A 72,089-nucleotide genomic window follows, 5' to 3' on the forward strand; every position below is an offset into this window, starting at 1 on the left:
TGTTTGAATCCATCTCAATGTCATGTTAATTCTATGCTAAAATGCTAAGACTTGTTATGCTAATTTTCTTTGCTACTTGAATATGGTTTTTGGATGTAAAAAGTACTTATTTTAATAAGCTGTTTTGGATTATGATGAGAAACCAATGTTAAGACTAGCCTAAATGTAACTACTATTTACTTGGCCAGAGATTTCTAGTGGGAACAATATTTGGTCAGTGTCATGATCTCTCGGCACGAATTCTGGATTACTATGGTCCATTTCTCCTAAGAATCAGAGTGCATAAAAAAAATATATAATTATTTACAATCTATAATATAAGAAAAATTATTGATGTGGAAATAACAAAAATATCATTTTGTTAGTTTAATCTAAATGAATAATTTAGAGGCAAAAATATTCTTTTTTGGTTTTTTGCAACTAACTTTTTACTTTTTATAACTTTATTATTATTATTTTTGATAAATTATTTTTAAATAAAAAGATTATTATGATGATTTTAAATAATTATTAATTTACATTTAAAATACTATTTAATTTTGAAAATTAACTTTAAAAATTAAATATTAATAACGAAGAAATATAATTTAAAATAATTTTTATTTTAAGATATAATTTTTTTTTTAAATAATAATAATTTTAGTTTACAAAAAATTTATTTCAATTAAAATGAATTTAAAAATATATTGAAAAGGTATGTTATTGGATAAAATATAAAAATGTGTGTCAAATATCATTAACTTTAATTTATATGATTCAAAATATTATTATATTAATATATGTCATTAATGAAATTTATACAATTAAGATAATGTTTGCAAAATTAAATATTAGAAAAATTATTTGTTATTGATGTCATTTCACAAATATATGTTATCAACGTAAATAGGAGAAATATATATGCGGGGAAAAATGTATTATTTATTCAATTGTAACATACTATTATTATTTATAGTCAAATTCTATTAGTATCAAATTCTATCGATTCAGATATTTTTGTAAATAATACCTAAATAAAAATAATATATGTATACGAGAAAAACTCTATTATTGATCTAAATATTTGTATATACGAAAAATTATATTTATGATCCAAAAAAAATTTTATTCATAAAAGGTATACGAAAAAAAACTATTATTGATCTAAATATTTTTTATTACGAAATTTTACAATTGATTTAGATATTTTTGTAAGTGATGCCTAAACATAAATAATATTTGTATATGGGAAAAATCTATTAATGCTCTACATATTTTTATATATGAAAAATGATATATGTGATCCAAAAAATTATTTTTTGATTCAAAAATTGTATACGGGAAAAAATTTATTATTGATTTAAATATTTTTATATATAAAAATTTACTATTGATTCATATATTTTTCTAAATGATACCTAAACCTAAATAATATTTGTATACGGGAAAAAATATATTATTAATTTAAATATTTTTAAATACGAAAGATGGTATTTATGATCCAAAAATGACATTTTTTTAGATGTGAAAAAAAATTACTTATTATAGGCAAAAAATTTGATTCAAAAATTGTATACGGGAAGAAAATTTATTATTGATTTAAATATTTTTATATACGAAAAGTTACTATTAATTCATATATTTTTCTAAATGATGCCTAAACATAAATAATATTTGTATACAGGAAAAAATATATTATTAATTTAAATATTTTTATATACGAAAGATGGTATTTATAATCAAAAATAATATACGGAAAAAAATTATTTATTGAAATATTCTATATACGAAAAAAAATATATTATTGATTTAAATATGTTTTTCTTTTTAAATCTTCTATTTAAAATAAAAATATATAAACAAATGCGCGTACCAAATCAGAACATGTGCATGTGCACAGGTTTGTTATTAGTTCTATAGTAGAAATAAGTTAGGAATTCTAAAATTTATATAATTTGCAAAGTGTTCTAGCTACTTGAATTGAAACTTTTTGACGACATAAATAAGTGCTTATTTGAAGAAGCCGTTTCGAACAGTGGTGTAACAACATGATGATGTCAGGCTAAAATGCAAATATATGTTAGATAATAGGGACAATTCATGTTATGGTATTTTCATGCTACTTTAATGTGAATTTTCTTTGTTCTAAAAGTTAGTTTTAAATATTAATCACTTATGGACAGTAGCTTAATTTACGACCTGTTTGTTTCCGCTTTAGAAAAAGCCAAAACAAACATCCCTTAATCAACCAACATACACATTCACCTAAAGGCATTCACACAAGTAAGATCCTGATCAAAGTCATGGAATCAAGAGGGTTCAAGGATTACTAACGAAGCGGAGGTTTTCTCTAGTTAGTGTTGAAATTTATCGACAGAGTTAACAAAGAGAAACCCGGAAAACCTTAAGAGGTAATCCTTTTATTATGCTTCCAAATAATTTTTTGCTTGATGATAAGATGAATATAGATTTGGAAGATGATAGAAAATTGATAAATGCTTGAATCTTGAATTGGTAAAAATTGATGAATGTGATAAATCTTGAATGTTGAATTGATGAAAATTGAATGAGAAACTTGTTGGATATACTTGATTATGCTTGATTATGGAATTGTTGAATATACTTGATTGTGGAATTGTTGGATGTGATAAACCTTGAAACTTGATGAAATTTTGGGTGATGATTATTGTTGAACTTTGCTGAAGATAGATTTGTATTCATTCTAAAATATTTATAGATGGAATTATGTCCATAATGAAAAAGATGAAAATCTCATAATGATTATTTCTCATAATGTTAAAATGAGACTCTGAGAATGTACGTTTTTGAATGTTGAAACTTCTAGAGTGTGAAGGGCTCGTGTATCAGAAAATCTTACTACATTAATTGTTGTTAAGCAAGCAAAAGGTTTGTGGTTCAAAACAAGACAATTGTCTTCCTTGAAACACGCCATAATACTTGATGATACATTAGGTACACCAATTTATTGGAATTAGGTTAAAATCTCTCACGACATTATTGGAAGTGGTAAAAGTTGTTACGATATGCTCTCCAAAGGCGCTAGGATGAATCATATTGCTTCAAGAACTTTTTAGAACGGGAGGAATTCTAAGTTTGCCAAGGATCTTCAACCACGACTCAGAGTGTGGCTTTGGATAATTTTGGGATGTATATATCACAGACCTTCTGGAAATCCATCTGACTACATCAACACATATCAGAAGTACATGTTGTACTTTCTAACCTGTTGAATCAAGATCAATCTGACTTCAATACTTTTAAGTATCTGAGGGATATGGTTAGAGAAATGAGGAATGATATTCTAAAGATCAGGAAGTGGATTCCTCTAGGAAGATTGATTTCAGACATTCTGGTCGAAAGTGTATTGGTAGAAATATTACAAAATCTGAATCTGAATCCCGACTTTGAAGAACATGTCCTTAATCACTGCAGTTATTGATCCACCTCCACATGTTCACTATGAATGATACTTTAAAAGCTATTGTAGCTCATCTGGAAATGTGTGTGGATCGTCGTGAACAACCTAGTGTGTCACCTGATGCTTTTCAACATCTACTAGACAACTTTTGACAATATATCACTCCAGTTATGCTTAAGAGTATCTATGAGAGGTTTGTGGAATGTGGTGATGTTGACGATCTTCCAGAAGAACCAAAAGTACCTATCATCAAAAGAAAAATAAAAAGTGTTAGTGTTGGACCCTCTGGAGCTAAGATAGCTAGAACTTCTATCTCTGCAAGTGGGCCTCTGGAGAATGTTGAAGGCTCTGGGAATGCTGATGATTTCTCTTCTAGAATCTATCTCCAAGCAAGTCTATTCCTTTTGAGACTGCTTTGCCATTTTTTCAAGGTACAAATGATAATTCATCTCCTTACCTTCAACTTACTTTCACCATCTCCACACCAAACGGGTACATCCAACCAACCACCTTTAGAAACTCAACCAACCATCTCTGAACCCTATCCTTCATCTTTCCAACCTTCTCCACATCATAAACAACCCCCACAAGTTGAACACCTACAATCCAATTCCATCCACAACTCTTTTAGAATCAATATCCCTGAAGTGAACTATTTTTCAGATGACCCTCCTTTTCCAAATAACCCTCATCCACCTCAAGACCCAGCCAACGTCATCACTGTGCCTATTTTTTACACTAAGTGGAAATATATCCTAAACCATCCTCCTCCAGCAGTTCTAATGATTCTTCAATAGAGTTTGTCGTTCTTTCATCTGATTTTGAAGCTTAAGAAAATTTGTCATGATTCTGCTCTGAAATCCTTCCATGAGAACCTGCCTGGTCATGGAACCAATTTTGGAGCTGATGAATCCCAAGTTTCTTTCTGCTCCTGAGCCATAAGTTATTATTCCTGAACTTGAAGAATTTGCTTCTGCGCCAGAACTTCAGTTAATTGAAGCTTCTTCTTTTGGTTTTGTTGCTGAGAAGCCTCCTGGTGATGAACCTGCCTCTGCACCAACATCTAAGATAGTAGTTGCTTATGAAGCTGCAAAGTCTACCACTTCTGTGTCTGTTTCTCTGCCTCCGGCTCTTTTGAAGACTCTAGATGAGATCAAGGAATAGAATATTATCGTCATAACGCGTTTGGATAGACAGGATCAAAGGTTCAAGGATCAAGATGACACAAATTCTAATATTACTAGGATGTTAGAGCTGATTATGTCTAGATTACCACCCACAACCTAATTTTACTTTACCATTTAGTATACTTTCTCCGTCATCATTATCGTTTATGTATTTTTATCATTTTTAGATCAATGAAAGTTTGCTTCATTTCACTCTTATTATTTTTACATTCTTTTTTTATTGATGACAAATGGGGAGAAGTATAGATGATTTTGATATATCTATTTTCCAAATGCTTATTCCATACATTAGTTCTGATATATTATGCCTTTTGTTCTAACAATGTTTGATTGATCAGGAACTTTGAAAATTTTCACAGAATATTTCTAGACAGGCATTTCTGAAGATAATTCGTGCTCTAGGTTACATTTCTAATCGGGCTGATCTAAGGCATGAACCAAACCTTTGATTAAAGAAAATCCAACTAGACTCTGATACCAACCAGACTATGATACCTCATTGTAGCGGGGAAAATCTGAGATCGAAGCCATAGGATTGACTCGACTCAAAATTCCAGTGAAAGTCGCCACCGCGCTTTATTATTTCCAAAGGAAAAGGGAAAAGAACGAAGAAAACCCAAAGTTTGTTTTTAAAACAAAAAAGAAGAGATCTTAGGTACGGGTGTTGATTATGCAAGGGGAAGGTTTTAAGCACCCCTCATATCTGTGGTACTCCACAGGAACCTTTTTGAAAATCTTTGTCGTGTGTGCTAAAAAAGAGATTGTTTTATTTTTAAAATAAGCTCGGCAAGACATTAAGCCTTGTGCCTACATACCTCCTCGGTGCAATGGAGAAGTCAAAGCTAATGTAGTTCCTCTTAAAGGGAAAAACGGTTTTTTTTTAAAAAATGAATAAACACTTTATCGTCGTCGGAGAGAAATACTCAGCCATTGATATTGAGCATGAGAACAAACGAGTTCTTTGCATCGCAAATGAAAGAAGGGATCCAACTCGGATAGAAATCAACGAGTATGCCACTAGCTCTCTCACGCGGAAAAGATCTCATTATATCAATCAATTTCAAAATTGTGGGGTATCGCCACTCGTTTCAACAATTAGTCGTGTCTAAACTTTTTGAAGAAAAGGCCACTAAGGGCAAAAGATATATATAAAGAAAGGTTTTAAAAGAGGTTTTACAGACATAAGAAGATTTTGGAAAAAGGGAGAAGATTTTGAAAATCTAAGAAGTGGGAGGAGATGAAGAGGCTATCCTAATGCGTAAAATAAAAGCTAAGGAAAGAAACGGTCTAACCGAAGAAGAAGCCAACACTTGACATTATAAGTCAAGGTAGATTTCCCATCCTTTGGAATACTAACACTAAACCCGAGCATTACCACTTGGGGATCCAGATGAACTTATTATCTTAGCACCACTTTGCATTAAGCATATTAAAATTCTGACGAAAATCAGGCAGAGTAACGGCTGTTTTCGGGTAAAATCCTTATATCAATGCCTTGGAATTGACCATCAAGGACTTTCAAGGAAATACTTGCGCACACAAACAGACAACAATCCAATGCCAGACAGACAGAATAACAGAGTAACAACAGAATAAGGGTCCAGAGGTACTAAGTCCAAAAGTCCAAGTCTCCAAAATGCTCGGGATAGTAACCAATAGTCCAAAAGAGAGCCTTAAACATTTTTTAGATTTTGTTATTTATTAGTATTTTAGCGTAAAAATAAAGTATGGTCCAAGTGGACAAAAAGAAAATAGCGGAAACATAAATAAAACGTCCAAATGGACAAAGAGAAAATAGCGGAATATAAACGTCCAAATGGACAAAGAGAAAATGGCGGAAACATAAACATGATGAAATGATAAAATAAAGCAATAAAGCGAAAAAAATAAAAGAGCGATATAATAAAATGCGGAAATTAAAGTCAACTGTTAGATGTTAAAGATAACCATCTTGAAACTTGTCAGGTATGTTATCAAAGTTAGTAATGAAGATCGATGGTGAGTGAAGGATGTTCTCGGATTTAAATTCAATGGACATTTATCAGAAGCTTGATAAAATCATAGCGACTACATGATAAACCTCCATAAGTCTTAAATCAACCGCATACAATTCTCTTCCATATTTGATCTTTTTTTTAATTCGGGACACGAAATATTGCGCTATGTTAAGCAGATCGCCAAGTGATTTATGTAGAAATCACCCTACAACGAGGTCGGTCAAAACTTTATGTGCTAATGCATGCGAGAGAAGTGATATGTAGGTCACTCTCCGAAAGCAATACCGCACGAAAAGAAAAATAGGGAGTGATCTCGTCTTTACCAAGAATCCATAAGAATTCCCAAGGCATTAAGACTTTCATCGATCAAAAGAAAAAGAAATGAAAGATGGAACCACATTCAAAAGCTCCTTTCATCCATAATTTCAATCACTTAATATTGCGGATTCGGATTTTCATCCTATCGACGCCCTAAGTCCATTGAAATTAGAGAGAAATTAGGCCTCTAACTTGTGATTCAAAGAAAATATCAAAAGAATGGAGTAGAAGAAGAGTTAGAACCAAAAACAAGTCAAAAAAGGCAAAAAAAAACACATTCTGCTCAGATGTAAATCGATTTGCACAGAGTGTAAATTGATTTGCATAACTCTGTTTTCAAATCTGTGCAGTTTTTTAGTCATGTAAATCGATTTGCACCAGATGCAAATCTATTTGCACAACACAGTTTTTCAAAAAAACAGCAAATCAAGAGAAGAAAACTTGTTTAAACATAAAACCAAACACCTTGTGATCTTGGATCAAATTGTGCACGAAAATGTATCAAGTAAGCAAGCAAAACTCAACAATGTAGCACCAAAGGTGCATCAAACATAAACAACAATGGATCACATTTTGAATTATGGAAAGGATCTAAAATTTTACCAAATCTTTCACAAACTTTGAATCTTCTTCAAGAACACACAACCACAAGCCTTAATCTCTCACAATTGATGAAGAAAGTGGTGTTTAGATGGAGGTTTAGCTCTAAATTAGTGAGGTTCAAGATGTGACTCACTAATTTTTATGGAAGAAAAAAGAGCTTTGAGTGAGGGGTTTGGAAGAGATGAGGAGAGAAAGAGCAAGAGTTTTCTTGGCTTTCAAAGCTTGAAAAATGAAGAGGGGAATGCCTCAATTTATAGGACTTAGGCTTGGAAATTTTTGTGGTTTGGAGTTAGGATTGGAAAATAGAATTAGGCTTGGGAAATGGATTTGGAGCCAAAAATAAGATCCAATGGTCTTGATGCAGTCACGTGAGGGTTTATGATCAAATGATGTAGGTAATCAAATACAAGAGATAAGTCATGCTTCCCATGCTTGCAAATGATGTCAACACTTTCAAAAGTTGAAATTTGCCTTCATTTTTCCAAGTTCGCACTGGTGCAATCGATTTACATATTGTGCAAATCGATTTGCACTGCTGAAAAAGGCAAAATCTGGAGCAAAAATAGCTATGCAAATCGATTGCTGTCTTGTGCAAATTGATTTGCACTGATGGCAGAAACAAATCTGGTGTAGAAACAGTTGTGTAAATCGATTTACACCTTATGCAAATCGATTTGCACAGTGAAATTGTTGAGAAATGCTCCTTTGATGGACATTTTGACTTGGTACCTACAAAACACAAACATACAAAAGCACAAAGGCAATATTTTTGGTATTTTGGTTAGTAAAACAACATATAAAAGAAAAAACATTGGTGCTCGATGATTCCTTTGCAGATGAATTGAGCACAACTTCACAAGTAGAGTTCTAAGTCAAAAACTTCTTGATTGATGATTGATATGCAAATGATGTGTGATCTTAGGGTCAAAAATTGGGGTATGACACTCATCTTCTCTGATTGCAAGCCAGACTCTGAGATAAAGTATGATATAAGAACAATGCATACCCAATCAGGCTCTGAGATATATAGCCAGGCTCTGAGATGACGAACTAGGCAATTCATATCAGACTCTAAGAAGGATAAATTTATTAATCAAGGAAGTGTTTCTTTCATGCTGATTAAAATGCTATATATGTCAAAATTATTTTATAAGTCATGAACTCAGGAAGAGCCTATGGACAAGCTAAGATAATTTTTTATATTATAAAACTCAGGGGGAGCTTTCTAGTTCACTCTAATATGTTTTATGTGATTAAACCAAGTAAAAATTGTTCATCAAAATACATGGTTTTGTCATCATCAAAAAGAGGGAGATTGTAAGAACAAAATTTGGTTTTGCGTATGACCTTTAGTTTTAATGATAATAATACATTATTTCTTAGAGAACAATTTTGTACCCTAATAGTTTATCTAGTGTGTGGCTTTTACTAACAGGTTCTGACTCTGATAGAATGGCGTGTAACATCATCAGTTTCTAGAATCAACACACTCTGACTCTGAAGAGATAATAAAGTACAGTTTACAAAGAAAAGTCAAGATTTGGAATGCTCTTTGACAATGCTTCTGATAGAATGCTCATCAAATGGCTTCTAACTCTGACTCTAATAAAAGGGCTTCTGAAGAATTTAAAGCTCTGACATTTGGCACAAGTTTTGAAGACTCTGAAGACAAGATTCTAGAAAGCGAGTTCTGAAGACTATGAAGACAGAGTTCTGAAGACTCTATTGAAGCTTTTGATCCTTCTAAACATGCTTCATCAACATGCATTCTGAAGCCTCGAAAGATCAGAAGATAAAATCAAAAAAAAATTACGTGAGTGAATGGTACATGGTACAAGATCAAAAATACCTTCCACTATATTGATTTTATGGTGCAAGGACGGTACTATGGTACGATTTTGTCTACCACTCTTACTGACTATTATGCAAGAATACATCTAAGAAATGTGCAATTCCATCTTCACCCTTCAATGGCTCTTTTCAGCCTATATAAAGAAGACTTGGAAGAATGGAAAAGAAAAAGCTTTTACAAGAACTTTTACGTGAAGAACTTTTGAATACGGTGAAACTCTTCATGATTGAAAAGTTGTAAAGCAAGGAAATTTTGTCCATATCTTGCTCTTAAGACTGTTGTGTTATTTTCATTGTATTTTATTTGTGTAATCTGCTTATCAAGAAGCATCTTTGTAAACACACCTCTGTATTTTAACTTGTGAGTTGATATTGCTCCTTAAGAGACTAGGGTATAGTTAGAAGTCTCAAGAAAACAATGACAGTAGGTCTTTGTGTGTAATCAATTTGGTTATAGTGGATTAAGTCTTTGTGAGAAGGCAAAATTATCTTGGCAGGTGTATTGGAGGTAGTTTCGTTAGCAGCGAACCAGGATAAAATATTGTGTCATTATTTTTATTCTAAGTTCTTTGTTTGTTTGTTTTGGTTGAGAAAAAGTTTTCATTGTTTTGCTCTTAAAAAAAGCTGTCCAAAAACTTCTTTCTAGAGCATATGTTAATAGTTTAAAAGCTTCCATTTGAAGCTAATGAAATTGCATGTAAATTGGCAAATAAAAACACATGTAAATCTACACTTAATAACTTTACAATTTTAAAAGAAATATTAAATATTTTCATCTATTTGTTAAATTGGTAAAAACTCTTATTCTCAAAATATATTTTAATACTTAGTAATATTAAAATATAGATCATAATTTAAATTGTACTATTCTAAATGCTTAAGTTAGTGTTTTTATATTCGAGTTACTAAATGTTTAATATAGATTATAGTTTATTGAGATCTTGGAGGCAAATATATTCTTCTTGAAATGTTTGTTTTCATTAGGGAAATCTGAAACCTATCAAACTTACATTCTTCTTGAAATATTAAGATCTTTGAAGTGCTTATATTTTTCAACCAAATAAAAGTGCTTATATATTTCATATCTCTAGTTTCTTTTATTGGTTTTCAACTTAAAACTTAAACTAAAGAAATGGAACTTATTCTTAAGAAATTGAAATATGATAAAATCATTTCCAAATGCCAATAATACACTGAGGAGTTGTTTTAACCAAAACACACATAACAACAACTCCAATAACATTCTTTTCCTAAACCAAATATTCTATCAACTCCACTTATTGAATATTCATTACATATAACACACCCTCTAGTTATACATGTATCTATCTATATATAACATCACAACCAGTAATCTACTTCATCAATAACAACAGTATCTCATTCTATCAAAATCCTAACAAAACTCATTCTACAAGTTCAAGTGAAGCAATATGGCCAATGTTTTCCTATATACTACACTTTGCCTCTTCCTCCTAACCACAACGTTTTTCATTGCCAACTCCGCAAGAATCCTAGATGAATTTGACTCTCAACCACAAGCTATAGGCAATCTACCAGGACCTGGCACCGGTGCTGCCGCTGCCACTCCTTCTGGTGTTGGTGCTGGCGCTGGCACTGGTGCTGGCGCTGTCATTTTTTCTGGTGCTGGCGCTGCCATTCCTTCGGCTACAGCCATACCTCAAGCAGGCCCTATTACCGCTTCGCCAAGTGGCATAACACCTGCCGCCTCAAACACTAACACAGTGACACCGGGATCCGGTGAAGTAGATCCCAATGCAGACCCTTCAGAAAATGAACTAGCACCCGCTGAGGATATTGCACCAGTCGGAAGTCCTGCCATTGACGAAACACCAGAAGCTGAAGCGCCACTCCCGGCTTCTCCTAATGTTGTAACACCGGTGGTGACAGCCAAGCCTGTGGCGAAAGAGCCTACGTTGTCTTTCTACATGCATGATATCCTCGGCGGATCACATCCATCGGCGCGAGTGGTAGCAGGAATTGTAGCAAACACTGATGTAACCGGTTTACCGTTCTCCAAGCTCAACAACAATCTCTTCCCAATCACAGGAGGAATTCCATTAGTTAACCCGAAACTCAACGGAATTGTCACGAGCAACAATCTCCCTAACCTCGTAGGCCTCAACGCCGCACAATCTTCAACCGTATTCAAAAACAGTGGCACCAGCAACACTGTCTCCGGCGGAAACAACCAGCCGTTTGTTTCGGCAGGGAACCTACCTGGCGGGTTCACAATTCAGAAGCTCATGTTCGGTTCCGCGACAGTGATTGATGACCAGTTAACAGAAGAGCATGAGCTTGATTCTTCTGTGATTGGAAGAGCACAAGGGTTTTACTTAGCGAGCTCGTTGGACGGTACTAGTAAGACAATTGTGCTAACTATTTTGGTGCATGGTGAGGAGCATCATGATGGAGTTGATGACACTATAAGCCTGTTTGGCATTCATAGGACGGCGTCGTTGGAATCTGAGGTCGCGGTGATTGGTGGGACAGGGAAGTTTGAGAATGCTAAAGGATATGCGGCAGTTGAGACACTTCTGAAGGAGGATCAACATACTACAGATGGAGCTGACACCATTCTGCATTTCAATATCTATCTCACTGAGTAGTGATTATTACCTGTGATTCGGCTTTTGTATTTGATGTTTGGTTTGTGTTTGCTTAAAATTTGTCAATCCTTTAAAATTATATTCTGCGAGAAAATTGTGTTGTAAATTTGTAATACAATGTTGCAAAGTCCACATTTCCTTATCTTGTGAATTATTGTTATTGAAATAGTGATTCATAATCATTTAGCATTTGTTGGTAAAATCGTTGCTATTGGTATAAATAAGAATAGATTTTTTTTACTAAAATGACAAGTAAAATAGAATAAAAGAAATACTGAATATATAGAATGCAACTATACATGCTAATAATATACAAGAGACAATATCTCAAAAAACAGATGCATAAATGGCTAAACTGTCGGAGGAAACTATCAATAAATTATAATCAACACACATCAATACACAACAATGGTTATTACAGCTACTACTACTATACTTGATCTCTAACTGCATATGTTATTTTGGCATATGCCCTTTATACCTGTTTCGGGTGTCGGCTAGAGACTCAATCATCAGTCCAAAGTTATAAGATGTTGAGGTACAGTGCACCTGCAACTTCCAAACCCGTATTCGATCTACACCACGATTCATCTTTCGTCGTTGGATGTCATCTAACAGTTCTCCACATACCACTCTGAACAATAAGGAGATCTCTAACTACCCTTCATATATAAGTGATCTCACCCAAAGTCTCGAGAGTATGTTCTAACTTATTCTCACAATACTTTTTACTCATCAATAGACTTGGATATTAGAGTGTTAATTTTGTAGGTCCACCTCCCTCTCCGTTGCAAGAGAAATTTACTCCATCACATGAAGGCATTGAATGATACACATTTCTCGTTCCAACACATAACAATATGTATAAACAAACCAATTTTAAATGATCATCACATAACAATATGTATAAACAAACCAATTTTAAATGATCATTTACTATAGTCAGATGTGAGCCTAATTGCTTTTATTATCTTTCAAACCCATCAACAGTGTGTCTTGCTTAAAGTTGTCAAACGGGCATGTCCACTCTATTTAAGTCTGTCCAACAAAAATCTATAAAAAAACAGGGTAGTGCATAGTTGAGGGCGCGGGCTTAAAACTTAAATCTAACTCGCAAAAAAATGAGGGTAGGGCGGGGCGGACCCGCAAGCACCGCGCCAAGTTAAAAGTGCAAAAAATTATGTTAATGTCCACACTCGCGAAAGCGTGCAAAAAAAACATGGCGGAGCAGCCACATTAAAAGGTGGGGACCTAAAACTTGTCACATCCTGCAAAGAAAAAAGTGCAGGTAAAATTGACATACCCGACGAATCGAACCTATTTTGTCACTCGTGTCATATACTCCCCTCTCACTATGTATGCTTAATTAGATAACTCAAGTTTTTCAAACTTCAAATGTTTGTTCCTATTGTTTCTAAATTATCATATTTACACTTTGAGTCCTATCAATCAGAAAAACACATGTGTAATTATTTTTTCAATTAAGTTACTAAACGAGCTTTGTTCCCTTTTGTTTTAGTTTAGATGTTTGGAAACATTCTCATATTATCTCCACTTTTGAGACTAAATATTTATTTTTATTGATGTTTTTCTTCTGCTGCATGCGGTTATTTTTAATGAAAAGTAATCTGAATTATTCTCTATTTGTAAGCAATTTTACTGTGAAATGAAAACTCGATTTGGTGTATATTCAATCTTTGCATAGTGATAATGCTAGAGAACATTTGTTACACTAATTTCAAAATTGTAGGCATTTCAAAATATTTTCTCCTACAACTTGACAGTAAGCTTGCAGTATCACACCTTTCTTTATCATCACATCTCTCATGAGTGTTGAACACATTATATTTCCAAAACTACTACATGCTACTATCCATCTGAACATATTTGTTAGCACTTTCATGGTTCAAAATTCAGGTAGCAATTGAATCAAAATTAATGTCTAAAATTACAAAGCTCAATTACAACTTCATGTGTCACATATTTCTACAACATCCTATCTTTGTTGCAGTTTTTTTATTAAATTTTTTTTTTTGCTAAATTACCTCCAAAGTCCTATAAGTTATTTAATTGTAACAAGCTAGTTTTTTTCGCTACATGTGGGTCCTTTTGTTAACTAACGCCTGCACCGTTGACCTTTTTCCTAAACTTCTTTCTAAAATGCTGAAGTGACACTAGTGATACTGATACGTCATTTAACATAAGTCAGAGATCATCTTTGGATCATATAATAAAAATTTTAGAATTTTTTAGTGCATAAAAGTATTTTTAAACTAGTTAAAATGCACGCAAAAGAAGAAATTAAAAAAAATTGTAAAATAGAAATTAAAATATTCTCATAAAATTACATGGTGTAAAATGAGAAGAAATATTTTTAGAAATGTTTTTATAATTTTTGGACAAAAAACGGATTTGATATAAATTTTAAAAGTTAAAATAAAATAAATAGAACAAAATAAAATAGAAAAAAGATAATGATGCCGTTAGTTAACATAAAGGAGTCACATGTAACGAAAAAAACATAAAAGACTGATTTATTATAATTAAATAACTAGAGGTAATTTAGCCTTTTCTTTTAATAGTAGCTGAAATTGAAAATTGAAATTAAATTTTTTTATATATGAAAAAAAAATTAGTATATACAAGAAAGAAGTTCATTCTTAAATCTACTCATCCAAGAGTCCAATCAGACATTACATTAGGTAACCTCCCTTGACAATTCAAGATCTAGTGGTCGGTGATGATGAAGTGGAGCAACAACTTTTAGACAAACACTTAGAGTTTGTTCGATAAAAATAGTTGTTGACTAATAAATTAGTTGATAGTTTATGACTGATAGTTGATGACTGAAAGTTTATAGCTTATAGTTGATGGTTGAGACTGATAGTTGATAAGTTAATTGAAGTATTTGATAAAATTAGCGGTTAACTAACTTATAAATATAAAATAACACAAAAGATATTTAATACATAGTAATTTTATTTTTAATTAAAATAAATTATAAAGGATAAAAGTAGGTTTTTGTTAAAATAATAATGATAAAAAAAAGAAAAAAAAATACTAAACTATAAGCTAAAACACTATTTAAAATAGCGTCTAAAAAATTAGTTATAAGCAAGCAAAATAAACGATAAGCTCGTGATGAAAAAACGTTATCAAACGGGTATAAATTATCATTTGAGCTTATAAGCTATAAGCTCAAAAATTTGTCTTACCAAATAGACTCTTAGTCAAAAAGTTTGAGATTAAAACCTTGGAAGAGTTGAAGTACTTTTTGAGAATTGAAGTTGGTCATCTAAGAAATGAATCTTCATACCTCAGGAGAAATACATTATTGATCTTCTGCAAGAAACTGACAAGACAGCACGTAAGCCTACAAATTCATCAATTGATCTAAAGTGTAAAGTTGAAGAACACAAGAAATTTTGTGGTTGATAAAAAATGTATCAAAGGTTAGTTGGAAAACTAATATACCTATCACATACTAGACGAATGTTGCTTTTGTTGTAAGCTTAGTCAAATCATGCACCAAACAAAGGAGATTCATTTGCAAATTGTGCAACATTTGAAAAGAACTCCAAATAGAAATGGAAGTGTGAGTCTTAAAGCAAACAATGTTGTCAACTATGCAAGGTCACTTGTGAATAGGAGATCAACTACATGATATTGCCTTTTTCTGTTGTGACTAGGAAGAGTAAAAATATAAAGTGTGGTATTGAGACCTAGTGCGGGAGTAGAGTTCAGACCAATGGTAAGAGAGATAATGCTAACTACTAAGATTTGAAATGATCGTAAAAGATTTGAAGATGAAGAGTGATGAATCAAAGAGACTTTATTGTGATAATAAACCTGCCATTAGTATAGACTATATTCTAATGCAACCTGATAGAACAAAACAAACACATATTAAAAAAATTGGAAAATAGTCTTATCTCCACTCCATATATTTTTTTCAAGGCAACTTGATAGATCTTCTAACTAAGGGGTTGGTAGCAAAAACTTTTAAAAGATTATCTTCATACTATAAACTAGGGATGTCAGCAGGATAGGGAGTGTTCTGAGGATGTTTCTCCGCTCTCCGTTCCACCCCCAAATTTATTCCCCAATCTCTACTACGGGAAAATATTTTCCCTCATCCCCATTTCCACAGATCTCTACAGAAATCCACGGATTTCAAATCTTAAGAAATAATTTATCTATGACACTAGTATTTCGTTGTTTTTTTTCTTTTTTTTTTTGTAAATAAAAAAAAATACTTGTTGTTGCTAATTTTTTTTCTGTAAAAAAAAAATATTAACAAAACTTGTTGCTACCATGCTTTTGCTAATTTACTACCGCAATACATTTATCGTCTAGCGCAAGTGGTTCATTATGTGTAAATGTGACAAATTCATAACTACTAATTTATTAATTGAATGAAAAACATGTTATAAATGGAAAGTAAAGTGAATTTGAAGAGTAATTACAATAAGCACAATGAACAAAAGAGAGTGGTTATTCTAATGATGATGAGAAAAGAGGAGACGATGAATGGTGGAGACAAAGATAATCGGGAAAAGAAAAGAAGGAGACAGTGTATACATTCTATGTATTGGGTGCCATTTTCTAAAATTGGGTAGTGTAAACAATACAATATACAATAAACATTAAAATAAAATGATTCACTAATGACTCTTCATTTTCTAATACATCAATATTTTTTATGTAAAATTATATAATTATATATTATATAATATATGATAGGGTCATGCTAACGAGTGCCCTAGGGGCACTCTCTAAACATTCTATTTAAAGAAAATATTCTTTAAAAATCCACTATTTCAATTTTCGATGCATTAATTAGGTATATTTCCAAGAAAAACTTACTTTTTTAAGCTTTTAAAGAGTGCCCCTAGGGCACTGGATAGCATTGTCCTATATGATATAAAAGTTAAATAATATTGTCGGAGTCGGGGAATCCACAGGGCGGAAGGTACTTTCCCGATCCCCGCCCTAAAGTATCATTGGAGAAACTTTTCCCTTCATCCCCGTCCCCGCGGAGAAAAAATCTCCAACTTTGGTGCTCCATACAGATAATGTCCACAAAAATCTCCATTAACAAATACAAATTGACATCCCTCCTAAACATTATAGATATTCATTCACTAACTTAAGGAAGAATGTTATAAATAATTTATTTTAATTGTAATTATTTGTATTATTGTTAGTATTAATTTGCATTTCGGATCTTTAGTCCATTAATCAAACCTATTAAATAAGAATAGTTTATATAAACACATTAGTGTCTTAATGTTATTCATAATTGAAATATATTATTCATCTTTTACAGTATCGAAGTAAATATTATTTGTGGGCATGTGTCGTCACTGTCAAGTTCTCAAAAATTAGGTAATAAATTGCATCCTAAATTATTTTGACTCTATCTTAAAATGTGTGGATTTAATTTAATTCATTTCAACACACCCTATTCACGCTAAGGATTAGGGGTGACAAACAGACATTTTCTGTTCTGAAAAAATCCGCAAAAAATAAGACAGAACAGAGCAGACATAATTAAGACTGCAGACCTAAAACTTTGACCCGCACCAAAAAAAAAAAAAAGAGTGGAACGGCCCCGCGGACACTGTCCTTCTAAAACCTAAAAAATGTTTTTTAAAAAAGTATGTTAATATCCACGCCAGTAAAAGGCCGTAAAAAAAACATAACGGGACAGACACATTAGAGGGTACGAGCCTAAAACCTTCCTCCACCCGGCGAAAAAATGGAACAAAATAAATATGTCTGGCAGACCATGCTTGTTTTGTCACCATTACTCAGGACTGGATATTTAGAACGTGGATATAAATAAGAGGTGGTTCAATAGCGAAAAACAGATGGCAAGCGATCCAACGGATCTTAAGATAGACTCTGGTACCATTTTAGAGTGTGTGGATCGGATCTAACTCATCCTTATAAAACCGATTTGTAAGGTGAAGATTGTTCCACCTATAAACATATATTGAGACCATATCATTGAATTGTGAGACTCTTCAACATTATTTTTTTTCCTTCCTTCTATGTCCATGGGTTACAGCCTTCTATAATAGGCTCATCCTTTTCCCTCAACATGTTTTCAGCTCTTTAGGCTCTCTTTAGGCTCCATAGCCACCTTCACCTCAGCAACCATTTAACCATTGCTGCTGTGAGAAATATTAGAATATGAAATATCTTAGAATATCTTTGATATTAAGTTTTACAAAAATTCTAGGACAAGTTTCTGATAGTATTTTAAAATCATGATTTGTTTCCTAAGTTTCCTAGTATTTATTTATGATTAAGAGTTGTGCATCTCGATAAATAGGGATTATTATCCTTCATTGAGCTTGTATCAAGTTATTATTTCTCTACTTATATCTAAAATAAAACCCCATAACATCAATATCTAAAAATGGCATCAACCTTAAATTTTAAAGGTGTGTAAGCATTGATCAATAAAGCCTAAGTTGATTACCATATTTAGTTAGAAACATTGTGTTCTCTGGGGATAACTAGACTTATGTAACCTGCCATAAGAACTCAGGTCTTGTATAAAGAAAATCAAAATTAAAAGTTATGACACAATTGAGATAACATATAAGTTGAAGGGGTAGTCAAGTACAAATAAGACAAAATTGAAATAGGATGATGGAAGGCTGAAGCTTGATCAATACCAAAAAAAATCAATATGGTGAGGTGTTTTGGGAAGCATCATATTTAGAGATGAGAGGGATTACAAAAGCTAGCATTGTAGTCCTGTAGTCTTAAATCCAATCCAATCCAATATCTCGCATATGTAGGGTAATATAGGAAAACAATATGTATAAGAAGAGTCGGGGTCGGTCCAATCAATATAGAGGTCCGTTCTAATTTAAAAAATAGATCCAAATTTAAAAAATAAATACAATTATAATTTTAAAAAATACAATTATGTATTAATCAGTCATATATTTAAGTATAATTAGTTTGATTTTTGATCTATCTCAATTTTTATATGTATTGAGTTTTTATCATAGAGCAATTTTTATTATAAAATTTTATTTATTTCGATTAATATTTATTAAAAAAATTAGACCTTTCAAATTTTAGGACCTCCTAAAATTTGGAGGGACCTCCTAAAATTTGGAGTCAGTGTTGTAGCACTTTTTACATTTGCATGGGGTCAGCCGAGTAAGTTTGTGTCGTATGAACAGCTAAGAACTCAACTTACATACATATATTTACATACAAAGAGAATTTTTTTAAGTTATGTTTGGATATTGTAAAACATAAGGACCGGAATAAAGGGAATGGAGCAAATTAGAGTAGAATGAAATAAAGATGTCATTTTTTGTTTGAATATTTTAAGATAGAATAGATCAATTTTGTCATTCCGTCCAAATCAGAGATACAAAAAATGCTAAAAAGTGATAGAATGGGATAGAATGCATTCTATTAGATTCTCGCTCCATTTCTTCCTTTTAAATCAATTCAAACAATGAAACATAAGTTTATACTATTTCATTTCTTCCTATTTTATTTCATTCATAACTATTTCATTTCTTCCTATTTAATTTCATTCATAAGGAAAATGCAAAAACTACTAAGCATATCTAAAAAGATTTTATATGACACAAATGTACCGTTCAAGCTTTCGAGATTTTATATGACACGAGGTCCTACGATGTTGTATGAGACACAATGTTGGATAGTTAAGAATTAACAAGAAATAAGGGTAGTAAAGATGAAGATGTTGTATTGGGTGTGTGATAAGACTACGTATGATAAGATTATAAATTGCAATATTAGAAAGAATGTTGGGATCCCTATGATAAAAAAGATGTTGGCATATATATAAAAGACATGTAAGTTTTATAGTAATGAAAGTAGATCAGATGAATAGGAAATAAGCAGCTAGAGGTAGAGAAAGACATCTCAAAACTAACAATTTAAATATAAATATAATTTTTAATAAAATATTTTGACGAAAGTTGATTCAGGTAATAGATTTCACTTAATACGATAAGATTTGATTGTTGTTATATCTAATTATTTATGTAATTTATTTTTTTAAGCCAAAATGAATTAGCTAACTTTATATTATGGGTAGAAATAGACAAGCGAGAGGATTAGCTAACTTTATAATATTTGGTGTCTTGGGTACCTTTGCTATGAGTGAGAAGGAATGGTTAGAGAGATAGAGAGAAAGTTGCCAAAGGTAGCAAAGTTCCAAGAAAACAAATCCGTGTCCGAATAAACCACCACTATTAAGGACATGTGACATATTCTACATCAAATTATTGATACAAAAATCAGATCAAAGCTTATTTTATGAATGAGAATGAATGGTTAGAAAGAGATAGTGAGAAAGTCACCAAGGTAACGAAGTTCAAAGATAGCAAACATTTGTCCGAATCGACAACCACTATTAAGGACATATGACATAGTCTACATCAAATTTATTGATAAAATAAATCAGACCAAAGCTTATTTTAAAGAAATATATGATACTACGTGCTTATCAGAAAAGTCTTGAATGCAAACGAAATGGCTAATGCCTTATTCTAGTGAATATAGATATTTTACTATAATTATATTAGTTTTGTATCTTTAGATAAATCATTTGCTTTTTTACATTTTCAATAATTTAAACTTATTATATTAAGACTTAAACCCATGTGCTTATTTAGGATTAGATTTTAAATTCATTTTAAGGCTCTATTTCAAAATAAACTATATTGTCCGCCAGACTCTTTAAAAGGTTAGGTTCACCTTTAAAAAGATATTTACATTATAAAATTTTATAAAACTAAAATATTTTCACTCATAAGAGACCTTTAAATAGACTAACAATGTCACTTTATAGAGTTGAGTTAAACTTACAACCTAAGCGAGTGTGAGAGCCTGACCTAGATCAGTTATTGGATCACCCATATTATTCGAGTCTATCCTAGATTCGTTATTGGATCACTCATTATCCGAGTCTGTCCTGGATCACCCATATTATCCACGTGTCAAGCCTAATAGACTTTTGGCTCGAGAGGTGTATAGGAAAAACCCAAATATCATATTGACCAGAGTTTCTAAAGTTAAAGGAAATTCTCAACTTACAAGCTCAAAACCTAAGATATATTGACCTTTAATGGAGACATAGTATTGGCTTCAATAATGACTATCCATGCTTGTTAGTTGTATATATGTACATACATTTATCGTTTCAAAATTCCAGAGGCACACAATCTGCGATTACATTACATACATTCACATTCTCAATTTCTTCGCATAAATTTTGTATATAATTTCAACTGTACCTATTCAATGGCAAGTTACAACATACCAGCAAGTTGGTTGACCTTAAACAGAATCCTTAAATGAGGAAATGAATTTGAAATGAAGCCACTTTAAAAAAAATGCTTTCTTTCTGATTACCATAACCAGAATACCGAGGAACCACCCTTGAGCCAGCGTAACCGGCTCAGTTGGGGTTACGAATTAATGGAGAGACTCAGACTACTTATTGACAACGCCGGATTTTGGAAAAATGGCTGAGCCCATGACAGAAGTTGTTGGACAAAGGTCCATCTTCAAGAATCCATGGCATAATATTAGGATCAAAAATCTGCAAGACAAAATAGAAACAATGAAAAACGGGAGGTATGACAGAACAACGACTAGCAAAAGTAGATAACTGCTGAATTTGAAATCAAAGTGATGGGTTTTGAATCAGACAACAAATGACAGCAAAAGAAAGACATGTGTGCTGCAGAACCAATTTAATCACCATATTCGCAGAAAAAAGAAAAGAGGTTTGGAGAAATATACAAGCCTCAAGAAAAAGACATGACCTGCTACATCTAGAGTCAGGATGTAAGAGACAAGACAACTTAAGGTTCCAAGGGTTCCATTGGCATAGTAGATTGCAAGGTAATCTTTCTTATTAATTGCTTCTTACAAATATCCTTCGGCAAGTGACCAAATTTATCGCCAAGAATCTAGCATTCATTTTTTACTGAATGAATAAATTTTCAAGAAAGGACAGAACCGAAGTACACATAAAATAAGGACAAAAATATGAAACAAAATAAATATATAATCACTCAAGAGAGCTCCCATTAAAGCCCAAATGAAATTCAATTAAACATGCACAAGTATGTGCAAGCCACTCAAAATAAGAGCTAATATGGTTCAGCAAGTTTGCATAAAGACCAACTGTGTCTGGCAACCTCTTAGAATTTGGGTTTTATGTCTAACTCAACCTCAATACTAGCACAAGAGGTGAGGACTCTCCAAGCAATATAAGGACTACTCTGTTCATGTTAATGTGTTGCTAGTCAATTAAGGATCACAACCAACCCCTTCACATCTAGAGCATGGACCAATATGGGTCACCCAATAACAATGCCCCCTCATGTCTAGGGCTGGACATCTGGAGCATCAAAAATAGAAGTGGCGCAATAAAAAATCTACAATAGGCTCCAATACTATCTTAGAAAGTGGACTAAACCATTTACTAAAAAATAAACCTAAATCAACCCCAAAAGCTAACTAAAGAAGTGAGGACTGTTGAAGCCTTATAAAAATTATTTTGATCATATCGATGACCGATAAGAATCTTAATACAACCAGTTTAGAATCAAAGTCAAATTTGTCTATGCTAGCATTGCCAGCAAACAATCAAGTCCTAGATTTTTGGGAGTTAGTGTTTTTTAATAATGATGGTATTGAAGGAAAAGCATAAGAATTTAGGGGAGAGGGCATATCCTCAAAACAGAAAGAATAAAAAAGATTTAACCAAGAGAATCTCCAGAGCCAAAACAAAAAACCTCATAAGAAATCATAACCAAGGAATTGATACCAAACAACAGAGGAAAAAAACACAAGGTTTTGTACAGATTAAAGGTACAAAAACAAATAACCCTAAAAACTCAACCACCCCCCGTCCAGCACCCAAAATAACAATAATCTGCAAGCTTCCCTAAAGTTTGACCAGGCACAAAAAGTGAACTACAAAGCCTACAGAAATTCCTCCCAGAAGACCCCAAAAGGAGGTCGTCTGCAAATTTATAATAGTAAAAAGTGGTCCCTTTGTGTCATTGCTTAGATTGTAAAATGCCAAATCCCACCTTAAAAATCCATGACAGTTAAAGTGATGCTTTGCAATATTCACCAAAGATGTCAGACAGCAAGATAAATGCTGCTTACCTCATTCTCCTTTCCAATCTACTAATTCACTTCGCGGTACATATATGGTAGCAGCTCGCTCTTCTGCCTCAGTATCATTTACTACACCTCGACATTTTGGGAAGCCACAGTAACAAGCAAGCCGCTCGTCTATTGAGAAAAATCTATTACAAGAATCGAAGAAAGTCAGTGGATTATTAAATTATGAAGAATTATAATATACTTGGAAATATTAAGGCTATACACACAATTAAACCAACACAAAGCCAAGTTTGTATGGTTCTTTTTGTGAATATATCTTTACTCGTTCGAAGAAGAAAAAAACCTATAATCATATGTAAGCTCTTCCCATTGGTTAATGTCCCTCTTTGCAAATATTATAATATGCTCGTCCCCGTTAACACTAATGACTCTTGAATAGCAATTTGGCTGCATAAGAACAAAAGTGATATAGATATTAGATAAGCAATTAATTATTTTCTTCAGCAATGAATAAAAGGCAGTATAGCTTCTTCCACAAATAAATATGTCGAATTGCAGTATTTCCAAACAGAAGAAAATGTAGAACATAGGTTCAACAAAAGGATCAGATTGAATATACTTTCATTTAATGGGCCACCTATGTATGGTCACAGCTTTGTGGGAGCTAATCAAATTGTTTCACACAAAACACAATACATCAAATGTCATTTAACCATGTCTAAAAGATAGAAATATGATAATATGCCATGACAAGGCTTAAGTTTTCTCAAGAATGCATATCCCCAAAATTAGTTAGTTAGAAATCACAACTCTAAAAGCAAAAATCAAGTGAATCACATACATCAAATGAAGCAAGCAGATTGAAATGGCAATGTTTAACAAGTAATAAATGGATTAATACGAAACTGATTAAAAAAAGGAGGAAAGGACGCACTGCACAGGAATGATTAATTAAATGAGCGATGCTTCCTGCTCTGGTGGCATCAATGACTCTTCCATCATCAACCCGAAACAAATATGTTCCAGCACCCTGCATAAGGGAAAAGGACACAGGTCACTAAATCCTGCACACAGAAAGAGAGAGATAATAGAGATGAGATGAGAGAATGAGAGAGAGAGAGAGAGAGAGAGAGAGAGAGAGAGAGAGAGAGAGAGAGAGAGAGAGAGAGAGAGAGAGCAGTGTTGTCCATGGCGGAGAGCCAAAATCCCGCCATACTAGACACTTTGTGGCGCCGTTATAGTGGATTATGGCGGACAAATGCGCAATATCGGCTGATATTTACCATTGTGGCGAGTCCGAAAACCCCCATGCATATCCGTCATAGCGCCGCAATTGCGGATCTTTGATAACACTGAGAGAGACCCCTCTCTTATTCTCACTCTTAAAATAAAATGTCTTCTTTCTTTTCATCAATTTTCAAACTATTTTCTTAAGTTCCTAACATTTGATAATTCAAAAACACTTACCACCAAAGAATTGTATATAAAATGCTCTCTTCGATCAGCAATAGAAGGTCTAACAAGTTCACCGGTATATTCAATCACCTAAATAAACAAAATCAAGGAGTCCATCCTTTAAAAGTGAAATACTATAATAAAAGAGGACCATTCAAATGAAATATATTTGTCTTTACCATGTCTCCACCTTTATATGGATGCTTTGCGAAGATGCCAAATCCATGAATTCTTGATTTCCCTTAAATTTAAAAAATAAAAACATTTGTTTTAGGAGTTCACACCATAGCTAAATCAGAAATTATGACCCTCCATGCCAGTAAAAGCCAACATTCCACTGAAAACAAATTCCCTTTCCCCACCACTTTCAAAAGTATTAAAGACAATTTTTCTTACCAAATGCCAACTGCTTCCGGAAGGTTTCCTTCATGTACTTATATTTCTCAGGAACACTAAGTATGTTGTCTGCAGAATCACTCATCGACGTTCTTAGCCTTTGCTCGCTACAAAAGAATTTAGAGCAAACTCCTCTGCCAGAAGGCTCTAGGGCGTTCAACAATCCATGTTGGCAGTATCCACCAACTAAATATGGTTGATTCTCCACAAACAAACGTTTCAGCGAAGAAGCTGCAAGTACTTCAGGTTCTTTTCTGCCTCTCCGACCAGAGTAATCATATGGCTCTGCCCAAAAAGAATAAAGGCAAGCTTCGTTAAACAAATGCATTTTTAACTATTTCAATTGAACAATTTATTAGAAAGGAGGAAGAAAGACCAAAACAAATAGAACAAAATCAATCTCTTTTAGCCAATATGAGAGGTAAAATACAAAAAATAAAAAACATCCAGCACATATTTGGCACAAAAGATGCATCCTAAAAAGCAAAAAATCTCCAAAAGAAAAGGTGACTGTTCTTATTTACCAGTCACCCAGTATTTTCCAATTAATCTTCAATCCCCCAAGCAATATACAATAGGGAGTCTACAACCTTTCCCTGAGATTTGACTTTTCAATGCACAAACAGGGACACATCCTTAACCAGGTTGACTCAGATTGAATCTAAGAAGTATTAATGCACACATCAATCAACTCAAAACACAGTACTACAACAAGTTGGCTAACTGATATTTTGAGCAAGAAATAGAATGAGCATCTTTCAAACCAGCAAGGAAGCAAGTAAAACTTCAAAAGCCGTGTTGTGTGGTATCCATCATGCCGCACACATTTATACCATACACTTATAGTTGTATTTTACGATTTTCTTCAATTTTTAAAACTTTAATACCAATAGAGATGAGAATATTCCAATAATTAGATTAAGTATGATATCTCATTTTGTCTAAAATAATACTCCCTCCTTTTTTTTTAAGTGTCATTTTAGAAGAATTTTTTTTTCCATTTAAGTGTCATTTTTATAATTTAATGTTATAGTTTGTCAATTATACCCTTACTTTCTCAATAACTTCACTTCACATTTTCCATAAATTTAATTAATTTCTCATTTAGTTATTGGAAAAAGAGAGAGAGTATGTATGATTAAATTTATTTGGAAAGAGAAAATAAATGTGAATATATTTGGAAAGAGAAAATAAATGAGGATATAATAGGAAAAATAACTCTTAACAATCCGCTGTCTTGGTTGAAGAGCTTTGTGCTAAAATGACACTTAAAAAAGAACGGAGGGAGTACATGTCAATTCTCACTTATAAATTGAGATTTATTCTTTTTTATTAATTTTTTTATACTAATTTAATGCACTATACTATAGTTCTGTCCTATAATTTTTATATACATGTCATATTCCTGCATTTGGTAAAACCGGTGCAAAATGACACCTGTGCACTGAGAACTACGACTGGTTTAGAGGTTTCATGCATTCATTAGGAAGATACAACCAGAGACGGTCTTGATAAACAGAATTAGCCTTTAAAAAACATTTTTCAGCATTAATAAGCCATGAATACGTGTGGAAATCTATCAAAGATGTAGCCCGACACAAACTATGTTAACTAATCTCAAAAAATGTGGCAACATTTTTGCTCATCAGCTTGGATACTCTGCAACCCTGTGATAGATCTAGGATTTACGGGCAAGTGAAGAACAGTACATACTGAATAACTTATATTATAATCAACAACCCTCTGAGAATAACATCCTACAGAGTTGGTTATAAGAAGAAATACAGCAACCCAACCTCTAGGAGATAGAGAGCCTAGTCTCTCCCAACCAACCAAAACATAATAGTAATACAACTGAATGCCCTCTCTTTTGTCTTTCAGCCTATATTTATTAATTTAATTTCCTAAAGCAGTTTTTGACTTCCTATGGAAGTTACTGTACACACAACATTTAATAATAGTAACATAAACTGCTACTAAAATTACATGACTTCAGCCCCAACACTAATTTGATTTCTATGCTTCTATCCAACTTAAGTCCTAGTGATAGGAGGCCTATTACAAACACCCTGCTCTTAGCACACAACTATTCCCCTTTCCAAATGTGCACATTAAAAGCTTTCTTCGATACATAACTGATTGTCGACCCAATTAATTATTAAAGTAAAAAAACACAAATTGCAAGCAATTTGATGGGAGGGTCGACGTCATTAGTTTGATGTCAAGGTCATTAGAACACAGTATATCTAATTTGAAAATCAATTCAGTTGATCCTAAATAAAGAATAACTAAAACTTAGTCGAGATAGAATACTCCAAAACATTGAACATGAACAAAAAGTTCAATAAAATAGTAAAGTATAAGTGAAGCCACAGACAGATGGTATAACTGTATAACAAAAAACTAACTAAGAGTTAGGGGATATAAGGTTGGTTTGGTGGCTAATATGGGAGAGTTAAGGAGCAGAATGGAATGATAAGGAGGATGAGGCTTCAATCCCCACTCCCAACATGATACTATTACTAAAAATATTAACATTGGTTGTTTCAAAAAAAAACTAAGAGTCAACACACACAGCATCTGTTTATTTTTACATTGGTTACTGGAGATTAAGCAAGAAAAAGATATAAAATTGGAAAATTGTATAAGCAAAATAAGTTTCAAATAGCATACCACTTCGGGCACAACCAGATGAAGTGGGTGGTGGTTTATAATCTGAACATTGACCAATAATCTGAACACGTTCATCGGCTACAGAATTTTCATGAGATGGCTGCCTATGTCTCTTGCAAAAAGAAAGTAAGCGAATGCACTGATCCTCATCGTCATCTAGGGATAGTAGATGGAGCCTGTCCTCGCTTTCAAGCTATAAATCATAAATTAAAAATAATAATAAATGGCCTATCAAATCAATGTTTTAAGCTAAGTAGCTAACTATTGTATCAAAGCCAACACCACTCTCTTAAGATCAAAACAAAATAATTTATAAAATATGTATAGAAAAAAGAAAAAAGGGAAAATACCTCAACGCAAAGACCAGCTGCACGTGCACAGAGTGGATGATACGCTACGCGACAAGAATTGTTTGAACACTATGAAGAATTGACATTTTGAAGAAGAAAAACCATCATAATTTAGTAAACTATAAGAAATTGCTTAGTAAAGAAATAAAATGGCCAAGCTCCGTGCAATGTGTAATGTATGTGTGTTTTTGCATACAAGGTGTATCAAGTGAGACAAATTAAGCTAATATTGACCATACAAATATAGATGGATGGTTAAGATTAAATATAGTCTGATGCACCCATACATAAATTAAACATTTTCAAAAAATGACTGTATTTTCAATATTTCTTCCTGCAAAAGGTGATTTTGTTGTGGTTCAGTTCATTCAGGTGCGGTGTTCCAGGTTGATTTGGCCTATTAACCAAGGAAAAACATACTTAAACTATTCTTTATCTAAACACTTGAAAACTTACTTGGATGCAGGCACCATAAGATACACCACATATGCTGCATAACAATTTCCAACGGTCCTGTTCGGATACAAAATTTACATGATTAAAGAGGAAGCAATTAGGAACCAGATTAAATATGAAATGGTAGAACTCGGTATGATCAGTGTGACGCACAAGCAATTTGACGAAAATTAAAAAGGAAAAATAATGAAAATGTTTTCAGCATGAAAATTTTAAAAGACAAAAAAAGGTAGTATTAAAGGCATAATTAGTTATGAAGGCCTACCTTACTGATTCTACTCAAACCATCAATAGGCTCCATTCTCTTGACATCAGCTAAGCAAGTTTCTGGCAAAAATTATAAGCCTTAGCAAACATGAGCAAACTAGAGTCTAAAAGAGTACACAAAGTCAGACAAACAAACCAGGTATCCACATCGCACAAGCCAAATGAGCCCACCGGCCATCTGTAGTAGGCTTCATTGCACCACCTAGAAGAAATTCCGTTACAATAATCAGTGGCATGTCATAAAACTTAGAATACAATATGAATATTAGTGAGTTCAAGAATACCTATGAGTGGACATAAGCAACATGGTGGGGGAGGAGCACCCGAACGACATAATTTGCATAACCATAGCACTCCATTTACAGGTTCCAATTCTCCATAGCATCTAGCATGGACCTGAGTGAACATTACAATTTATAGCTCCATCTCAATAAATGGATTAAGTAGTAGACTTATTATTTAATTAAGCAGTATTGAACACATGAAAGTTAAACCCCTTCCTTTATGTTATATAATCAATTAAGGGGGGGGGGGAAGTGAGGTATAAAGATTTCCGAGGTGGGGTGGTCATACCATCATTCTACATTTGTCACACTGCAGAAACAGATTGGTCTCATACTCCTGACAATACAAATAACTCACAATTAGCAAGCACGGTATAGAATAAGATTATTAGCAAACAAGCAAGAAAAATAGTATTTTATTTTCCTTGAACGAACATGAAAAACAGGATAAGGAGAAAATCAGAAACACTCAATAAAAAGAGCATGAACTCTAAAGGATTAAAGGGGGGCTCAGTACCTCGTCCATATGGCACACATTGCACTTATCGAGATCAAACCAATTAATATGAACTTGTCTATAACCAAGAGGCAATCCGGAACCTGACTTGCACGTTGATTTCTTCAAAGAGACTTTGGACTTAGATAATCCCTGGAAATAATACTTACTTTCAGTGATTATCAAGGATCACGTACACGGGTTGAAAAAGTATGTGTGTTATAGTAAAAGATATTGGGTTAGATCAAGTATAAGGACTGATTGGCAGTTGACACCATTGAGCCATATCAAAACCCAAACTATCTTTATTTCACCAAGTCTTCTATGGGATAAAGTAAAGATATTTCCTGAGCAATTTGCTAATTTCCAATATATTGACTTCATGTTCACATTCAAATCTAAAAACAGCATACCTTAATAAGTTTAGCCACTTTAGAATTGGAAAAACCAAACATATCAGAGCCGGATTCGTAGACACTTTCTATGTCACCATCAGCAACGGAACTTTCAGAAACAACCTTTTCCAATTTCTTTATCCTTTCGTATATTTGATTCCAGCAAGTAGATGGCGTATAACCATTGAACTGCAGCAAAACATTTACAACAAGATTAATACAAGTCATGGAAATTAGAGATTCTTTTTTATTATCCTTGCAAGATAAGGGAAAAACCAAGTCTAGTTAGTTAAGCAATTTAACAATTAATAAACAAACCCAGAAATCTAGCTATCAAAGCGAGCATATTGTACATAAGCATTAACCTTTTTCTTTAGAAACAGAAACCTGAACAAAATAAAGAACATTTTAAAAAGGACGGAAAAAAAGCTGACAGTGTGGGCCAGGTGCAGGATCATGCAGAAAGCAAACCTAAAATGTGGCTTGTTTATTTTCAGGGGGGGAAAAAAGAAAATACACAGGGTGGAATTAGTAACGGGACAATTTAACGGTAGGACCGTTATGTAGCAAACATTCAACTGTGGTTTTTTAATTATATGGATGCTCCGCTGCAACAGTTTCTGGTGTGATTTCTGTTCTCTTTTGTGTATGGCTGAGAATTGTTTTATCAGAGAAGATTATTGACTCTAAGGTCATTAAAGTTTATGCTTTATTTATGTTACATGTGTCAGGGAAGGTAAAAGAAATAACCCTCAAGGATAATACGAAAAAATAGATACAAAAGTAAGAGCATCAGATAATTCAATATAGAATTTTTCAGAGAAATCATGTGTAAAAGTGCGAAGTCATATCTCATAGTAAAAACCAACCTGCTCACCACCATCAACTGTCACTCTGAATAATGGTCTGATTCTGGATTCTGGGTCTCTCAGAACCTCCATCTTATAAGGGACGGATACTTTAGGGTCTAAACAACCAAAAATCACAAAAAAGGAGGGGGGAAATAAAGAATCAGAATAAATGGAATAAAAATAATCAAATGAGGATAATGGCATGTTTAATATTCTTTAGGACAATTAAAAAATCAAACAAAAGAATAACATGTAAACATTCGAAATCAAAAACATATAAAAAGCATCACCAGTAACTGAAGTGAATTTCCTCACTGCTGTGTACCCTTCAGGCCAGATGGATTTTCCATCCCTAAAAGCAGTGGAATTTCCAACTATTTTTCCTGAAAAAGAAAAAAAAAATAGTTAGCATTCTTGGGGCTAGAAGTTCATTTGGCTTCACCAAATTGCCAATAACCAAGAATTAATAGTGACCCTAAAAACCCACCCTCAATTTTTGTTGAAAGTGAGCATACTCTATATTGTATTGTAGGGTGTGTTCAATCTCGGATATAATAATAAAAACTATGATTTTATCTATTGTCAGGGTAAAACTCTGCACTTTCAGGAAGCAAGAATCCACCCTGATGGAATTGCTAAAATGTTGAACTAGCAATAGAAGGAAACAGTTTTTATACATGTGGCATTATTTGACTGGTTGATAAATGAAAACTGTTTAGCATATTGATGAGACTACTAACCAGTCTTTCTAGCTACTACCATCTAAGATAATCAAGTTATTCAACGGAAACCTTTTCGAAACACTCAATTTTTCCTACGAGTGGAAGAATAGATAGATTTGAAGTGAACTAAAAATATTGAAAGGTTATGTTTTGATGGGTCTCTTGGAACCACCAAGGAAAATCAGAAAGCAGCTATATGAAGCAAAGCATCAACCAAAAATAAAGAGATCCTGTCAGAAAGCAAGAAGGTTAATCGAAGATATTACTAAAAACATGAAGTACTAGTAGTATTGAAAATTTACCAAGGCTTAGAATTTGCAAGTCTCCCACTTCATAAGGAAAAGTATCAATGTTTCGAAGTGCTGCCCAAGTCCCTTTGTCATTTACACAGTCTTCACCAGAATCTGTACATCCTCCATTCTCTCCCCTTATATTGTTATGGTTATCAGCTGTACATCTTTTCCGCAGTTCTATCATCTCCAAAGGAAGCTTCTGTGCACTTAAATACCTGATTAAGCAAATCAGTTGTAAAACCAATAAATTTAGAGCAACCATCTGAAAGTGCTAGATTACAGAGAATGAAGACTAATACTGTTAACATATTAATAAACGTGAACCTGAAACCGCACAAGCAAAATTGCAATTGGCAGCATATTAAGGTTTCCATCTTTTGACATTCTAGTTAATAAGTGTGAGAACCATTAAAGAGAAAAGAAAAAGAGTGATAAATATTACCTTTTTGCCTCTTCTAAACCATCGATGAAACTCTGTTTCTTGCACTTTGAGTGTAGATCTGTTAGAAGTCCATTGAGAAATGATTTCACCTGTTGCAGTCGAACTCTGGAAGAAGGGAGAGTATGGTTTTTCTTGTAAGGAGACAGTTTCTCACTCAATATTGAAAGCTAAAATTTTCTTAGATTTAACAGAATATCAAACCTTGCAAAGTCATGGGTGCCAAAAAATTGGACAGGAACCGATCTCCCCCCTATGAATGTTTTTAGACCCTTACAGCTGCTAGCAAGTGATTCATCCAGGACAACAGCAGGCCACATTGCATAACCTGCAAAGTAAACATAAACATAAAAATAAAAAAGGCACATCCATTTAGCAGTTACAAAATTAACAGGTCTAATTGTTACTGAAAATGCAAGTAATAAACAAATAAGATTATTACCAAAGTAGAGAATGTGTACCTAGCTCCTTTGGTATGAAGCATACATAAGTTACTAATATGCCATATAAATTGCAAAAGTATACATATGGAATCACAGGAAAAAATAATAATAATATTTATAAAAAAAATCTTATAGCCAGATGTAAATACTTCTTAAAATTAAATTTAATAAAAGATATCCCACTCCAACATATAATAATCTACAAATGGAACAACTGAACAAGATTGAGCATAAACCTGTAAGCTTCGCCCATATGATATCCCCTGGCTCAAAGTCTTGGCAATCATCCATGCTTGCAGCCAGTGCGAGCATCTCTTCAACATCATAATCAGAGACATTACTGTCACGAACTTTGGCGTAACTCAATTTTAAGCGTTCCATGTCATTTCGAGAAACATGGTATTTTACATTTTCATTTGAAAGAGTTAAATTTTCCTCATCTCCATCATCATACTCAATCTGCAAATATTTATTAATGAAAGGATGAAATCCAAATAACATGTGCAACATCATCAAATACACATAGTCGTAATTGCACATAACATTTTGTTTGAAGCTATTCAAAACATTTGAGCAATAATTTATACAAGGGCGTACATGATGTATATTGGCTTCCCTGTCATAACTTTTGACATGGCCAGTGTATGATTTTGAATCCATGGGCCAGTAAACCTGCAAAAAAAAAACGAAGCCGAAATTGATGATCTGTATCTGTATAAACAGACGCAGCAGAATGATTATACAATTGTTAAGGAAGCATTTAAGTTACATCAATTTTTAAATGTCGCGCATGTGCACTATAGATTACAACCATTACATTAGTCTATATTTATCATTTGATATCAATCTAATGTTGTGCGAAATTTAAAAATGGATCCTTTGTATATTCCGCCTAACAATTACTAACCCAAAGGTTACAAAAGATTACCTTGCATTTCAATCCGACAAAAGCCTTGGGATCGGCGCCATCAAAACTCAACCTGCAGTAAGTGCCGAGAAGAGAGCATTAATGTAAAATTTTCTTCTCCCTACCACACAAACCATAGAGACACAAACAGCATCACTCAGCCTTATTCACAAAACTAAATACTCCCTAGACATTCAATTCAAGCAAAGTTCACCTACAGTCTAAACAAAAACTACATTCCTAAAAATCACAAACAACGATCCCTCTTCAGAAACTACATGCAAGACTTAACATATTCACATAAACTCAACCTGTAGTAAGTGCAGAGAAAGAGAACATTAATGTAAGACTTGCTTCTCCCTACCACACAGAAACCATAGAGACACATAAACAACATCACTCAGCCTTATACACAAAACTATATACTCCATACACATTCAAGCAAAGTTCACCTACAGTCTAAACAAACTCTACATACATTCCGAAAAATCACAAACAACAATCCCTCTTTAGAAACTACATGCAAGACTTAACATTCACATAAGATTCCCCCTCCTTCCAACCAGACATAAATACACAAACCCAAAAACCAACTCATAGAGCTAACTAACCATCTGAGCAAAACTGAACTTCGCATAAACTCAGTTTCTAGAATACAATTACAAACAAACAAAACTTTTACTACATTGCACACTAGAACAAAAACAATAAACAATAAATAAAATCAAGAGAGAAAGCAAAAGTGAAATTACGCGACCCATCGCTTCATCGAGTAAGACTCCGGCGCCAACCTCGGAACCTTAACAGCAGAACTACACTTGTTATTATCATTATTCCTCCCATCAACACCAGAATTCCCAATTGGATTCCTACATTCCCTCAACCTCGGTCCATCAATTTTCCCCAACGCATTCCAATCAATCCCTAATCTCTCCAATTCATTATTCCCAATTCTCCTCCTCTTCAACACAGTCCTCTCAGCATCCATCTCCTCCCGCCTCCTTAACAACGAATCGCGAAACGACACCGGAATCGAACTCCTCTTTCTTCTCCGAGAGTAAACATACAGAAGAGGCGGTTTAGTGTAAACCACCATAGATGTAGACGTGGTTTTCTTATCATCATCAATCGGATAATCAATATCGATTTCGATTTCACCATTGAAGTGGATGTTATTATTGTTATCGTCTTCGCTGTGGTTGGGAGTAGTGGCTGTGGTTAGGGTGAGTTTACGAGCTTTAACTTTTTTGGACATGACGTTGGAGGAGCCGCTGCAAGGGGATGTGGAAGAGTAGAGATGATCGAGAGGGAGGTAGCGAATGGGGGCGCCGTGGGTGGTGTGGATGTCAATGGTGGTGTCTTCTTCGGTGGCGAGTCCTCCGACGGGTTCATCGGGAGGGAATGCCATTGAAGAAGAAGAAGAAGAAGAAGAAAGGGAATTTTGCAATGTTAGGGTTTTGTGTTTGTTTCAGAGAGAGAGAAGAAGAAGAAGAAAACTCGTGAGTGTTTTTTTCTTTTTACTTTTTGTTAATTTTTTAGGAATGAATTATGAATTATTATTATTGTTGTTGGAATTTGATGAAATAAATTGCGTTTTCCCGCCGTGGAATCTGTGTAGTAGTACTGTGAAGTGCTTTTTTTATAAGTGATTTTTATCAGAAGAATCTAATATGAGAATGACAGTTTCTGAAAAGAGGGTTGGAGGATTGAAAGTGGATTTTTTTAATGATGTGAGAATCTAAGATAGGGTATTAGGGTGTGTTTGGAAGCATGGCAGGAGAGAATCTGAAGTTGTGATTATTTCTAGCTGATTTTTGAAACTGTGGTGTGGTATAGGGTAGGATGCATGTTCAAATTATGTTGTTGTTTTGATGTTAGTTATATAGAATTTCTATCTGATGTTTAAGGTAAGGGTAATTGGTTCATGTTGAAGTAAGTAATAATAGCACAGCATACAAGACACAAACTCTTGAGTTAGAGCACAAATTTTTTTTTGTCTTGTAACAAATGTTCAGTTCAATCAATTTGGTTGATGAGTGTGTGAAGGACATTAGACTTTTAGATGAAATTTTGGTTAGATTATTTGAAAATAAATGGCACTGACAAAATAATATAAACTTTGCAACATAATTTTTTTATATATATGAGGAGGGATCAAATTACACCCGAAGAGTTACACCACGAGTTACACTCGTTCAATAACTACATCTCGAAATAATATTTTTTAAATTCAACCGTTGGATTGAAACATAATATCATACAGATCATTCCTATAAAGTTTGAGCTTAATCTATAATGATTTACTATGTCATTGAATAACATCAAAATTAACGTTATATGAAAGCTCATCTTGACGTTAATCTTTGGATATCTTGATGATATAGTAAATCATTATAGATTAAACTCAAACTGTATAGGTATGATCTATATGATATTATGTTTCAATCCAACGGTTGAATTTAAAAAATACTATTTCGAGATGTAGTTATTGAACGAGTGTAACTCGTGGTGTAACTCTTCGGGTGTAATTTGATTCCTCCTATATATATATATATATATATATATATATATATATATATATATATATATATATATATATATATATATATATATATATATATATATATATATATATATATATATATATATATATATATATATATATATATATATATATATATATATATATATATATATATAAACTTGACAAAATTTGAACAGATTAGTTTTTCTTTTTTTTTTTTGTTTAGAATGTGTTTGTAATCTTATACAATAGTATATAATATAATTTTAAAGGAATGTTAGGTCTTAGTTTTCGGGCTTTAAATTGGATGTATTATTTTTCGTAGAATTGTGATTTTATTGTAAAATATTAAAAAAAAGATATATTTGAATAGGTGCGAATCGACACATATGAATCAAATTTGTATTGTTGTAAATGTCGTATCGTTTTAAATTAAGTATATTTCTTATTCTTATATATGCAAAGATATATAAATGGTATAAGTATGTAAAAGTAAAATACATGTTTGAAGAAACGTCGAGTCAATGGCATGGGGCTACAAGTATTAATCAATAGTTTTTATGGAAGTTGAACAAATAAGGATAATGTTTTGGAATTGCAGAGGAGCGGGAAACAAAGTTTTTCTTCAAGTGTGTAAAACTTATATTCAAGAAAGGAATCCAAAAATTGTCATTGTTATGAAAACAAGAATTGACCCATGAAAAATCAGCTAGGCGTTAAAGCAATTGGGGTTTACTAATACGAATTTTCTAAAGGAAATTCATTCGCTTGAGGAATTGTTATGGATGGAAAATGGAAAGAGTAACGATAACTATCATTAAGAAGCGTGGAGTTAGAACGTGTTTGGGTTCTAGGGGACACTTATGGAAAAAAAATATAGGGACTTGGGAAGAAGGTAGTAGTTTGGACACGGATTAGAAAAAGTTTGAGTTAAAGCAACTAATTGGAATATGCATACAGTTAGAAGCATTCAGAAGGAAAAACAACATCTTATGGGAAAATTAGAGGAAGTTAAAAAGTTGTTCGAGAAGGAAGGGAGCATGTGGAGCTAAGGAAACTTGAGAATGAGTTCCAACTAAAGCTAGCTAAAATTATATATTATGAGGAACTAGTGTGGTATCAAAGAGGCAAATCCAAATGACATGTGGATGGAGATAGAAACACATATTTCTACCATACCAAAGTAGTGTAAAGAAATGAATGGTAGTGTAGTAGTACTTTGAAGTGTTTTTTTTAAGTGATTTTATGAGAGGAGAGTGAGAATGGAATCAAATATGAGAATGACAATTTTTGAAAAGAGGGTTAGAGGATTGAAAGTGTATTTTGTCATGCCCTAATTTTTACCTCTAAGATACCATCTATCATTCATCAACATCTTTTCTACCAATCATTCATTTGCATGTGACTTTTTGTTAATGTCTTTGCCCAAAAGGGTTTTCTTTGTTAAATTTCAGGTGAGGATCAAAGCATGGGCATGATTGTTTGTATCAAGTGATTAGGGTTTTCATGTGGTTGAGGTTTTGTTTTAACCAAGGTATCTAATTAATCATGGAAGATGGTTCATTTGACTGCTTGTATTACAAATCTTTATCTTGGTTGGCTAAGCAAGAGTTGAAGATGTGACACGGTGTATGTGGAAGCATCTACTTGTATTTGATTTGAGGAGCATTCATCATTTGTTTAGAAAGAAGATTTATGGCATGTATTTCTTTGGTGACTCAGTCAAGATTAGGGTTTTTCTTGTGATGATCAATCGAGTTTGGTTGTCTTTTTCCTTGTATGCCCAAGATTAGGGTTTTGGTGTTTAAGGATGAACTAAACCCTAGTGCATTTGAAGTTTGCTTGGAAGAGAAGACGAGGCATGGTATTTTTGGGTTCTGATCTAGTTTTCACTCAAGATTAATTCACTATACATTGTGATGGAAAGAGCTTAGAAGTGGTCCACATTCTCTTGACTTTTGGTCAACCAAGTCAACCATGGAGGCTTGAATTTTGGTTGACCAAGTGCTATTTTTCTATTAATCAATACGTTCAAGTTTCCTTCTAATCAAAGGTACTTCGTGCATATCATTTGTGGAATCATTAAATCAATGGCTTAAGGCCTAAGTTTCTTTGGAGATTAGGGTTTTCATCATCAAGGTTTTCATCATTCATCAAAGATTCAAGTAGGCATGGTTTTTCTTTCAAGCTTTCATTTAGATGAATATGGTTTTCTTTCCATTCAAGTTCTTATTTATGGTGAAGTTACATGATTTAAGGAAAGATTTCAAGTTAAAAATTCAAACTTTTGCAAATGGAATAAAATGGAAAGTTAAAGGTTTTGTTTAAATGGAAACATTTTAAGACATAACAGATGGCCAAGTTTTAGTTCATTATTCAAATTCTCAAGATTTGCAAGAATGGCATGATAATGAAAGTCCTCATTTATCATTCAAAGTTTCAAATAGCAAAGTTAAAATTCAATTTGGTAAGATACAAAGTATTTCTTTTCCATTACAAGTTCAAATTACAAAGAGAGATACATTTTGGTTTACAAAAGTTTGTCCATAAACTCCAAGTTTCAATCAAATTCACATGCATACAAGTTTTTTTTGGATGACAAAAGGCATGAATCTCAAGTCTTCTTTTCCATGGCAATCTTTGCAAATTCTCCAACCTCGGTTTTTGCTTCTTCTTCAAGTTTCCACCATCCATCTAACAATCACCATAACACGTGAAAAGGAGAAATGGAAATTGAATTAGCATCACAAATGTCAAGTGAAGAAAATATGCAAATGACAAGAGTTGAAATTGAACAATTCATGTGATTCAGAGCACAATGAGATCAAGAGTTATCTTTCTACAAACATTGCAACTAGAACAAGAAATTCAAGCCCACAATTCAAAGGAACACCACTGATTCCATTAAAACAACCAAAGTTCACCAAAACAGAAAAAGACAAAAAATTGGAAAAATGGCAAGAGGGAGCAGGACGCGTTGTCTACAATTCCCACAGAATTAGGAGCAAAATGACTCTCCCTAACCACTTAGGAACAAAATTTCCATTCCACTGATCCAAACCTACCTCAATCCTTACCCCTCTCCAAGCCAAAAATCATTATATCTTAACCTAGCATTAATATGAAGCAAGACTACTACATAACCACATATTATTTCATTCAGAGACTGACACAACAAGCAATAAGAGCAACAAAAAAACTCGGCAAGAAAAAGCAACGAAATTCATAGAACAACAAGGAATAATGTAATACGGTGGGAGAACTGACCTTTTTAAATGTTGCGGATAGAAAGAGTCGCCACCGACTTTTATTTTATCCAATCGGAAAGGCAAAAAGAACAGGAAAGACCTTTTGAAAGATTTGAGTTCGGGGGGTAAGTTATACAAAGGGAAGGTGTAAGCACCATTTGTATCCATGGTTATCAATGGGCTCTTAATTGCTTAGCTCACTTTGATTTGAATTGTTTGAAAGGAAGTTTAATGTATGTTTATAAAAGTTTTTGAATAAGGACTTTAACTTGTAAATAAGTGTAGCCTTTTGGAAATTGTTTTGTAAAGAGGTGTATGAAAAGTAATTTTGAATTTTGTGGTGAGCAAGCAGGTAAAAGCTACCTACCATAAGCTAGTCTTTCTTGTTCTTTAAGTATTTCGTTTTGAAGGGGCTATCCATACCAATTGTTAGGCAGGTAGTCCTTTCATTGGATGTGATCGGGTTATCGAGGGTCATCGCGTAGTCATAGGACTATACATACCATAAGGAGGGTAGGAATTCCTATGAGTTGATGAGAATAGTCATTAAAAGGCAACTAGTAAGGATATTTTGCAATCGAAAGGGACTATCATCAAGATCATTTATCATAGGCAACATCGAAGGGACATGATCTTTTTATGATGATTTTATTCGTAGGTAGCAAGCTAAGGTATCCCTACATCCGAGGGACTTGACTATTATTCGAAGGCAGCATAAGAGGAATTACCCTAAAGGTGAGTGTGTGAAACAAGAGTGATTGATTTATTTAAATCCTAAAAATTAGGGTTATTCTATGTTATTTTTAATCTTGCCATACAATCTTATTCAATTTCTAACAGTTATATAATGCAGGAAATAAAAGGCAAAAAATAAACCCTTCGCTATAATAAGGCTTCGAGGAGGGGGAATTACAAAACCAAAAAAAAGGGGGGGGGGAAAAAGGCATAAAATAAATGCAAAAAACAAACCTAAGCTATTACAAGACTTTGGGGCAGTTACAATAAAAGATGAAGAATTGAGCGCGAAAAATAAAAACCCTAAACTATTACAAAAAAAACCTTTGCGACCAATACATAATTTCTAGAATTTTAAATAAGAAATTAAATAAAAATTTAAACACATGCGACATCAACGGAGTATGAGATGAGAAGAAGAATCGCGAAGAAATTCAAGGTTTGAAGACAAGAAGAAGATAAACCTAAACCTTAAAGGTTAACCTAAAATTAGTTTAAGGCTAAATAAATTGTAACCTAAAAATAAAAACGAGGTTAAAAATTAATAAACCTAAAATTAAATTAATTAGTCTAAAAATAATTATTAACCTAAAAATAACGCGAATGAGAAACCCTAACCCTATTTGATAACATTCAAATGAGGGAGAAAACCTAGTGGGTAAAAAATCTAATGGGCAAAATAAACCTACAGGGTTAAAAACCTAATGGTTGAAAAACCTAAGGGTAAAAACCTAGACAGAGGTTAATGGACAACACCTACCTAACATATATTTTTATGGTCATTGGGTTAAGGCTAAACCTAATTCTAAATTAATTATAAGCCTAAAAATTAAATCAAGGTTAAATAAAAAACCTAAAATTAATTAATATAGTTAGCCTAAAATATAATTAAACCAAAAATTAAAACCTAAAAATTTTATGTTTACCTAAGAAAATAGGGTTTATGGTCAATAGGGGAAAATTGAAATTTTACCAAGGTTATCAAGAGGAAGTAGCAAATGGGAGATAAGATTTACACCTGCTCTCCTTTGACCAGAGGAAGTACTTGTAAAATAATAATAATAATAATAATAATAATAATAATAATAATAATAATAATAATAAGAATATGATAATAATAGTATAATAATAATAATATAAGATAAAAAAAAGAATTGGGGTTTAGAAAATTAATTTTTGGCCAAAATTACGAATAACCTTGATTTGGTCAAAAACCAAAAGGTCGATGGATAAAGCTCCTTGAGTTCAATGGATAAAGCTCCTTCCACTTGGTCAATCCATAGGAAACCTGTTCATAAACCACTGCAGTGTTACGGTTAAGAAAACAAATGGAAAAATAGAAAAATGATCAAAATAAAATAAAAAATATATAAAAACCTGATAATAAATCAAATAAAACAAGATAACGAAGCTACAAATTTTTTGAGATTTTTTTGAAACTATGAAAATAGAAATTAAATCAAATAAAATAGAAGAACGAGGAATTTGCGATTTTGAGCGTCAAAATCCTTTAGAATTTTATTCTAATGTTGTATTGTTCCTCGATTTTTTTTCTGAACTTCAGGAAAAAATTCGGAGCAAATCGAAACAGTAGTTTTAGAATTCGGCTAATAGGCTGGAAAATTTATCACTCTGTTGCAACCGGAATTAGAGTGACGGAAGATTATTCGTAACGGTCAGAAACGATGGTAAAGGGTTTTTGTGGATGGGTGTAAAATTATGAGAGTTGCTGATTGTTAGTGTATGGGAACGGAGAATTTGGTAGAGATGAATGATTGGTGAATCGTTAAAAATAAGGTTGTTAGTTATTTATAAGAAAACATTAGGTTAAAAGGAAAATGGACATGGACCTCACCAAGATCTTAATTTATTTTAGGGTTAAATGACTTTCACCCCCTGCAATAGTGGCGAGATTTGATTTACCCCCCTTTTAAATTTTTTTTTTGATTTACCCCCTGTAATATTTGGGCACCCCCCTAAGCGTGTAAAAACGAGGGTGGTAAATCAAAAAAATATATTTTACAGGGGGGTATTTTTCCCTCTTAGGGGGCAAAAGACTTACAATTTTAATATGATAGGGGGGTAATCCAATTTTTTTTTAAAAGGGGGGTAAATCAAATCTCGCTACTATTGCAAGGGGTGAAAGCCATTTAACCCTTTATTTTATTTTTCTTATTTTGAATTATTTAAATGAATAAATCAAAACAATTGAAATAAAACAATTTAAGAGGTGATTGGATTAAAACTGTGGCCCAATAATGAATTTGCTCAATTTGAATTTTATGCACTGACTCAAAATTTTCCAACTTTCACCAGCCATAATTTTCTCAATTTTCATTATTTGGGAATAATTTTGAATTTGTTGGAAAACTTAGGGTGTCCTCTTCAATTATTTTCGCATTTGAAGATTTTTGTCTTTAAAAATGAGAGGGAAAATTTTGGGGTATGACAAATAGAAAAACTCAAAATAGATCCCTCAATATACCTCACTAAAGTTCGTAAAAAAACCCTAATCTATCCTAAGTTTCATCACTGAAACTTTGACATAGAGAGCTAAGAACCACCTGCTAATAAAATAACAACTATGCATACCACAGTTTCTTCATCAATTTTATTCATTTGGAACCTTACTCAAAAGTATTGAAACAAAAGAAGGAGCAAGAGGTTAAGAGATCGAAGATAGAGCAAGGAGTTTATCTGAGAAGTTACTTGAAGGAGTTCTTGTAGCGGTGAAAAATTGAGATCGAAACCATTAATTTGACTCAACTCGTATTTTAGTGAAAGTCTCCACCGTGCTTTATTGTTTCCAACGAAAATGGGAAAAGAATGAAGTAAAACCCAGAGAAGTTTTTAAATCAAAACTAATAAAATGAACATAAATCTTAGGTTTAAGGTTAGTTATACAAAGGGAAGGTATTATCACCCTATGTATCTGTAGTACTTTATAAGAACCTCTTTGAAAATATATATTAAAGTTTATTTTTATTGTCCTTGTTTGTGAAAAGAGTGAGCTGGTGAGAAAATAGTTTTATTATGCTCGGCAAGACACTGCATCTTGTGCCTACATACCCCTTTTGTGCAATAGGAAAGTTAGAGCATTTGTAGTTTCCCTTAAAAGGAAAATAAAGGGGCCAAAGTGGCAAAATGTTTTTGGGTGCTAAGTTTTACAAATACAAAGCATATTTTTGAAGTGCTAAGCTTTAGAAATGCAGACCAAGTTCTTAAAAGGGAGCCAAATTTTAAGTTGCAGAGTGTTTGCAGAGATTTTAGTTATTTCAAGGTGTGTTTTGTAGTGTTGTGGAGGCCTTTATTTATAGGTAAACATGGGAGGATCGAGGGCTAATAAAAAATGAAACTTGAAGTTTCATGGTTTGGTTTAAAATCAAAGTGAAAATTACATGAATTTCCATGGTTCCAATGTAATAGCTAGGGTGGTTGAAAGCTTTGGAGGTGTTGCTTCTGGTGTAAAGAAAATGTATGATTAGAAGGAAAAAGGTATGGGCTCAATGCAAAGTGGTTTATGATTAAAGTGACTTTACTAAAATGGAAGTCATGCCTTTAAGCTTGAAATGGAATGAAACTTTGGATATTGATCAAAACACTTGCGTAATGCAGTAAACTTTGTGTAAACTTCTGATTAAGTGGAGATTTAGAAGCAATAGGATCTGTAACACAAAGATCTAGAAGGTTTGGATTAGTTTGCAACTTGGTTGATCGTGAAAATGGCCCTTAAGAACAACTTCATGGTGTCATCTTCCCAAATTCGAGTCTCTTAGCTCAAGCATGATAATTTTGTGTTCTTGGACTTTTTGGAAAGATGGGATTACATACTTCAACTTTCGTGTTGGTTTCTTGAAAAAATTCAACTTGGAACCTTATGAAAATTGGCCTACAAAACTTAGAAAAAATATGTTTTATAACACTTAGAAAAATTTCCAACCATTTTGACAATTTTGAAACTTCATTTTGAGCAATCCGTAACTTTTAATCCTTATGATATTTTTGATTGAATCCTTGGACAATGTTGAAGTATGAAGCATCATATTTGAGTAGAAACTTTGGGCATGAAAAATAGTGACTTGTGGGATAAGTTATAAGCTTGCAAAGTAGGTCACTTGAACATGAAATTTTCCATAACTTAGAAAAAATTCTGAAACCATAATTCCATCTTCTGAAACTTTTTGTTGATTTTCTTGATTAAATTTGATCAAATGGTTCCATTAATCATATTTTCATGATCCTTGACCTTGAAAGTCTGTGGTTGACCAAAAATCATAAAAGTCAAAGTTGATTCTTATATAGTTGACTTTTTACCAGTTGAATTGCAATCTTTTTTCAAAATCAATGAATTAAGCTCCTCTAGCCAATTGACTCATATGAGTGGGCTATAATGAGGTACTTGAAGATCTTGAATCGTGTTTTAAGTCAAACGATCATGCCTTGACTAAAAGTCAACCTTTTAATGAATTAGGTCAAAACCCTAATTTGTGTATCAGATGAATTTGAAAGTTGATGATCTTGAATTGAGGCACACTTGAGCTTGAATATTTATGAGGGAAATCACTTGATCATATGAGAATATTGAGTCGCTTTAAAAGTCACAAAACCTTGATTTCTTGAGCTCCTTGATCTAACTCACCTACCTTGTGAAAGAAGTAAACAAGCAAACACATATTTCTTGTATCTTGAGGTTAGTGGTGATATAAGAATAATCTTTATATGAGATGTGTAACGCCCCAAAAATCTAGATTAATTATTTAATTAGTTATTTACTTAATTTAGCGTGGTTATGTGAGTCTCAATGAAGTTTTGATGATCAAATGATGATATTTGTTGTTTTGATGTTGATATATGATGTTTCGATGATTTTGGATGGTGCATAGATGTTATAAAAATTATTGGGAATTAGGAGTATTTTAGAATAATTAGAATAATTAGCTGGGATTATTTTAATTAAATAAATAGAGCAATATTGGTGTTCGAGGTGATAAGGGCGAGATACTTTTCAAGAGGGTTAAGTGGAACAAAAAGAGAAAAAGAAGGAAAGAGGGGTTTTCATTCGATCGTGGAATTTTGGAGAATGTGAAAGAGATCAGAGCTAAGGCTTGGGAGAACTTGAAGGCTTTGTAAAATGCGAAGAGGATTTTGATACCGAGTTCAATCTAAGGTAAAGGGAGTCTATCCTAATTATTATAATTGGCTTAAGTGGTTGACAATTGTAGAATTGGTTTTGGGGATTTTGGGGTTTGGAGAATAGACGATGAGGTGATGAGTTTTAATGAATTAGATGTGGTAATTTGCAATTGAATGATACTCGTAATGTGTGATACATGGAGTTGTGATTATATGTTGAAAATATGAGTTTAGATGATAATTTGAGACTTGGTATAGGAAGAAATCGTAAGAAATTGGACTGATTTTGTGCAGGAATCGCATCAGAAATTCTCTGATCGTGCTGATTCGTTGGGCGATACGTTCAATGTTGAATGCATGTTCAAATGTGTGTAAAGTGAAATATTTATGTTAAATGGAATTTGTATCTGATGTTTAAGAAAAGTGTGTTTGATTCATGTTGAAGTGAGTGATGATAGCACAGAATAAACTCTTACTTACAAGACACAAACTCTTGAGTTACAGAACAATTTTTTTTGTCTTGTAACAAATGTTCGGTTAAACAAATTTGGTTGATAAGTGTGTAAGGGACATAAGATTTTTTGATGAAATTTTGGTTAGATTATTAGAAAAATAAATAGCCCTGACAAAATAATATAAACTTTTCCACAATGTATCTTGTATATGTAAACTTGAGCGTACATATTTTATACATATAAATAAATGAAACAAGACGAAATTTGAACATATTAAGGGTAAAAGAAAACAAGACAAAATTTGAACATTTTAGTTTTCCTTTTTTTGTTTAGAATGTGATTTGTAATCTTATACAATATTATAATAATATGTAAATACTGTATAATATAATTTTAAAGGAATGTTAGGTCTTGATTTCCAGGCTTTAAATCGCATGTATTAACTTCTCATAGAATTATGATTTTATTGTAAAATATTAAAATGAATGAATTCAAATAGATGTGAATCGACGCATATGAATCAAATTTGTATCGTTTTAAATGTTGTATCGTTTTAAATTAAGTATATTTCTTATGCAAAGATATATAAATGGTACGAGTATGTAAAAGTAAAATTAAAATAAATGTTTAAAGAAACGTCGAGTCAATGGCAAAGGGCTCCAACTATTAATCAATAGTTTTATGGAAGTTAGCAAATAAGGATAATGTTTTGGAATTGTAGAAGTTGAGCAAATAGTATGTTAAAATTGTACGCTTATGAGGATTTCAAAAAAAAAAAATATTAGTGGAAATCAGAAGAAAAAAATTATAAGGGAAAAAATCAAAATTCGCTACAATGGCAGGGGTATCATATATTTAATCCATAATTTAATTAGTTTAATCAAATTTAAAAAATTTAAAAATAATTAAAGAAAATATTAATAGAAAATAAATGAAAATATTAATTAAATAAAATTATTAAAAGGAAATAATAATTTATTTTAGATTTTTTAAAAAGATTTTATAGAAATAAAAATATTTTTTAAAATAAAATAAAGCAACTAAAGATAAATAAATGAAAATTAAATATGAAATGAAAAAATAATATAAAAATGGGCTCAACAAATAACGAGATGGGATGCTGAAATGAATCCAAGGGCCCAAGTCTAAATCATAATCCTCATTACTATTAAATTAAAATAAATAAGAGAAAGAAACTAAAAAATGAAAGAAAAAAAAATAAATCCCACCCAATATGAGTGGAAGAAAATGTAGTCCGTACTCTTTTCTTCCCTTTTATTCGTTCAAGATAAAAAATAAGATAAAAATGAGCTCAACGAGTAACAAGATGGGGTGCTAAAAGTCATTCAAGTGCCAGGTCTAAATTATAATCCTCATTGTTATTAAATTAAAACAATTAAGAGAAAGAAACAAAAAATTGAAAAAAAACTAAACCCCATCCAATATGAGTGGAAGAAAACGTAGCCAATACTATTTTCTTCCATTTTTATTCATTCAAACGCACAAAAACAAGCAGGAAGAAAAAACTGAATTAATACTCTCTCAATATGCCAACAACAACCTCAAGAGTTGAAACTCTTTTTCATGATTTTTTCACTAAATACTTCCTCATTCTATACTTCAAAATCAGAAGCATAAACTTTTCTTAATGGAACAAAGAAAAATCAACAAAACATTATGGATAAATGCAACAACAATCAAGAAGAGCAACAAATGTAAAATAAGACAATAAAGGAAAACACAAAAGGACTACCAACGTTTGTAGATCTCCGATATGGCGACTCTCAAGCGGCAACTTTAAGGACAATAATGAGGGATTTAACGACTTAGTGATGGATGCAAACTGAGTTGTTATTGAGAAGAGGCTGGCGTTTGCATGTTGTTGCAATTGTTCATGGTTAAGATCAAACAAAATGAGGTGGAAGCATGGTGAAGTTACAGTGGGGCTGATAGTTTCGGAAGTGATGTTTTGTTGAAGATAATGGTTATGTGTTTGATCGAAGGATGATGCATGTCAAAAAATGGTTTTCCGCCGAGGTTTCGATGGTGTGCTAACTGGTGTTAGCGCCGGAGGTGGAGATGAGGTTGGGGGTTTAAAGGTCACGATTGTTGTTGCTTCAAAGGGATATACTGTGGTGGAGGTATGATATAATGGTCGTGAAACATGGAAACAAATGAGGGATACAATGTGTTTATTTTGTGGTTAGAGGTAGAAGGTGTTGGAGTAATTCCTAACAGCCAATCAATATGGGCTATATATGCTTTTTGTATCATGACCTTGATATATATTGTTTATTATATATAAACTTATTAGGTATTATATTTATTATGTTACTTCTATATGATATAATAAAGTCCCTAGAATAATTAGTCTATTTAATGACATATTAAGTGTGACTTAATCGTGAGACCTCATTAATTATAATGACATTATTCTGAAAGTATCTGTAGTTAAACTTTACTGTCAAATAGAACAATAATGCATAAAGACTATTATGTGAGTAGACTGATGACTTTGTCTCGCAAGTCATGGGTATGAGATATCAAGTATTCACGTAGGTATAAATATTAGGAGTAATATTTATACTAGATTGACCCACCATGAGAATACTGCATAGTTTTTATGTAAGTGTCATAAGTTATTCTCATAGTGATAGTGGTGTATAACACCATTCAACCTGAAACCACTATGGACCTTATATGTGGAGTTGGGTACTTTATTGTCAATCAAACGTTGTCCGTAACAGGATGACCATAAAGATGGTTGATGGGTAATTTACAAATCATGTTGAGGGACATTAGTGACCTAAATGGGATTTGCCCCTCCTACATATACAGGAGTTATATCTGTGATGCCCTTGATAGAGTATGATTGAAAAATGTACGGTCGTGCTTAAATAAGTCGATATCAAATATTGGGCTTATTTGTTATTAGCAAGTATACTCGGGGATCAAGGAATAAAATATTCGACTATACAAGGGTGACACATTATATGCCTTGTGTTCAATATAGATATAAGGGCAAAAGGGTAATTGTACACATAATCATTATCACATACTCCCTCCATTCTTATTTATAAGCAAATTTTAACTTTTTACATCCATTCAATAAATGATGTATCTAGTATTTATATCATCCAAATACAATATTTATTGAATGAATCTAAAAAGTCAAAATTTGCTTATAAATAGGAATGAAGGGTGTGAAGGTTATGTCAGATCACACATTCTGTCACTTGGGTAGCAGTGATGTGTTGATAAATACCGCTTACTGTTTATAATATTAAATAGGTGATTTAATATTATTGCCAACATTGCGATAACCTAAAGGGTCACACGCATGGAGTACTTATAGTGGAATGGATGATTAAATTAAATATGATTTAATTTAATTATATATTAATAGTATTTAAATTTTTTAATACATTAGCACATATATAATTTATTAGATTAAATATGGTTTAATTAAATAAATGAGAATTGATAGTTAATTAAATTAAATATGACTTAATTTAAATAATAATTTATTTTATTTGATTAAAAAAGTTTGATTAAATATAAATAACATTTATTTAATTAAATTATACTGCATTTATTTTGGAAAAACCCAAAATAAGAACATTAAGGTTTTAGAAGCTCTCTAGAAATAAATGAGCTCTTTCTATTGCCAAAGTTAATTGTTAATTTTCTCAGAGCAATAATTTAGCACCACCTTCTACTTTGCACCCGTGTGAACTATGTAGAGACATTGGTATCTTTCGTCGTTCGTGATCAAAAGATAAAGCACGTTTCCAGCGGTAATTCTTGAATCCTTATTGGTGTTTGGTTTGTGATTAATGATTTAATCAAGATCCGTTCATCGGATTGTTCCGCTAAGAGGATAAAATTTTGAAAAATCCATCTTAAAATCCCAACAGTAGTATCAGAGCTTTGGTTGTGATTAAATCATTTGATTTGAATATGATTCTTGAAATGGTGATTATATGATGATATTATTATAACGTGATTACTTAATATGTTTAAAATATGTTTAATCAAGTGCGGCTGAATTTGATTCAATATTTTTGTTATTCATATTTTACGCCTAACTCTAAAGTTTACTGTGATCTCTAAAATAATGGGATGATTTCACTTTTTTTTGACAGAAAATAAATGATATTCATTCATTCAAATCGATAGAGTACATCGTTGCAATACAAATTCAAAATCGCCAAAAACAAAAAGGATGAATCTCCGAACAAATCCACAACATCCATGTTAATAGCATAAAACGGCAAATTGCATATGCCTACAAATATTAATGTATTGACTGTATTGAGATGTCCGAAATATTCATGCTTCCGGATCTGTAGCGTTGACGGCACCAAAGTCATTGATTGAATCTGCACTAGATCGAAACTAATCTTTCAACCTGAAACAAATGAACACCGCACAAAAACGGAAAAACAAAATACCCGCACAAAGACGAGAAATCAAAATACACCACATAAATATGGGAAATCAAAACAAACGATGACCCACGAAATCACAAAAAAGACAAAAAGAAAAGGTGTGAAAATCACTTATTTAAGTAATAGATAAACAAAAACGATTTGGAGGGGTGATTTTGGATCAAAATTGATCCTAAAATGGGATGATTTCACTTTGTTAAAATAATATAGTATACTATGATTTTCTATTAATTCGTATCTTATGAATTTAGCAAATTGAATGGTGTGTTTCAAGAGATGCAGTTTTGTATGATAATAATATATGATCAATTTGTTTATGGTGTGATTAAATGGATAGTCGTGAATAATGTGATTTTTGTTTCATGGTACTAATATCAAATTGTTTGGTATCTATTTCAAATATACACATTCTAAGCATTATGGTGGTTATAAGAGTATGGAGTCGTCGGATGAAGATCTTTTAATTCCAAAACACATGATGTAAATGCGGAAGATCTTTGAGATACGAAACACATGATACGTGAGTGCTTCGTCGATACAGTATGTTATTCTTTGTCGTAACACTGTAACGTTGATGTTATGTTAATGGTTATAAACTATAATTGGTATAGATAATATTATTATTAATTATAAATAATAATAAAAATAAAACGATAAAGTGTTTATTATTTGATATAAATATTGATATTATGTTTTATATTATTTGAATATTCGATGTTGACTATGCTTCATAATCCGACAACTGTATGGTGAAGCAGCGATACTTTGATCATTCATAAGTGATACAAATATAATTAATAAATTTATATATGATATAAATATTTATAATGCAAAATTAGTATATTTGATACACTGTGTTGTTTTGTCCATTCAATTAGTGTAATGATTATTATACAGTTGAAGATCAACGTTCATTCTTCTCCGGGATCCAACATGAAGCAATGACATTTCAATCAATCATATTAAATAATTGATCATTACATTTTGATGACATGAACGCTTTTGTATTAGGGTTTGTGACGGTGCAAGAGTTGTGTCTTTAGGGTTCACAAAAAGCGTCAAGTGTTGATGCGTCAATATTTATAGGCAAAATACCCTTTTTGGACCCTTAAATATACCCCAAGGTCCATTCTGGTCTCTTATCTTAAAAAAGTGTTAAAGTGGTCATTTAATTGTTCAAAAAGGATTATGTTTGTCCTTTTCGTCAGTCCCGTTAGTCAAAGTCAATGGAATGATGTATGTGGCATACATGTGGCAGACACATGTTTATTTAAATTGTCATGTGGGTTATTTTAATTGCCATGTGGGTTATTTTGTGTGGAGAATAAAATAGAAATAAATAATAATAATATAATTATTATTTTAATTTGTTGTGGTTCACACACGTTTCCACTTCCTCAAAACCTAGATCGAACAAAACCCTCAACCTCCACCACGCCGCCGTAGCTCTTATACTCTGTACATTCCACTGCTTTCACACAACAAATTGTAAATCCACTGTCCGTTGTCGTTTGATTCTGTTTGCCACTGTTTGCTGTTATTCAATTTTGTTTGCCACCGTTTGATTTTTTTCTCATGATTTTATTGGTTTGTTGGTTGATTTTGAATTTGAAGTTACAATTAAGATATTTATTAAAAATCCATTATTCCCATTTTATGTTTCCGGTTTACAATTGATGAAATTAACATGTAAGGTGGTTTCCATTGAGGATTTCAAACTCAAATCTTGCTTGCGTTTTTGTTGAATCATAACTCGCCGGAATCTGGAAATTCCAGATTCAGGTCTGGAAATTTTCTTCATGGAAGGCTTCATATTAGGTTCACAGATTTTTTTCTAGCTTAGTTTGAAGCTTATAACATTCAATGTTTTCCCATGATTAAAAATACTAATTGCTTATAATTCAGAAACAGAGAAATGTAAAGTTAAGTTTTGTTGTTGTTCTTGAAGCTTCAAACTATTTTCCATTTTTCAAGGGAATTAATTGAAAGCTAAAACAAAAGTTAATTTTTAAATATATTTGAATTGTAAAACATTTATACAAATACAATATGGCCTAGACAAAACACCTTATATATCTGGTTTGTCATTTACTTACTTATTTATTATATTTACTAATTTGTAAATTATATAAAAAGGATGAAGTGGTCTAGTGGGTTGTCATTTGTTCAACTACCAACATGTCGTGAGTTTGAATCTTGGCTCAGGGTAATATTTTAAAAAAATTATTGGAATTTTGATGACCTTTATGAAATATATGTCAAGTCAGATGCCACACGTACAAAAAGATGTCATATTGGATGCCACACGTACAAAAGTTAACGCCGTTTTTGACAATTGGACAGAAAGGACTAACGTGGACCTTTTTGAACAATTAAAGGACCACTTTGACACTTTTTAAAGATAAGGGACCATAATGGACCTTAGGGTGTAGTTAAGGGACCTAAAAGGTATTTTGCCATATTTATAAATTGATAATCTATTATTATTTATTATTAAATAAATTGGTATACAATTATGACCTTAGATTTTGGTGTATTGATTATTTTAAATACGGTTTGTGTGTCGTGATTTATTTTATTTAAGTACAACATGCATGTAGGGGTGGACACAGGCTGGGATGGGCGGGTTCGGGCCCAAAAGTGGCACCCGTCCCAACCCGCGGTTGAAGTTAAGAGGCCCATTTTTTCCTAATTTCATAGTCGATTTTAACGGGTTGGGTTTGAACGAGTCACAGGTGATTGCAGACGGTTTGTTCAGGTTATTGGGTTCATCATATTTATAGCCCAATAAATAGTCAAGATCTTTAAAAAACTCAAATTTTTATGTGATATTAATTCACTTAATAGAGAGACTAATACAAGTTCAGAAATAGTTTTTATAACATTATGGCTGAAAACACAATAACTTTTATAATCACTTCAATAGGATTAAAATTTACAATCCATATTTGCAACAAATAAAATGAGCTACAATATATGATTTTCAATTGATACATTAAATTAAATTTGTTTCAACTACGAAAAGATATTGGCTTACAATATTCAATCCTCCAAATCACATTAATTTGAAGATCCTAATTCAATACCATAAGGCATACACAACTTAGATTTAACCATCTCTAATACAATTTCGTAAAATAGCATTATGCTAATATAACATCTTGAAGATTGAAGCTTATAACTAATATTTTGCAAGCATTTTGAAATTAACTAGAATAAAAAGAATTCATTCATTCAAACATAATCAGAAATTTCAGTTCCTCAATCAAAATTTTTCTATCAATAAAAATTAAATAAAAAATAACATTCTGAAAGCTAATTAAAAAACCTTCAACACATAACTTTTGCTAGTTCATTACTTGAACTCCTATAAAAACAACAGACAAGTTAGCAACACAATAAACACAGGGGAATATATTCTAGTTTAGAGAAAGAAACTTTAAAAAACCATTATTTTTTGAAACAAAAAAGTTCTTCATCTCCTTCCACAAAAGCAATCCTTCTATAAAAGCAAGCTAGAACCAAAAACTCAACCACTCAAATCTATAAAACTTTAAACCAAACCAGAAACAAAAATAAAACAACAAATCTAAATCAGCCACTTAAAACAACAAACTAAATCAGCAGCTTAAAAAAACTCTAAATAAATAAATAAAAACTTTAAACCAACCTTCACCCTTACCATAATGTTTTATTTATCAACCTGAAACAATAAGAACAAGAAAAATAGAAAAATCAAAACTAAATAAAAGGGTTGTGAAAACCTATATCAAAAGTACCTTAAATCATTAAAACAAAAAATTGAAATCAAAATTCTAACCTTGCAAACAAATAGAAAAAGGAAGGAAGAAGAATGATTTGTCTGTAGGACTTAAGAGATATAAGTAGATTTGTGTCTAACGATGATAATAGATAGAAACAATTTATTAGAGTGGTGGATGGTGCCAATAGATGTGATAGTGGTGGTGAAGGACCGTAGGTGATGAAGAAGTGAAGGTGAAAGGGTTTTTGAGGTGAGGTGAATATGGAAGGAAAACGAGTGGGCAAGGCATCTGCTTTTGTGGTGAGACTGTGTTAGGGTATTGGTAAAGTAGAATTTAGAAGTACATACATAGTACTGGCTACTCGGGTGAGTAGAGTACTTGCAGTTTAAACTTCTCCAAACGGACCCGCCCATGACAATCCGACTCAAACTGGATTTATAACCCGTTAAACCGTTAACTCATTATAAACCGCCCAAATTTCATTTTTTTTCCGTTTCTTGCGGTTTGGACTGGGCCTCGCCTACCTGCGTGTCATGATTTATTGTAACTAAATACAACTTATGTGTCGTGCCATTTAATTATTTATTTTATTTATGTAAATATTATAATTGTTCGAGTTCAAGAGTTGAAGAGAAGACAACGCTAAATGATGACACTGGTGAAGAAGCTTGAGAAGCTTGTTCGAGGGTCAAAGAATTGTAACAGAGTAGTTTATTTAATTCTATCGCTTTATGTGGTCATAATCACATTACCAAATTTAGACTCATCAAGACTAGTATTGAATAATGTAGGTTTTGCCTAACGCGAGGTGCATGTTTTATATTAGTAAGGCGCGATAGGATAAATGTAATATCCAACTGCTAAAATTTTGGGTTTGACTTAACTAAACTAACTATAATAGGTTATATATGTTTAGAAGCAAGAGTTGAGAATAATCCATATGATGTATGAGTTTTTTTTGGTTTATCAGTGCCTGTTTATTCCGGTTCGGGGGTCAGTTCTGACATAAAATGGTTCCAGCCCCCTCCCGATCGTAGTTGCGGAGGATCGAACCGTGGTCCTCCCTACCAAGTTCAGCGTCAATCACCACTGAACAAACTAACGATTGGTTGATGTATGAGATTTTGAAATGTAACCCCGCATATATCTAATGATAGTTGTATTAACACTACAATTAATCACGTGTTAAATTCATATTTGATTTTTTTAAAAAAAATTAGAGATAAAGTATTTTTAAATATATGCAATAAATTCTTATTAATTCTTATTTATATCAAGTTATTTAAATTGTGAGTGAACTTTCTCTATGAAGATGTATTGGTTTTTAACATAAAGAGATAGTGGATTGACGAAGAAATATAATGTTTTATTGTTTTGAGATGAAAATATTAAGAGAAGTATAAGATAGCAAAATTTAGAGAAATATGATATGAATTTTTTCATTTCACGGTCACTATGACCGCAATACCTATTTTGTTGAAATAATCATACTAAATTTTTCATTATCATTAATTTTCAGACAATATTTTTAAATATTTAAAATAATTAGTCATAGTTATTTTTATATACAATTCTTTTCATTACACTTTTTTTACAAAGTAACAATAAAACCCGTGCGGACGCACGGGTCTTCTGCTACTATTATTATAGATGAACTCGTTTGACATTGCATCCAATAATTAACATTAATAATTAAGTACTATTCATTTACCTAATCATAAAGTAGGCTAATTTGACTTAAATGACATAAATAGTAGTTCAATCAACAAAGGTGATTTGAAGCTAATCTATCATTTTTCCGAAAAGGTTTTGAACCATCAAAGTTACAACATTAACTTTTATTTTAACAAAAAAATAAATAAATAAACCACTAAATAATTACAAATTAGATCAGAGTATTTTATTTTTCATCTCTCATTCTTTATGAAGATAGAAGGTACTCCATATGTGTGCCACTTGCTCAAAAAATTCTTCTTTATTAACTTGTTTTCTACGTTAATTATGACCCACCACATAGTTTAGTTTCATAATAACGATAAAAAAAATAAAGAAATATGATATATAAACAATTAATATATACTGTACTAAATACTAATCATGTCAACACGTGCTTTTTGTATAACCATAAACCATGACGCCTACACAAATAGTACTAGTACATTTTGTAAAAAGGAAAAGTATATTAAAGAGAACTTTTTCAGGTCCAAACAATAATTAATCATTATAAACAAATTGATTAATTAATAAAAAATTAGAAAGAAAAACTTAAAACTATTTTATTTTAAGATATTTGCATGTGAATTATTTGTGATATAATTAAAGTTTGATCAAACTAATACCTTGGGGGTAGAAATAGGCCAGGCCGATAACAGGAGCCTACAGCTAGCCTATATAGGCTCAGGCCATGCTACACATTATTTTTAAATAGAAAAGGCTTAGGCTTTTTTAGAAGCCTATTTAATTAAAAAGGCTAGGCCTCAGGCCCTAAAAGAAGCCTTTTAAGCCCATCAGGCCGGCCTATTAAATAAATATGAATACTTTATTTATTATCATTATGTTATGTTTTATACTTTGAATTAAAATACATAAATAAAATTTGGTTATCTCGAAGAACTTGTGAAAATAAGATGAAAACATTTGATGAACATTGTTTTCATAAGTTCTCTTAAACAAATAGTCTTCTAAAACTTATTCTAAGAGATAAGTTAAAATAAGTCAATGCAAACAAATTTGTAGTCTCTTGGTCTTTTAATTAGTTAGTCTATTTAAACATTATTTTAATTGCTTATATACATATGTCTAAAACAAATAGGCTTTTATATAGGCTAACAGGCTAACCAGGCCTTCGAAAAGGCCAGACTCAGGCCTAAAAAATAAGCTTACGATAGGCCACAGGCCAGACTTAGGCTTCCTTTTATTTGACAGGTCAGGCTTAGGCTTGGCAAAGCCTATCTCGGCCCAGCCTATTTCCACCCTTAATAATACCAACAAAATTGGATGGTAAAATAAGACATGTAACTCTAAATAAATCCCCTCACATCTATTACTATCCGAATTTGATGCATGAATATAACTTATAAATGATTTGAATTGTTGATGAGACTTGAATTTTTCAATATACCCTTGTAAGTCCAACATTATTAAGTTAGTGTGCTTTTGGATTGACGAATGATATAATTTTTTTTTTAAATTTTGGTATCCGGCCTTGCGACCGATTAATTCAAGAGAGACTAATTTCAACGTTCACTAACGAGGATCCTGTTTAAAGTCAGAACAAAATTCTGTATGGACTGACCCAACACAAAAATTGATAGCACATAGCAGAATTCGAACTCAGAACTTTGAGAAGGATGAATGATATAATTAATTTTGATAGAGTTTAGTAGAATTGACTTTAACAATATTGAATTTAGTATAATTAATTTATATTTTAATATATTTTATTTAAAAATGAGTTGAACAATGTAAAAATCACGTTTATATTCAGAAAGTATAAATTATAGTTTCAAATAAAATCAATTATTAAGACAAAATCAATTTTGTGTTAAAAGAATCAAACAACTCAAAATCACTTCAGAATCAATTTTATATCTCTATAATTGCTTTTGCCTCTTCCAAAAGTCAAACGAAATATGTTACTCCCTCCGTTCTTTTATAATTGTCACATTTTGACTTTTTACACATACCAAGAAAACTAATAATGATTGTTACTTTTTAAGCTATACTTTTTAAAATATTATAAATTTTTTAAATTATTTTTTAATAAATTAAAAGACTAATTTCGACATTCTATAATATAAATATAAATTATTATTGAAAATCAAAATATAGTCAAACTCATAATATTTTCAAAAAGATGTATCTCAAAAATAATTTTTATAAAAAATTATTTGAAATAGTTTTAAATTGAAGTGATTTTTAAAATTTGATTATTCCAAAAATGTTATAGCAAAAGAATAAAATATTTTAAAAATAATTTTTTAAAATAATTTTTATTATTTTTCTAAAAATTCTTTATAAAGTAAATTTCAATAAAAATATATTACTCTATATAAATCATTTTTTAAAAAACTGAAATAAACAGTTTTTATATCTCTATCCAAAATTTGAAACCATTAAATATATAAATCATCTATCTTATTTATTAACATTTTCATAATTCAGGACACATAATTGAATTTAATTAAGAAGGGAATATATTTCTTTATAAAGCTAACTTGACATAACTATTAAAAGAGAACATAATTATTTATTAAAGCAGCTACATCACAAAAACATGTAACAGTGATTAGTGCTGAATTTGGTAGAGAGAACCACAGTTCGATCTCTCGTAATTGTGATTAAGAGGAGACTGAAGCCACTTAATGGCAAAACTGACTTCTAAACCGGACTAAGCCGATGATGATAAAAAAAATTCAATAGTTTTCATGTTAAAGCATTGGGGGTAAAGAAAAATAGCAAACAAAAACATTTTTGTAAAAAACAACAATAGAAAAACACATAACAAATGACAAAAAACAAAAAAATACAAAGCATCATTATGCAGTGTTAGGTGGAGTTGGCAGCCAACCTATCAAAGTTCAAAGCAGCATCTTCCTCCGTGAGTGTACAAAAGCATGAAAAACAAACCCTCCCAATGTCCCTCCAAACAATAAAAAACCAACCAAACTTATTGAAATTACCATTTCACTTTCCAAAATTACAAATGTGTAAAGTTATGTTCTTCAACTTAATTAATCTTCATAATAGTTTTTTAATAGAAACTTAATATTTTAGACGCGAAACTGCAGAGACTAAACATCTGAGTCGAGAAAAATTACAATAAACAATAATATATTTTTTTTAAATTTAATACTATTGCATATTCAGTGTTATGCGTCAACAATAAAATTCTTTCTATAATTTTTTATAGCATTATTGCATATTCGGAATTATGCATCGGGGGGTCGAACTATGGTTCTCCGTACCAAATTCAACGCCAATTATCGCTTAACCAACTATGATAATAATATTTTCAACCAATTAATATGGTTAGAGTATAAAGTCATATAATTCAAATTCTATTTAAGACAGTTCTTAAACAAATCATTAATAATACTATTATTAACCATAATTGATAATTGATTCTTTCCTAATATTTACATTTTTTTTTTCAAAAAAATTGCCTTAACAAAGATTTAAAATTAAGTTAAAAGATGCAAGTATATTCTAACAAATGTACCACCTACCTAACCAATCTCATTACCATAAACCACACAAAGTATCCCTTTGTACTCAAACATGCATAACACACACTAAAGAGGAATTTACATTTGCATTGTCTCCATATGAAAATGCTAAACTTAACATAATAATTCAACCTCAATTCTCTAATTAAGATCAAATCCCATGTTTTCATTATCATAATCAATTTCTATATATAATCTTAAAAATATCTGAAAAAATAAAATAAAAACAATAATAAATTATTAAATAGATTTAAAATAAAGACTCTAGATCATCGTTAATCAAGTATTATTAAAATTGAAAGAGATATATAATGGAAGTTAAAATAATTCAATCATTATACTATGTCAGTTTTTTTATAAGTCATTTTAGACTTTTCACACAAATTAAGAAAAATAATAATTGTTGTATGAAAATGAAAAATTATGAAGGTTTTTTACAAAATTATCATTCATGATATATGGAAGATAAATTTATATAACTGAAAGGAGAGATATTAATAAATATTTAAATATATAATAGGAAAAAAAGCATTAATTATTCATTAAAATTGTAAAGCGATTTATATTTAAATACAATTTTTTTCTAAAACGATTTATAATAAAAAACGGAGCGAGTATTTGGTTAATGAGTTAAATTATAATGCACAAACAATTTTAAACTCGAACTGAAATTGAAATTACTAAAATCAAAATTAAAAATAAAAAATATTAAAAATAAATATAAAAAATTAACATTCACTTCATTATTAATGATTTGGTTTGAAAAAAATTGTCTTCAATTTTGAAATATTATTCTAAAATAAGAATTTTGATTCGATTCTGAATAAATTAAAACCGATTTAATTCGATTTAATTTGAATAAATTAAAACTGAATCCGAATAAATTTTTACTATAATTTAGTTAAGTTCGACTCGGGAAAATTATCTACATTTTTATCTATTGTACAGTGAAAAATGAAAAAAAAGAGTTAAGTACTAACAGTAGTAGTACTAGTAGCAAAGATGGTTAAAAACCTGTAAGCGTAAACCCTAGAAGTTTAAATAGCCTCCAAACTATTTCCACTTCGTTCCTTTCTCTTTCATCTCATTCCTCTTCACAATTTCATCACAACCATTTCTCTGTTCGATTCATCTCTGTTCTCGCAGGTGTTCTAAACCCTAGAAGAATATCTTCCCAGGGTTTAGATTCATCACCGCTTCATCAATTCTCGTTTTCCGTTTTGATCGAAGCTTTTTGATTTTGATTTTGATTTTGATTTTGATCGAGTTTTTTGTGATTTTGGCGCTATGGATCTTCCTAGTCTCGCTGTTATACTCCAGGCTGCTCTCAGTCCTAATCCGGAGGAACGGAAAGCTGCTGAACAGAACTTGAATCAGGTGAGAGTGTTGAATTTGGTTGATGATTGGAATTTTGATTGGATATAGGTTTTGTTGAGTTGGATTCGTTTTCGGATCAGTGTTTCGAAGTTTTTCGAAGCTTTAGCAGTTGTTAAACGTGTTGATTTTAGTTTGTTTGTGAATTTTGGTGTATTATGAGTTCGAATTGAATGTGTTAGTGCTTTAATTTGATTGTTTTGATTAGCTTTGTGTTGAGTTGGATTCATTTTCGGATAAGTGTTTCAAAGCGCGATCACTTGTTGAATGTGTTAGTGCTTTAATTTGATTGTTTTGATTTTTGAATTTTGGTGTTGTATGTGTGTGTTTATAGTTTTATTGGGTGTTTAGAGTAGTATCACTTTAGCATAAGTGTGTGTTTGAAGCTTAGAGACTTTATAAAAGTTAATGTTAGTTTTTAGCTATGAATCAGGGACACTAGAAACACGACACTGACGCGTCAACACGGGTAATAATTTGAAAAAAGAATGAATTAAACATAATCGCAAGTGCTGGGATCGGTTTCGGACACAGACACCTTTTTTTTTGGAACTTTTTTCAGAGGTGACGGTGCGACATAGGTTTTTAGAGTTGGTTAGTATGGGTATCTATTTTGTCTCAGTATAAAGTGGATTTTGGTACTTCAGTGTTTATTGAATGTATTTGGAATTTAATTTAATTTAGTGGAATGAATGTAACTGATTTGTATTGTAATATGCATTTATAAATGTACAGTTCCAGTATGCACCTCAGCATTTGGTGAGGTTGTTGCAAATCATTGTAGACAACAACTGTGACATGGGTGTGCGACAAAATGCTAGTATTCATTTCAAGAATTTTATTGCGAAGAACTGGTCTCCTGATTCTGGTATGTCTTTTATCGTTGATGGAATTTGGATGATGAAATAACGAATACTTTCGGTTGCTGATTGTTTGCTTCCCTATTGGTTTATGTAGATACCCAGCAAAAGATATTGCAGAGTGATAAAGACTTGGTGAGGGATCACATTCTCATGTTTGTAACTCAAGTTCCTCCTTTGTTGAGGTAAAATTGTTTATCTGTGGCTATATGGTGTGTTTGGTGGCAACTTCCCGGGTTCTCTGACCTCTTGATTTTTCTGACTCTGTTTACCTAGTGATTAATCATAATAGTCTAAACATTGTGAGTTATTTATTTTTCCTTTCTCACATGTTGTTTTTGTAGGGTACAACTTGGTGAATGCCTGAAAACAATTATACACGCTGATTACCCCGAACAGTGGCCTCGTCTTCTCGATTGGGTGAAGCATAACCTACAGGATCAACAAGTCTATGGTGCCTTATTTGTGCTACGGATTCTGTCTAGAAAATATGAGTACGTTTCTATCTATTTAGTTAAATTGAAAAAAATTGTGCTACTGCTCATTAGGTCTGCAGGAGCTATGATTTACCTTTTCTCCTTTTGGTAATATTTTCTACTAGATGTTTGTATTGTCTAATAATGTTATTGACAGTCTTATCCTTTCTGATTCTGAACCACATCCTGAACCACATTATACCTTACAGTTGTTTTTTTGTATGTTCAAATATAATTACAATGTACGCGGATATGACTGTACTATTAAGTCACTGTGAAGTATACTTTGTTATACATGTCCTACTTTTCTAGTAGAAAAAGAGTAGTGCAAGAACAAATAGTTAAACTGTGAAAAATTTCTGAATGATAAACTCAAGTGTATTTTGAGAGAAAAGTGAAAGATTATGATATGACCATTTATGATGTTTCCAATCTAAAAGATTGTAAAGAAACAGAGAGACAAGAGGTGACGTAGTTTCAGAAGGAAGGCCCAAACTTCATTCCAGACCTCCCTGTCATTGATTATATTGTTATCTCAACTAATAAGATTCAAAATGTTCGAAGGTTTCCCAAATATTTTGATGTCTTGTTTGACAAGAGCTTGTACGCATTTGATCGTTGAAACTTGAAATATCCTGTATATCTTTTATACCTCTTGGTTATTGATTGTATTGTTATCTTCAACTATGAGATTCAAAATGGTGGAAGGTTTCTATTCCCGCATCTTTTGATGTCTTGTTTGGCTAGAGCTTGTACATACTTGATTGTTGAATTATCCGGCAAATCTTCTTACTAGTCCAAAATTATTATTTTTCTCATTTATATGTTAGTTTTGTTAACTATCACATTTTATCTATGCAGGTTCAAGTCAGATGAGGAGAGGACACCAGTTTATCGCATTGTCGATGAAACATTTCCTCACCTTCTTAATATATTTAACAGGCTTATCCAGATTGTTAATCCATCACTGGAAATAGCAGATTTAATCAAGCTTATCTGTAAAATATTCTGGTCCTCGATATATGTATGTTGTCTCTCCTCACGTCTATTTCTTAAACGAAGGAATTTATTTTCAGGGTTTTATTATAGATTAAACTTCGTCCAAAATTGCATATTGTTTTTATTGAGTCATTGTGTAGAATTTGTGATTATTATTATTTACTTTGTATTGTGTGTTCCTTTTGTTCTGAAGTTGAGTTGATGCTCCTATTCTCCGCTTAATAAATCCTCTATAAACAAAGAACAGAGAGTCTTAAAATTTGGGTGAGCTTAACTCAACCTCACGAAATCAACTTGTAAGGTGAGAGATGCCCCTAATTTTAATCACATTTCAAGAAATATCATTCCCCTCCCACTGCTCACAGCATACTATCCTTATTATGCCCAAGACTAGACAGACATCTGGAGTGTGACGTGACTCGGGTGAATTGGTAACTCATCTGTACCAAATGACTTGTAAGGTCAGGACTTCCCAAACTTAATAAGCATTACATAGGCCATATCTCCAGGCAATGTGAGACCTTACCCACCCTCTCACACCCAACACAATGAAGGTGCTGGATGCCGTAAATGAAGGCACAACTCAAATGCCACAATTAAGGTGCACAAGGGCGGACCACAAATAAGACTAAATTTTCAAATAGGGTTATTGAGGATGTTTATATCTTTGGTAACATGTTCTTCAGAGAGTAATTTGTATAGCAGTGAATGTTCCCTTCCATGCCAAATATAAAGCAATTTATTTTGTTAGAGATACAAAAGAAAGTTATAGTTTATATAGCCTATGCATATCCTTGTCTTGAATCTTGATGGATGTGTTTATTCAGATATTATTTTACACTGAACATAGTATTGTGCCATTGTCTATTGCCTCATTATTTTGATGACTTACTTCACTGGAAGTTCACATGATTAACATGTGCTATTGTGGGTTTCTTGGTGAATTTATTCAGTTGGAGATTCCAAAACTGTTGTTTGATCAAAATATCTTCAATGCTTGGATGATACTTTTTCTGAATGTATTGGAGAGACCTGTGCCTTCTGAAGGTGAGCCTGTTGATCCTGATCTTAGAAAGTCATGGGGTTGGTGGAAGGTCAAGAAATGGACAGTTCATATTCTAAATAGGCTCTACACTCGGTATGGTTGTGATGTGGTGTATTAATTTAATGAGTGTTTCTGTTGTATGATTGATAGATTGATTGATTCTGAATTCTATGTCTGTTCAAACTACTGTACAGTTTTGGAGACCTGAAGCTACAAAATCCTGAAACCAGAGCTTTCGCTCAAATGTTCCAGAAGCACTATGCAGGGAAGATTTTGGAATGCCACTTGAACCTGTTAAATGTCATTCGTGTAGGGGGTTATTTACCTGACAGAGTTATCAATTTGATTCTTCAATATCTAAGCAACAGGTAGACTGATTAATTATCATTGTTGTTCTATTTAGTTAAATTGCATCTCTAGGTTCCTTTCATTAATTGTATGCTTTCTGGTCTAATTGGTGTAGGACTGTACATATTTAAGTAGCTAATTTTGAGTGTGTTGAGCTCACTAGGGCGGTTTATAGATTTCCAATCTGATCCTGTGACAAGTTATTGTATTCTGTAGAGCAAGGGTGTTTTAAATTTAGAAATACTATGTTGAATGCTTTTATTTGCCACTGATGAGTTGCAACATATTGATACTTTTCCCCTGAACTCTTTAATATATGCAGTATTTCAAGGAATAGCATGTATGCTTTGCTGCAACCTCGCCTTGATGTCCTACTATTTGAAATAGTATTCCCCCTTATGTGCTTTAGTGACAATGATCAAAAGCTTTGGGAAGAAGATCCACATGAATATGTAAGGAAAGGCTATGGTAAGTCCTATCAGTGTATAACACAGAAACGTTTTTCCACAAATTGCATTGTGATTGCTTATTGTCTTGCATTCCTTGTTACAGATATAATTGAAGATTTGTATAGTCCTAGGACTGCTTCCATGGATTTTGTGAGCGAGTTGGTTAGGAAACGTGGAAAAGAAAATCTTCACAAGTTTATTCAATTCATAGTTGAGATTTTCAGAAGGTAATATCTTGCTTAATGTAGAACGAATTGTGTATACTTTTGTCGAATATTGAGGTTTGTGCTATGCCAGGTATGATGAAGCCGCTATAGAATTCAAGCCATATAGACAGAAAGATGGTGCACTTCTTGCTATTGGGGCACTTTGTGACAAATTGAAGCAGACTGAGCCTTATAAATCTGAACTGGAGCGCATGTTAGTGCAACATGTCTTTCCTGAGTTCAACAGTCCTGTTGGCCACCTTAGAGCTAAGGTATATAAAAAAGCAAATCCTAAATGATGTTCTTAAAATGCCAAAACAGGAAAAGTTCATGACAAAACCTAAATTGCACCGCAAATTTGATTTGCATATCTAATCAAGCATCCTTGATGTAAAAAATTTGAAAATACTGTTAGATAAATTAATCCTAAGTGCCGGAGTTTTCTGTTGCTCAGCAATGTCCATGACTTTTGAATTCTTAATTAATTCTTAAATTGAAAAGATACTAACAGTCTAATTGTATTGTGTTTTCTTTATTCTTATATATATTTACAATAATTTTATTCTCATTTGAAATACAGGCAGCATGGGTTGCAGGTCAGTATGCCCATATTACCTTCTCAGATCAGAACAATTTCCGGAAGGCATTGCAGTGTGTTGTATCCAGAATGCAAGATTCTGAACTTCCTGTGCGCGTTGATTCTGTTTTTGCCTTGCGCTCTTTCATCGAAGCATGCAAAGGTAATTTTTACTCCTTGTTTTGATTTGTTATTGTATAGTGCCTTTTTTCTACGCAGTTAATATTTATACGTAATTTTGTATTCCTCAATGATGCAGATCTGAATGAAATCCGTCCTATTCTTCCTCAACTTCTTGATGGTATGTTTGCTTGAAAGTTTTATATTCCCCGTAGTATTATTATTTTGGACTTGCCGACTAAATTTAATCAAATTTGATTTTATCTAGAGTTTTTCAAACTTATGAATGAGGTTGAGAATGAAGACCTTGTATTCACTTTGGAGACTATTGTGGACAAGTTTGGAGAAGAGATGGCACCTTATGCACTAGGACTATGTCAAAATTTGGTAGTAATTTTGACCCCTTCTATTTGTCAAGAAAGTTGTACTTGATATTGAGTAATGTTCTGTAGAATAACTTTTTTGTTCTCCATTTTCGAATGACAGGCTGCTGCATTTTGGAGGTGTATGAACTCTGCAGAAGCTGATGATGAAGCCGATGATCCAGGCGCTCTGGCCGCAGTGGGTTGCTTACGTGCTATTAGCACAATCCTTGAATCAGTGAGCAGGCTTCCTCACCTTTTTGTGCAAGTTGAGCCAACTTTGCTTCCTATAATGCAAAGAATGTTAACAACAGATGGTCAAGGTACTTCCCTTGCTTTTCTTTTGTTATGCAGGATCCGTATCCCTCATTTTCCTTGTATATTTTTTTTCTCCGTTTAAACTATTTTTTTTCTTGAATAAAATTTGTATTTCTCCCTTTGAGTCACTTTAACTGATTTAAATTTGAGGCTGTCCTATTTTAGTCCCTTCTGTTTTAAAGTTAATTTTCTGTGTTGTACATTTCTGTCTTCTTTTCTCTTTTGTATTTTGATGGAAGAAAATAACAATTGAAAAACAACATGAGCAGGAATCCTCCATAACCTATAAAACATTTTGTACTTCGTGGTACGTTTTTTGACTTCTTTTTGTTGCAGAGAGACAAAATTTGAACAATTTAAATTGTCGTGCTAAATTTTTTAAAGGAACTATATTGATTGACATTCTTTAATTTAAAGGAACAATTTAATGGACTATGTTGATTGTAAGTAGTTACAGCAGTTTTACTGTAGTATGTCAGAAAATTTGATAAGTATGCATGAAATGTTGAAGTCGGATGCATGTGTTACTATGATTCTTGTATCAAGATTATGATTTGTAAATTTTCTTCCCTTGGATTATCTGGCTTATCTTCATTATTTTTGTGCATGCTTACAGAGGTTTTCGAAGAAGTTTTGGAGATTGTATCATATATGACATTTTTCTCTCCAACAATATCTTTGGAGATGTGGACTCTTTGGCCAGTGATGATGGAAGCGCTGGCAGATTGGGCAATTGATTTCTTTCCAAGTATGGTTCTTAACTATATATTATTTTTGTTTGCTCTGTTCCGAGTGAAGTGCCTAGTTCAGATGATTTATTGGCGTCCAGTTGATTTATTGACATTGAATTGAAGTAGAGAAGAGTTGGTGTCTCAGATTTAACCTGAAGACGATCACAACTCAAAGCAACTTAGAAACATCATTTAAAAAAGTTACAAGCTAAAAAGTACTAACATGGAATGGTATATGGTATATTTCTGTTCCATGGCTTCTAATCAATAAACTGAAGTATGCATAGCCTGGTTACTTCTACAGTTTTTTCACTTCTCGAATGAAAAATAAACTGAAATGTCAATTCTCTACAGAGAAGTGAAAAAAATAAATAGCTAATTGCTTAATTATTTCTGTCTGTTTTCACCGAATGGAGGAGACGCTTGGGGATTATTTGATGGCTTGGGCATGTATGGAAAAGACTTTTAAAAGGAGTGCACCACCACATAAAGAGTCCATACATAGCATCCCAATATTTTAATTTATATTTATGTTAACGTAGAGTTTCCATCCTTTAAAATTTCACTTTGGTATATATTTATTTGTCAAGTTTTAAACTTCTGCAGATATTTTAGTTCCTTTGGACAACTATATTTCAAGAGGAACTGCTCATTTCCTTACTTGCAAAGATCCTGACTATCAACAAAGTCTATGGAACATGGTTTCATCTGTGAGTTAGTTTTACACTGTTACTTGTCACCACCTGTTTAGTTGAACATGGAGTTAGTATTGATAATAGTGACAATACTAAATTTTCCTGGTTACTTATATTTATTTGTATATCATGTTGCAGATTATGGCGGATAAAAATATGGAGGATAACGATATTGTGCCAGCTCCAAAGCTTATTGAAGTTGTCTTCCAGAATTGTAGAGGACAGGTGGATCACTGGGTGGAGCCATATCTCAGAATTACGGTTGAGCGGTTGAACCGGACTGAAAAGTCATATTTGAAATGTCTTTTCATGCAATTGGTAAGTGGCTCTTACAATGGATAATTACATGAATGAGATTATCGGGAAATTACTTTTGTTTCTTCCTGATTGTGATGTTTTGACTTGATAAATACTTGGATGTTTCTGTTCATTTTCACTGTTTAATAAAAATCATTGTGTTCTGGAGCTTTGTTAACCTGACGCGTCAAAGATTATTTATTGTTTTGGACTTTCGAGATGTGTTTTGAATATCAAATTATCAAAAGTTGATGGATTTAACCTTTGTAAGATGGTTTTCTATATAAATGTGACATTGTGACATTCTTTGATCTATGTTGTCATTCCTATCTTTATTGTTGTAGTTCTGATATAAACACGAAACACCTAATGTTGTCCGTTATAACTTCATATGGATTGCACTTCCTTGGCTGCTATATTCTCTATGTAAACTATAAAATTTAATAAATTCGAGGCTTTGTATGCTTGACTCCATTGAGCTTTATAAATTCGAGGTTGTTAATTTGCCAAGGTTCTGAAAGATATTAGGCAGACAGGAAAGTGACATCGCAGCAATACTTTTTTCTAAGAAGAGTTATTTTTTCAGATTGCAGATGCTCTTTACTACAATGCAGCACTGACTCTTGGCATATTGCAAAAGTTGGGCGTCGCCTCTGAATTCTTCCACCTTTGGTTTCATTTGTTGGGACAAGTCAAAAAGAGTGGTTTGCGTGCTAATTTCAAAAGGTATGCACTTTTTACCTATTCACGGCTCCTGTGCACTTGGTATTTCCATAAGTCAACTATTTAAGTTATTTTCTGTGAAATTTAAAGGCCTTATGGTGGTGAACTATAACTATCTATATATAGGGAACACGAGAAGAAAGTGTGCTGCCTTGGTTTAATTTCATTGCTGGCACTTCCGGCTGATCAATTGCCCGGGGAGGCTTTGGGTCGAGTATTTCGGGCCACGCTTGATCTTCTAATTGCTTACAAGGATCAAGTTGCAGGTATATGTCTTGTTTCTGTAACTTTGAGATGTCACAATAGCAATGAAAAATAGATTTCTTTTTGTTGGTGAGTACTTAGTTTTCGGTCTGTTGAACTCACTATGCAGAAGCTGCAAAGGAGGAAGAAGCTGAAGACGATGATGATATGGATGGCTTTCAAACTGATGACGAAGATGAAGATGGCAATGGTTTTGATAAGGAAATGGGTGTTGATGGTGAAGATGTGGATGACGCTGATAATATCACACTTAGAAAGTTGGCTGAACAGGTGCGTTGCTATTGGGGCTTTTGATTGTTATCTTGATATTTTAATTCCCTAAAAGTCCATTGTGACACTGAGAATAATTATAATTTCAGAACTTCTTTAGATCTTTCTTTAATTGTAGTCTGTACTTCATTTCATCTTGTTCATTCTTCATTCATTATTATAATATATTTTGGTCTTTGTATATCATTTATTGTTCATTCTTAGAATCTTTTCACATCCTGCATCTGTTACTGACAGGCAAAGTCATTCCGGCCCGCTGATGACGATGATGACGATTCAGACGACGATTACAGTGACGATGAGGAGTTGCAGTCCCCAATTGATGAGGTGGATCCTTTTATTTTCTTTGTGGATACGATGAAAGGTACGCAAGCCATTCTTTAAGTTCATCTTTAGGTTCATCATTGTTTGACATGCTGACCTTTTCAAAATAAAATTGTTTGTAGTTATACAATTATCAGACCCATTGAGGTTTGAGACTCTCACCCAGTCACTCGAGTTCAATTATCAAGCTCTTGCTAATGGTGTTGCCCAGCATGCCGAGCAAAGAAGGGTAGAAATTGAAAAGGAAAAACTAGAGAAGGCCTCAGCTGCCCCAGCAGCTTCTTAAGCTTCTGGGCCTACATTAATACTATTACCGTTTTTCAAAGTTCTCAGCTGTTAGCCATTCTTTAGGAGTCTCGGCGTGTTGCCAATTTATTTGAGGCGTTGGTTGGCTTTGATCAGGAGTCAGTTTTTGAAGAGTTTGCAGTTTTGAAGTTATCGGAGCTTTATGCACTGAAGTTATCGATTGGCACTTTCTCCAGCTTTTGATTCCAAGCTTGGGGATATCCTTTGGAAGAAAGTGCTCTCTCCTATCTTGTACCAGTCTATTCTATTTCGATGATACGGTTCTGTAATATTTATTGCCTGTCACATAGACGGGTGGGTATTAGGGTCGCCATTTGCTTTATTGGTATTTTTTGACGAGGGATGGTATAAAAAGTTTTGTTTTTTAAATCATGTGTCATAATTTTTGGGTCGCGAATATTGATGAAGGCATCAAATTCAGGTTATACAAAGGTTTTCAAGGGTGATTTATTTGTTACTGCAGGTTGTAAAAGTTAATCTTCATTCTTTATAAATTATTGGGGGAAAGAAATCAACTTGATTCTTGTTTGGTGGGAGTTTTGAACTTATTTGTTTTGTTAGGCTCTGAAAGTTTCAGCTTATCACTCAATCTTTATCCTATTTCTTTAACTAAAAAATAAACAAGATCTTGCTTAGCGGTAGTAAATCCTCGTATTTAATAATGTCACACTTTGTTGACTAATTCGTTAAAAAATTGATGACCATCCAATTTGGATTAACAATTCTTTAAGAAGCGCTTGCAATAGTTTTCTAATTATAATTAAATGTTTGTAAATATTGACCTGTGTTATTTAATGTTAAAAAGGAAAAGCATCTGCATAATGACCTGGGTAATTTCGCTTACGCTTTAGAGGATTTTTATATCAGTTTTTTGTGTGCATGATTTTGACACCACTATGGTACGTTTGTGTATGGAAGAATTTGGCACCACTATGATACGTTTTACATGTTAATTGACCAATCTACACAATAAAGCATTATTATGTAATAAGGTTAGTAGATAGGTAGTTTCTAACTAAGCTTTGTTAATGGTTTGCTTCAGTTTTCATAATCTCTTTTTATTAGTGCTTCTATTTGCTTTCTTTATAGATTAGAGCTGTAGGTTTTAAAAAATTGGGATCTGATTTTTAGAATAAATGAATTCAATATAAGTAAACTCTCTAAATTTAAACAGGGCTTCAAGGTCTCAATTTTTTCACTAAACTTTCTAATGTTTTTGCTAAAAATTGTGATTTTTTATTTTTTTTTTATATTTTCAAGGCAAAAACATAATTTTTTAAAAATATTTTTGAAATTAATTTTCAAAAACTAATTTTAAATAGTTTTTATTTGAAAATAAAAAATTATTTTTTTCATTCTAAACAATTTTTAAAAAAGAATTAGTCTCTATAAAATAATAATATTTCGGTACCTAAAAATAAGGGGTTAAGACAATTTTAAAAATAAAGAGTCAAGGATGTAGTGTGTTTGGAAGCACGGTCCACTGTCACCATTGCACGTTTGGAGCCCTTCCATCGTGATTTTCAGAAGTTAATATTGGTAGTTTTTATCCACCGTGATTTTTTACCGTGATTTTTAATAAATTTCAAACATAGGCGTAGTCTATTTGGTAGAGTTTTTTCATATAGTTCAATCACTATGACTATACGCTCTAAGAGAATACTTGTTATGAACATTTGAAGGAAACAAAGTGAGACTATAATTGACCACGCCATTTAGGTGTATGAAGATTCTTCAAACAACAATCCAATGTGAGGTAAAAGGAGAAGTCATGAATTGACATGCCTTGTTCACACAAAATGTTATATTAGGCCTAGTCAAAGTGACATATTGTAAGACACCACCAATTGACCTATATTGATGGATATAAGAAAGCATTTGTGTCATGATTACTTGTTCACACAAAATGTTATATTACGCCTAGTCAAAGTGACATATTGTAAGACACCACCAATTGACCTATATTGATGTGGATATAAGAAAGCATTTGTGTCGTGATTACTGAGTTTCATTAGCATCTAACATCTTGACTTTTGCAAGTAGATCTTTTGATGCATTTGGACTGCGACAAGAGAATGAAGTCTATAACATTAACTTCATTGCCTAAAAGGTATTCAGAATCCACATGACTTCATTGCCTAAAAAGTATTCAGAATCCACATGACTTCATTGCCTAAAAAGTATTCAGAATCCATAAAGTTGTATTACACATTTCCAAC

The 72,089-nt window shown here is 32.3% G+C and overlaps 3 protein-coding genes across 6 annotated transcripts; 2 read left to right on the forward strand and 1 right to left on the reverse strand.

Annotated features, from left to right (window-relative positions):
- Window positions 1-10,708: 10,708 nt before the first annotated feature.
- LOC131626839 (dirigent protein 9-like) lies at window positions 10,709-12,202 on the forward strand. Its single transcript, XM_058897680.1, has one exon. It carries the CDS (start codon window positions 10,808-10,810, stop codon window positions 12,002-12,004), a length of 1,197 nt encoding a protein of 398 aa, XP_058753663.1. The 5' UTR covers window positions 10,709-10,807; the 3' UTR covers window positions 12,005-12,202.
- A 2,929-nt stretch (window positions 12,203-15,131) lies between these two features.
- On the reverse strand, window positions 15,132-35,399 carry LOC131626838 (histone-lysine N-methyltransferase ATX2-like). Of its 4 annotated transcripts, XR_009291333.1 has the most exons (26): window positions 34,341-35,399; window positions 33,610-33,661; window positions 33,279-33,353; window positions 32,918-33,140; window positions 32,443-32,566; window positions 32,242-32,346; window positions 31,809-32,014; window positions 31,075-31,167; window positions 30,803-30,900; window positions 29,952-30,122; window positions 29,560-29,691; window positions 29,332-29,379; window positions 29,043-29,154; window positions 28,895-28,960; window positions 28,757-28,818; window positions 28,492-28,548; window positions 28,036-28,104; window positions 27,686-27,878; window positions 25,013-25,297; window positions 24,796-24,857; window positions 24,629-24,706; window positions 24,096-24,191; window positions 23,505-23,608; window positions 23,201-23,343; window positions 21,844-21,990; window positions 20,068-21,617 (listed from the first exon to the last, which is right to left on the reverse strand). XR_009291333.1 is itself a non-coding variant. In XM_058897677.1 (25 exons), the coding sequence occupies exons 1-24, from the start codon at window positions 34,994-34,996 to the stop codon at window positions 23,202-23,204; spliced, it is 3,309 nt and encodes a 1,102-aa protein (XP_058753660.1). In that variant the 5' UTR covers window positions 34,997-35,399; the 3' UTR covers window positions 15,132-15,356; window position 23,201. The 4 variants fall into 4 exon arrangements, 3 of the variants coding, with proteins under 3 accessions (XP_058753660.1, XP_058753661.1, XP_058753659.1); XM_058897677.1 differs by lacking the exons at window positions 20,068-21,617; window positions 21,844-21,990 and adding an exon at window positions 15,132-15,356; XM_058897678.1 differs by lacking the exons at window positions 20,068-21,617; window positions 21,844-21,990 and adding an exon at window positions 15,132-15,377.
- A 24,757-nt stretch (window positions 35,400-60,156) lies between these two features.
- Window positions 60,157-70,385, forward strand: LOC131626840 (importin beta-like SAD2). Its single transcript, XM_058897681.1, has 22 exons — window positions 60,157-60,503; window positions 61,236-61,368; window positions 61,458-61,545; window positions 61,705-61,854; window positions 62,698-62,860; window positions 63,789-63,973; window positions 64,075-64,248; window positions 64,551-64,696; window positions 64,781-64,904; window positions 64,975-65,155; window positions 65,464-65,623; window positions 65,720-65,761; window positions 65,849-65,967; window positions 66,067-66,265; window positions 66,877-67,008; window positions 67,598-67,701; window positions 67,825-68,004; window positions 68,570-68,709; window positions 68,833-68,972; window positions 69,080-69,240; window positions 69,478-69,604; window positions 69,687-70,385. The coding sequence occupies exons 1-22, from the start codon at window positions 60,414-60,416 to the stop codon at window positions 69,848-69,850; spliced, it is 3,102 nt and encodes a 1,033-aa protein (XP_058753664.1). The 5' UTR covers window positions 60,157-60,413; the 3' UTR covers window positions 69,851-70,385.
- Window positions 70,386-72,089: the final 1,704 nt, after the last annotated feature.

The sequence above is a fragment of the Vicia villosa genome, unplaced genomic scaffold (genome assembly GCF_029867415.1).
Source record: "Vicia villosa cultivar HV-30 ecotype Madison, WI unplaced genomic scaffold, Vvil1.0 ctg.000326F_1_1, whole genome shotgun sequence".
Classification (NCBI taxonomy): Eukaryota; Viridiplantae; Streptophyta; class Magnoliopsida; order Fabales; family Fabaceae; genus Vicia; species Vicia villosa.

Bases quoted from the DNA above. Each gene is read 5' to 3' on its own strand.
- LOC131626840 (XM_058897681.1), top strand. From the start codon at position 60,414: ATGGATCTTCCTAGTCTCGCTGTTATACTCCAGGCTGCTCTCAGTCCT. The intron at 65,156-65,463 runs GTATATAAAAAA...TTTGAAATACAG, and splicing joins TTGGCCACCTTAGAGCTAAG to GCAGCATGGGTTGCAGGTCA. The intron at 65,762-65,848 runs GTATGTTTGCTT...GATTTTATCTAG, and splicing joins TCTTCCTCAACTTCTTGATG to AGTTTTTCAAACTTATGAAT.
- LOC131626839 (XM_058897680.1), top strand. From the start codon at position 10,808: ATGGCCAATGTTTTCCTATATACTACACTTTGCCTCTTCCTCCTAACC.
- LOC131626838 (XM_058897677.1), bottom strand. From the start codon at position 34,996: ATGGCATTCCCTCCCGATGAACCCGTCGGAGGACTCGCCACCGAAGAA. The intron at 29,380-29,559 runs GTACTGAGCCCC...TTGTATTGTCAG, and splicing joins ATGTGTGCCATATGGACGAG to GAGTATGAGACCAATCTGTT. The intron at 27,879-28,035 runs GTATTTTCCCTT...TATGATTTATAG, and splicing joins CAGCTGGTCTTTGCGTTGAG to CTTGAAAGCGAGGACAGGCT.